At 34.4% G+C, this 72089-nt stretch overlaps 4 protein-coding genes, 1 long non-coding RNA gene and 1 other non-coding gene across 8 annotated transcripts; 5 read left to right on the top strand and 1 right to left on the bottom strand.

Moving 5' to 3' along the window:
* The first annotated feature begins 11057 nt into the window (after positions 1-11057).
* On the top strand, positions 11058-11600 carry LOC130494850 (secreted RxLR effector protein 161-like). The gene has a single exon (XM_056985665.1). It carries the CDS (start codon positions 11058-11060, stop codon positions 11598-11600), a length of 543 nt encoding a protein of 180 aa, XP_056841645.1.
* Positions 11601-16119: 4519 nt separating this feature from the next.
* Positions 16120-17409, top strand: LOC108860499 (MYB-like transcription factor EOBII). Its single transcript, XM_018634367.2, has 2 exons — positions 16120-16525; positions 16671-17409. Exons 1-2 carry the CDS (start codon positions 16245-16247, stop codon positions 17203-17205), a joined length of 816 nt encoding a protein of 271 aa, XP_018489869.1. The 5' UTR covers positions 16120-16244; the 3' UTR covers positions 17206-17409.
* Positions 17410-41570: 24161 nt separating this feature from the next.
* Positions 41571-42979, bottom strand: LOC130494849 (uncharacterized). Its single transcript, XM_056985664.1, has 2 exons — positions 42505-42979; positions 41571-42289 (listed from the first exon to the last, which is right to left on the bottom strand). The coding sequence occupies exons 1-2, from the start codon at positions 42977-42979 to the stop codon at positions 41571-41573; spliced, it is 1194 nt and encodes a 397-aa protein (XP_056841644.1).
* A 10226-nt stretch (positions 42980-53205) lies between these two features.
* On the top strand, positions 53206-54789 carry LOC108860448 (ammonium transporter 1 member 3). Its single transcript, XM_018634328.2, has one exon. The coding sequence runs from the start codon at positions 53244-53246 to the stop codon at positions 54756-54758; it is 1515 nt and encodes a 504-aa protein (XP_018489830.1). The 5' UTR covers positions 53206-53243; the 3' UTR covers positions 54759-54789.
* Positions 54790-55180: 391 nt separating this feature from the next.
* Positions 55181-68357, top strand: LOC108860946 (uncharacterized). 3 transcript variants are annotated; one of them, XR_008946372.1, is made up of 7 exons: positions 55181-55423; positions 55633-55929; positions 56024-56188; positions 56276-56417; positions 56551-56681; positions 56772-56914; positions 68090-68357. It is a non-coding gene; the product is annotated as an uncharacterized LOC108860946 (long non-coding RNA). The 3 variants fall into 3 exon arrangements; XR_008946373.1 differs by lacking the exon at positions 68090-68357 and adding an exon at positions 57408-61562; XR_008946374.1 differs by lacking the exon at positions 68090-68357 and having other exon boundaries at positions 55182-55423; positions 55633-55704; positions 55826-55929; positions 56772-57329.
* LOC130495422 (small nucleolar RNA R71) lies at positions 62997-63103 on the top strand. Its single transcript, XR_008934691.1, has one exon. It is a non-coding gene; the product is annotated as a small nucleolar RNA R71 (small nucleolar RNA).
* Positions 68358-72089: the final 3732 nt, after the last annotated feature.

Raw genomic sequence — 72089 nt, 5'->3', positions numbered from 1 at the left:
ACGGGACAAGAAAAAGTAAGAGATTTTATTTCAACAAAATTTAGAAGTATTAACAAGTTTTCAACGTCACAATATAAAGTGACTATGTTATTCTTTTGTGACTATGTTATTCCTTTCAGGAACAGCCGCAATCGTTAGTCAATACATGCACACATAGCTTCATGGAATCGTTTTTGCTTTACTATGATGATCAATCATCCTTATCCTAAATTGCTTTCGAGTTTTATTGTTTTTGTGAAAGAGTTTTGATTATCTTTAATCCCAAAGATTAAATGCATGATAAGTTAGGTTTGCATACAGAAATTCATATTTTCCCAGGTTTCAGAATAGTTTTATTGTGGATTCATAATCTTTAGCTAATAAGAAAATGATTTTAGTCAAAACCTTATATAACCAAAAGAAGAAAGAATATTTTAAAAGATTGATGTAAGAATTTGCCTACCAACACTAGTTATATAAACTAACTAGATTTGTTTTCGCACTCGTGCGTAAGATGATGATGATGATGAATTGATACATGAACCCCCACCACCCTAAATCTCAAGCCATTCGAATATACTCTACATGTCTATTTTTATATATAATTTTGGATCACTCATGTCTCTCTATCTTTTAGACTTTTCAATCCCTTCACTAGACTCGAACTTGGGACACAGAAAAGACAACGAATCCGTTCTTTCAACCAATTGAGTTGGGATAAATAAAAGTAATTAAAAGGTGTTACTTGTTAGGTATAAGGTTTAAAAGCAAATTAATAAAGTAATGAACGTGTATCTATGTTACAACTCATAAAAATGGTTTCGTCAAAGTGAAAAAGGTAGCTTAAGGTGGATTGGTCTTCAGTGTTTGACAGCCAAACGGGATTGATGTCAAACTGGACGCATTGCATTTGCTTAATTAGTTGTATAATATAATATGTTCAAACTTACGTTTTGTCCTAGACTTTCTGTTTATTAAAAACTGTTGTTGAATATGTGTTTTTCTTGTGTGGTGATCATGTTGTTGAATATATGTTTTTGGTCCTTTAACTTTGTTTGTTCAAATATGACCCAAATTTTCAAAACCTTATTTTAAATAGACATATAGACACATTGTAAGCAGCTTTAGAATCGTTAGAATCGATGTATGTAACCCTAAAACTTTCAAATGTAACAAGATTGGATATATCAAAATATTTCATCATCTATTCGTGATTTTCTGAGCCCTTTACTCAATTATTTTATTTGTTCGTGTCTTGTCTTTTTTAACACTCTTTTTTTTCCGTCTAATATATTTGTATTAAAAGTCAAGGCCCAAAAAAGACCCAGCCCAAACCGAAAACACAAGGCCATATAGACCCAAACACACACATACAGAAGTCTAACATGCGGGCTATCGAAACGGGCCGCAAGTCCAAACCATTAACCACGCGTCCTTCCACGCGTCCTGATCTCTTCCCCTGACCGCCACGCGCTAAACTCCACCGTTTGCACGAGCCATGTGTCAGCCATCCACAACGTCGTCATCCAAAGGTCGAGATTTTCGCCGGAGAATAACGAAACGACTGATATTTCGCCGGAACTCGCCGTCGACAAATCACCGCATCCACCTGAACACCGAAAAGCTTTCACCGGAGAGCTTCCATCGTCAAAACGAGATCTCATCCGGGAAACATGAAATCACGCACCACGCCTTTGCTAAACGATCTCCATCCGTCGAAGAGCTTCCAAATCGATGTCGTCGAGATCTCTCCCCAAACCACCGGAGCTTTAACAAACCGTCGGTCCCATGACTACCCATCTTGAGAGAACCAGAACCGCCGGAAACGCGAAGCTAGATAAGTCTTCGCTCCCGGAAACAGAAGCCGGCACCATCAAAGGAGACGGCACAGCCCAGAGGCAAAGCAGGTCATCCACCAAACAGTGCGATACCGGAACAATAAGACCCAAAAACAAACATGCAAACTATCTAAAGAAAAGCCGAAAAGAAAAGAAAAGGAAAAATGGGAAAAGCTTAAAGCCGGACCGGCGGTGGCTATGAGAACTCACCCGCCGGTCGGAGGCGAGTTTCACGGCTGAATTTTGGTTTAGAGAAAGGTCAGAGAAAATTAGAAAGAGATAATTCTTGTCTCTTTAACCCTCATTTTCATTTGTATCAAATCTGTATTTTCTTTTTTCAAAAAAAAATTCTGTATTTTATTATATTTTTTTTTTTTGTAAACAAAGATTTTTTATTATATAATATTCGACCACACTTTTTACCGAAATGTTTAGAAAACCCAGTGACAAACAAAATCACATTATTATGAAACAAATTAAAATTGATAGTTCAGCAAATCTTCGATCATGATTGTGTCTTTTTACCCGCTAACATTTTGTGTGCCTTGTATCGCATATGAATTTACGATGGTCAAATCTCGACAGTAGCATTTTATATAAAGTTTATCCAAAAATAGCGCATTCGATGATAAAAATTTTCAAAATATCACTTATTTGATAAGAAAACACTAAATTATTGGTGGAAGCACCGTGGCCTAATGGTCAAGGTTTAAAGGCTTCTACACCCAAGTCTGGGGTTCGAATCCCAGGCGACGCAATTTCTACACTACGAAGTCTGGGTTTCAATTCCCGGAGAAGGCGAATTATGCAGAATATTTGAGACAAGTCTTACAAGGGATCTTCAGCATGGCGCAAGAAATACCGTCAGGAATGGATCTCATAGGGCGGCTCAAGGTGATGCAGTCAGACATGAATTCTAACAAGGTGATGCAGTCAGACATGAATTCTAATAAGACAGGTAGAATGGTCAGCTGTAATATCGTCTATGTAATGTTTATCATTGTTTCTAATAGCATAATAAACCCGACAAAAAAAAACACTAAATTATTCTAACTCTTAAACCATAATCTACACCTTTATTTATATTATTAAACCTAAATCATAATCACTAAACCCATATTTAAAATAAAAGTTATATTTTTAATTAGACAATTTGATTAATGCTATTATAAAAACATGATTTAATGCTATTTGAAGTATTTTCATTTATGATGCGTGCTCGTATCTCCAATATGGATATTATTTTCAACTCTTCTATATTAAAATGTCTCCCAAAGGTATATATAGAATTTTCTATTTTCTTAAAAGCCAGAAAACTAATCATGCTTTGCTTTGCAATCAAAAGACTTAGATCAGCTATTAAAGAAACAAAATAAGCATAACGTTAGGCCGGTGAGTTAAAGTGAAGTGTATCCTAAGGCCTTGAATGTTGCGTGCGGTTTGATGAGGATCCGAGGCTGTTTAGTTTTTTGGTCGCCGTTCATAGTTACAAACACATAAACTGTGTTACAATTATATAATAATTCAAAAAGCAAAATACGGTTCAAATTAATAAAAGAAAATGTTGAAACACACATGCTTAGACTTCGAATGTTACGATCTTTTCTGCACTGCATCGCAATTAATAGTAACAAAAATTTCTACATATATCATATATCTATACGTTTTAATAACTATTAGAACCGCACCGCAGTTATACCACTTATCCCGCACATTCAATCCGGGAATCTTAATAATATGCAGCCTATATGGTTGCGGTTGACTGCGGTTTAATTCTTTTTACTAATTGTTTTCCAAAATATTAGGAAAGATAAGTAATTGATACCATAAATACAGAACTATTTATATTGATAAAATTTACTGAAATACTAAAATAGCTGCTATTATGTATACAATTTACTGAAATAATAAGATTATATTATTAAAAATAATGTATTTACTTATGAAATTCCATAAAATATTAAATGATAAATGTTAAAATGTATTAAACAAAAACAACATTGAAAAACAAATTATCAAAAACATCCTTCTATACAGTATTTTAAAACTCGATCCAGATCTGCGCTCGAAACGGTAAATTCGGTGATCACATATGTAATCTGGTTTGGGTTTTAAGAAAAATAAAAAATTATTTTAAAAACCGATAAATCCCATAAAATACTATAAAACCCGGAACCTAGCTACTGGTTGAACCTTCGGTTGATCCAATAAATAATGTTTACTTATTTTATAAATATTTTTAAACTAATTTATTAAAATATGTGTGTATGATATAAGAAGTTAGGTTTTTAGTTTTTATTATAGTCTTACTCTAATGTCTAGTCTGTATGTCTTTTAAAAAAAATTGATTTTTTCGTGAATCTTATTTACAACACGACATTTGTAGTATATAATAATAATTAATAGAAAAGTAAATGTACAAGACAAATCACTATATATTAAATAATGTCGAAAAAGAAACCTAAAAACTAATAAAAATTACAGAGTTACACAATATATGACATTATATGTTTAAAAGATCTAAGATAATATCCAAATTAAATATTTATAAAATAAAAAATATTCGCACGGACGTGCTCTAACATATTTTTAAATAATATTAGTATCACCAATTTTAATTGTAAAATATATTATGTATAGTTACACTGTTCATTATACATGTCACTATTCATATCTATCTTATTAAAACAGAAACATTCTGTTGGACCTAACATTTATTTTGTAAGTTTTTAAATTAAATACACATTTATACTTTATAGTTAAACATACATTAAATCACTAATGTTCTTTTCTTTATACTACTATCAACGTTTCCAAACAATATACTTATTTCTTTATACTACTATCAATGTTTCCAAACAATATATTTTTATATTACTATCAATGTTTCCAATAATACAATAATTAATCTTAACTGTTTAATATCTATCATTTTTTCTTTAAAATTTTATAGAAACGTCATAATTTCATAAATTGCAAAATAGTGAACTTTAAAATATCGACTATAAGATTACAAATTATGAAACTATTACAATTTAAATCCAATTAGATTACATATCGGTCATCCATCAGTTCAATCGGTTAGTCTCGGGTTTTAGTGATTTTTTAATATGAATATTTTAAAAACATAAATTGAATTGTCAGATCTCCGGATTAACCGGTATAATCACAATCGGGTTGAATTTAAAAATACTGATTTAAATACAAAAATATTTTAAATACACAGTCTTTAAAAATTACCAAAATATTTGTTAAATTATTAGTGAAATTTTTCATGTCAAAATATCCCGCGCTTCAAAAGCGCGGATCAAAATCTAGTTTTATTTTAAACTGATTATTTTAGACGGACCACAGTTTTTCTAATGTGTTTTTCTTATATAAATCACAATTAAACCATACCACAATATTCAATCTAATTATTTTGCACCGTTTAATCTACTGTTACTTGTTTTTACCATTCAGAGTCTAAATATTAGCTTGTTTTAGACTGTACCAATCGTAATATAATATAGTAATGATAATATGTCTTGTAATTCTACTATGTTACCTAATGTTCTTTAGACAAAAAGTTTGTTCTTCTGATAGCATTATTTTCTATGTTGTTCTTTATACTTTTAATTATTCTCTATTATCTTACACAAGAACAAACATTCTGAAAGTCTCGTCTCTTGATATCCAATCCAATAACTTGAAGAAGACAATTAGTTCGGTTGATGATGAGTTAGCTAGCTAGATAAAAGGTTTATACATTTAAACCTTCCCATAACTATAATATATCTTAAAAGAAAATAGTTGTTTCTAGCCTTCTAGAGCTGGAAATTTGATTTTTTGCCCGCGGGTTTTGCTCTGTTTGACCCGCTGCGGAGCGGCTGCGGATCAACAGATTTCAAAAATATACAGGATGGATGCGGGTCGAGTATATTTTATGCCGGACAGGTGCGGATCGATCGAATTTAAACTGTGCGTACCTGCAATTCGCAAAATTAAATCTATTTTAAAAAAAAATATGATTTTCTTACAAAAATAATAATTAAACTTACGAATATATATAAAAATTTGAAATATTATTTTTTAAAAAATATTAATAAAAATATTTAAAATAATTATTTTTTTATTTTTAGTATACCCATGGATCCTACAGATTACCCGCTAATTTAAAGGGAGCATGTGTGGGTATTATTTTTTCTACGCCCAGATCAAACGGGTCAAACTTTTGAATCAAAAGTTGTTTCGTCCAATTTGTATACTGTTACACATGTTTACGACCAAAGGCCCAACTTAAGTAAGCAATACGAAATTAAACATACGAAGTTCGACTGATAGTACACAGAAATGTCAAATTTGCAATTTAGTTAGAAACGGTACGAAACTGTGTTTCAAAAAGATGCTGATATGCTAAAAATGGTGGTATCATCATTCTGTGTCACCATATCTTTAACATTGCACCGGATGGTTGGGTACACATGAAACGGTATGCGATGTACCACGGCAGTGCGGCATCACCAATAAAGCCAAAAAGTCCAAAATTCTAGGTTAGGAATTTAAACTGGTCAAAATAGTTATTTATTGGGAGAGAACGTTATATCTCTATATGAATTATACTAACATCTACTCCCTCCGTTTCAAATTATATGTCATTCTAGAGCAAAATTTTTGTTTCAAAATAAGTGTCGTTTTCGGTTTTCAATGCAAAATTTATTAAAAATATTCTCTATTCTATTTTTATATTGGTTGATGTGTATTGGTAATAGTATTTTTATTTTGGAAATATGTAAAATTAAATGTTTTCTTAATCTGTGTGCAAAGACTTACAACGACAAATAATATGAAACGGAGGGAGTATATTATTGTTTGGAAACATATATACCAGATTAAATACTTCTTTTATTTGCATATTTAGCAACATTTATAATAAATTAAATATTATTTTTTATATTTTTTAATTTACTGATTCTATCAATGCATTTAAAATAAATTTCAATTAACTAATTAATTACAATGGGTTTTGTTTCTTTGTGGTGAAACTAAAAACACAAACTAAAATATATAGTATATATTATATAAAATAAACTTTAAATTCAGTATTACCTTAATTAGTTTAGTCAAATTTAAAAATTAAAAAAAAAATTAATTAGTTTAGTCAAATTTAAAAATTCCGAGAATTCAATTTTCAAGAAAACAAAATTTCATAAAATTAATAATAATTCATAGAAAACTAATGCAAACAGTTAAAAAATTAGTATTTGCTTATTTTTAAAATAAATTAATAAAAATAGGTTAATATATGAATATTACAATTACATCAAATTTCATCAAGTTACAAAATTTAAATATAATATTATGTACAAATAAAAAAAATTATTAAACATTTATACCAAAAATAATATATTTTATTCTATAAGTAAATTATAAAACATAAAATATATATGAAATTTTTTTTGTAAAACCAACGGTTTATGAGTACGTTGAAAATAAGTTAAATCAAATACCCGCACATCCGTGCGGATCAAATTCTATTTTATCTTTAAGGGGAGTGTATTGAATCTGAAATTTGAAGTGATTTGGTTTTTAATGAGTTTTTAGATGATTGTAGGAGAATTAGAGAATTTGGTGTGATTTTTGTTAAAACACTTTATAATCTCATCTAAAACAGTGGGATTTGTATTTTTATTTTTATAACTAAGAAACTCCTCTCAAACACTCTAGAAACACTTAAAGCATTTTAAAATCTCTAACTTAAATTTTGTTCAATAACAGTAGATTTTAAAATGTTTTATACAATGTCAAGTTCAATAACACTGGATTTTAAAATATTTTTTAAAATCCACGTTTGAATAACAGTGGATTTGTCATTTTAATACAAATCACTTCAAATACACCCCCTAAGTGTGGTTAACTCGATCAATTTCCACTTAACATTCTTGGTGAGAATTGTTCTTTTGATGGATGATTAAAGGGAAAGTGAAATAAAATATTTAAAATCGCATAATGTATGTGTTGAATTTATTCTTCGACCCAATAACACAGCTATGCAAAAGAGGGGTGGTGAGAAAAGGTTCAGAAAACGAAATGTAGAGGATTATGTTCACCTTTAACATAAATAAAAGTATACATATGGTAAATAAATAAACAAAAATCCATATATCTCTCTGTAATCTTTACGCTCAAAGACAGTATGATAATATGTCTCCGGACAGTCCGTAAGTGTTTGTCCACGCTTCATCTCAGATTAGCTTAGTATATTTGATAATTTGAAGAAACTTCAGAAATACAAATTATATAATAGATTTTCTCAATTAATTCATTAGTTTTATAGGCTAATATATACAAAACGTATAGTTTATACAAGTGCTATTTTCCTCGTGATCACAAGAAAATTATCTGAGAAATTTGCCAATTAACCTCAAAGATATATCCAAACTTGAATCAAAAGCAAAAAGAACCTAAAAACCTTATGAAATTACTACCTAGTCTTTTGTGACCAAACAAAAAAAACATTTTTACGAATATAGCCAGTAAATCGTCTAAAGCTTTGATTGGTAGAGCATTAGCATTAGCATTATGCTCTACATTATCCAATCAACATATGTTAGAAAAACATTTAGAAAATCATTTACTAAATGCTAATGCTCTCCAAATGCTCTCTAGCAAATGTTTTCATATGAAGCTTTTGAAATAACATTTGCTTTTATAATTTATAAATTTAAGAAAAATATATACTTAGTTCACTTATTTGAGTTAATAATATTATAAAATTATTTTCATATCCAGAAAATAAAATTTGGATTTCTAAAATAAATTAACAATATAAATATTATTTTTAAAATTAGATATTTTAATTGTAAATTTTTTTTTTTGAAAAAATTTCGATATAAAACATAATTTTGAAATTAGTAAATAAAATAAATAAATTATCATTATATATATATATTTGTTTTATAATTATATTCAAATTATTTTATATCCAAAAATAAAATAAATAAAATTTTTATTTTATTTATTTAATAATATTCAAAATTAGTATATATCCAAAAATAAATTTTTATTTTAAAGAAATTTACATTTTTTTTTAAATAATAATATTTTATAATTTATTTATTTTATTACTAATTTCAAAAATTATGTTTATTTCAAAAATAATTCTTATTTTATTTCATTTATTTAATAATATTCAAAATTATTTTATATCCAAAATTATTTTTTTATTTTAAATAAATTTTATATTATTTTTTAAATAATAATATTTCACATTTAAAGGTTAATTTAATTTATGTTATTAATTAAGATTCATTATTTTTAATAACAAATATTACTAATATATATATATATATATAATCTAATCTATATATATATAATCTAATATATATTATTTTAAAATAAATATATTATATACTAACTTTTATAAAAAAATTAAAATTGAATACTGCTACTGCTCTACCAATCATCTTATTAAAAGTTTTAAATAGAGCATACAGCTTCTGCAGCATACTGCTTCTACAACATACTGCTACTGCTTCTTCATTAGATGTACCAATCGAGGCATAAGTCGTCTGAGTTGTATTTCAATCGTCTGGAACCAGTTTATCATAAAAATAATTTATAAATTTTGTAAAAAAATATTTTGATGACTGAAAAATTAAAATAATGTAATTATAAACAGTTTTAAGTGATATAAATTAAGATATGATAAAATTTATTTGTTTTCAACATAAATGAGTGGAAGTAGTTAATTATGATATTCTTTGGTTTAGGGGTTTGGCAAATATATGTTGTAGTATTATATGTATTCCTAGGGTAAGATTTTGAAAAGCTGAAATTTTTTTTCGAAAATTAAATTTTATCTGTGTTTATTTCTGTGTATAATAAACACTTTTCAAGTTAATTTGATGTTATGAAGCGTTTAATTAGATAATTAAGTTTATGGGTTATTTTTAGAGTTTCGACGATTTATATTTCAGTCGTCTGGTGAATAATTTTACCCAGACGACTTATATTTCAGTCGTCCACATCGTACCGAACCGTTAATTTTACCAATGTAAGTTTTAACCTAACCGGATCATTTACTGGACATATAAAAACTATTTTTCCACTGTTTCACAATTTTTCGAAACATAGCGCCGTTTCTCTTGAAAGGCGATTTCGAAGACAATATCAAAGGCAGTGTTTTCAAAACCTGATCGGACCGGCCGGTTGAACCGGTCCGACCGAGACTCGCTGAAGAAGCCGAGTCCGGTTCGGTTTAAAACCCGGATTTGACAAAAACCAGTAAAACCGGCTGAAACCCGGTAAAACCGGTGATCCAGTTTAATTTTAAAACCCGGTTCTTAAAAATTAACATATAATTAAGTATTTTTAATTATTACTAGCTAAAATTTAATATTTTACAATTAGCGTTCAACTATCACTATTTAATTGATTTTTTTATTTTTCTAAGAAAAAATATGAAAAATATATTTTTGACTCTCATATACTATTTTTATTTTACCATATTCTTAAAATTTGAAATGTTAGTTGTAAAAGTAAATAAATATGATTGTTTTAGCTGTAAATCATTTGTTTTTTTTTTAATTTTTAGTTTACATAGTAATCAGATTTATGTTTGTTGTTTATTTTGAGTTAATAAAAAAGAATAGAGAAAGTATTATATGTAGAAGTAAACTTTATATAGTATAAATATATAATTATATACATTTTTATATCAATAAAAACCCCGGTTCGACCGGTTGAACCGGTCTAACCAGTCAACCAGTAGCTTCACCGAGTCGGTATCCGGTCCGATTTTCAAAACATTCAAAGGTGATAAGACAAAAACCCTACCGTGATCGTGTTCCGCCGTTCTCTTCGACAGTAATCTCTCCGATTATGACAAATCTCGTTTCTCCTTCATGTTGTAGAGTATTTTCGTAGTTTAAGCTGACCATCCGCTTCCTTTTTTTCAGATCTGAAATCTCCTTTGTCAAACTCCGCCGCCGGTATGTTATTTCTCATGTCTTAAGGCGTTTAGCTGTCGGAACACCCTAAAAATTGTAGTCTTGATTCTTCTTTTCCCTTCGATTTGCAGATCTGTAACCGCTTGGGACCACATATTCTCTGACCATATCTTCTCCGACCATATCTTCTCCGACAATATCTTCTCCGACTGTAAGTCTTCCGTCTTTTGTTTAAAAGATGGTTGTTGTAGTGTTTGTTGTAGTATTTTACTGAAAGACTACTCGGACGACTTCTAGGAAGTCTTCTACGATGTCTTACTCTCCGAAGATCTCACATGGTGCTGCACTCAAACATGTACTGCGATATCTTAAGGGAACAACGTCTCTTGGTCTTGTGTTCCGACGAGTAAGTAAAACAAAGCTAACCGGATATAGAGACTCAAGCCATAATATTGACGAAGATGACGGCAAGAGCACCACGGGTCGTATCTTCTACCTTAATGATTGTCCTATTTCCTGGTGTTCACAAAAAGAAGAGACAGTGGCGCTATCTTCATGTGAAGCTGAGTTCATGGCTGCTACAGAAGCTGCGAAACAAGCTATCTGGTTACAAAAATTGCTCGAAGAAGTGACAGGAAAGGCGTGCAGACGAGTGGTGATCAACATAGACAATAAATCTGCAGTAGCTCTCACCAGAAACCCTGTATTTCATGGACGAAGCAAACATATACATAAGCGTTATCACTTCATACGGGAATGCGTCGAAAACGAACAAGTAAACGTTCAACATATTCCAGGCATATCACAAAAGGCTGATATCCTAATTAAAGAAGAAACAAGTACAAGGAAATGAGAGAACTTGTTGGATGGAGTTCAAGATTTGAGTAAAGTTAACTTCAAGTTTAAATGGGATAATGTTGGAAGTAAACTTGATGTTAACTTAGAGTCCAAACATACTAATTCTATATAAGTTAGGATTAGGAGAAAAAGAAATATGAAATATGTTAAGTTAAAGGAGCTTATGAAGTTTGAAGATCTATATAAGGAGATATTGGTTTGTGATATCACTTGTGAGTTTGTGAGAGCTTATGTTTTTGAGAGAGTTTTCTTAAGCTAATAATAAGAGTTAAGTTATTCTTATTAAGATCTTTTAGTTCATACTTTGTGATTAAAACAATAATAGCAACCCAGTTTTTTTCCTTTCACAGCCCTTACAGTTTTACCACTTACTATTACTACTGTTACTGTACATTTCGGATATCAAAATGGCTAAATGAGTAATAAGGGATAAGATCAATGCATATCAAAATTACGAATATTCAGAACTCAAGTCGAAATTCACCTAAAATTTTGGGTGAAAGGTGAGAGAACATTCGAATAAGTAAGTAGCAACTCACAACTTTTGTGACATGTTCTCTTCAACTAGACCAGCATATATTTTACATTTGTGAAGTGATAATATACAGATTTGACAAGTGATCACCCAAAACAAAAAAAAACTAACTGAATTAGAAAGTACAAAGCTGATTATCGTAAAAAAAAAGAAGCTATCATAAGTATCTGAATATTTCCTTTCTTAAAACATTTCAAATATCCAAACAAAATTAAAGTAAAACGAATCAAAAATCAAATAAATAAGGTGAAGCATTATGGTTAGAAAATTACACGCATTAGATGATTGTAAAAAGAAACTAAACTTTTTTCCTGATAAAAATACAAAAAAGAAAACATCTCTAATCAAAATCGCACTTGGCTGTTAAAACATGTCTTTGCAGTACAAAAGTCACCAATAATATTAAAAAAAAGCTCTTACGAAACACGGAGTTCAAATGATCTAGCATCTATAACGACAAATATATAATAAATGATTCAAATTAAATAATTAATAATGTCGGATTAATAAGTGGTGTTTATGTATAATCGGTGAAATATATTGCTGACGTCTTATAGGCACGCCTTTGTGTCTGTAGTTGCTGAGCCGTCGAGATACTTTCAGATCTGCAACTCTTCGATGTTTCATTTAAAATAGTAGATTTGCATTGCAAACAAGATCAATAAAATAACTGCAAACACACAAATCTGCCGAGCTTTATTAGGACTCTAGACCTTTAGAACGCGGGTCACACATCTAAAAAATTCAAAAATGTTTATAATCATATATTTCAACAACTGAAAAAAACCTCACGTATGGATGATGCATCAACAAATGACTGGTGATATCAATATGAAATTTCAGATATACTTGATCGTGTCTAGCTTTAAAGTATGTTTTAGTTTGTTTCCTAAAAGTTCTCCTAGCTACTTTTCAAAGTTTTATGATAGTTTCTATTAGTGATGGACCTAACTCACAACCAAAAACTAGCTCATGAGTGGATGATTATCCATACATATATATATTGCCAAATGAACCATATCACCACCGATGTGAGATATATTAATAGCCCTTCTCGAGATGTGGGTGAAAAACGATCCAACGGAAACAGTCCATGCCCAATATATCGGACATACCACATCAATATGGGCCACTTATACATGCTACATAGGTAGGAAACTCTTTATGTGAGAAATTATATGATGGACTTTCACCATAGACTCTGACATCATATTACTGATGAACTTAACTCACATCCGAAAGCTAACTCATGAGTGGAAGATTACCTATACATATATATATTGCCCAAAAAAACATATCACCACCGATGTGGAATACATTAATAGTTTCCTCAAACTTCAAAGTAATATGAAAAATTAAGAATCCATCCCAAGAGCTAATAATGATTATATCGGATCATGGCATGTAACATATTGTGGTTTGTGTTTGTATTGTTTTGCGTCATCATCAAACTGAAATCGACATTTCTTTTTGCAGGAAAAAATAATATATGACAATTTTAAGCTCTAACTTATTTTAGCATTGAAATGATTTATTATCTTTGACTAACTCGTGGATCGGTCAGTCGGTCAGTCGGTCAGTCGGTCACGGTTGGCATGATAACCCTAAATCGATCTGACCCTAATTCTAGAATACTATTTTAAGGTTTGTAGGGCTAGTTAGCTAAAATGTTTTTTTTTCTTTGACAACAGCTAAAATGTTTCTTATCGCATCAAAACCAAAATATTCGGGTGTAGTTATTTAAGTTCCTGATTCACCATTAATACACGAAGACTATAAATCTACCATGGACTTAACAAACAAACAAATTCAATAATCCTATTAAAGCTTACAATATATGCACATAGGCTATTTCGTTATTAATAGAAAATACTAATTGTGTTTTAGAAACAGATCAAACAGTTAGATAGTGATGACCAACAGTTCTACCCAACGAAAATGACTTTTACTACTTTTTGGTAGATATTTTCCGACTATGTTGAAGATGGAAATATTGGACACTGATTTTTGAGATGATATGATAATATTTTAAAGAAAATAAGAAGATATAGTGCTTGGTATCCTACAAATATCTATGAGACAAAAACTTATAAGACCACCTGTCTCAGAGTGACGCACACAGACCATGAACTCGTTCATAGTTATTTAATTTATTTATATAGTCTATTGCCATAATTCCTTAATGTGGAATCCAGCGAATCTTATACGACAACGGCAAAGATTAGAGTAAGATCGCATGTATAAATCTCCTCGACACTTGGAGAAAGCTTAGTGGTTCTTATGTGTATCAACTTAAAATAATGAAGCACCGTTAAAGTTTTACAATTCTGCTTTTAATTAACGAACTAGATTTTGATCCGCGCTTGAAAGCGCGGAATATTTTACGATGAAAAATTTCACTAATAATATAACAAATATTTTGGTAATTTTAAAGAGTGTGTTTAGAATATTTTTGCATTTAAATCAGTGTTTTTTAATTCAACCCGATTGTGATTATACCGGTTAATCCGGAGATCTAACAATTCAATTTAAGTTTTTAAAATATTCATATTAAAAAAAAATCATTAAAATCCGAGACTAACCGATTGAACTGTTGGATGACCGATATGTAATCTAATTTGATTTAAATTATAATAATTTCATAATTTGTAATCTTATAATCCAAATTTTAAAATTTATTATTTTGCAATTTATAAAATTATGACGTTTCTACAAAATTTTAAAAAGAAATGATAGATATAAAATAACTAAGATTAATTATTGTATTGTTTAGAAATATTGATAGTAGTATAAAAATATATTGTTTGGAAACATTGATAGTAGTATAAAGAAATAAGTATATTGTTTGAAAACATGGATAATAGTATAAAGAAAGGATCATTAATAATTTAATGTAGGTTTAATTATAAAGTATAAAAGTGTATTTAATTTAAAAACTTACAAAATAAATGTTAGGTCCAACAGAATGTTTCTGTTTTAATAAGATAGATGAGCTAAAATATTAAAAATAACTATAATTAATGTATGTATCAACTCGTAGATCATATATATACGTGGCAACAAGATATAAATACCAAATAACTTTAGAAAATAATGATTTTCTATTGGATAGATGCTCGCGTACGCCAAGTTACATGTTACCCAATGCTTAACATTATATTTTTAGTCCTGAATGAATATCGAAAATGATTAATTAGTAGCCCAAGGTCCTCGCTTGGTATTCATGAAAATGATGAAGTTTGAGTGACTTATCATTAGATTTAAGCCCCAAACTAGGGATATCAATCAATTTTATCATTTAGATTTCATTTGATTAGTCCGACATAGCCTTTTTCAGCTTTCTTTTGGTTCGGTTTAAATTAGATTGTTTTATATACTTAATTTAAACCTAAAATCTCGGCCAAAGAAAAAAAAACAGAGAAAATGTACCAGCAAGAAGGGGCAATTTAGTATTTTTCGGATGATGCCTTTGGGGATGAAGAGTTGGACAGACAAAAAAGGATATATATATACGGGGGACTTGTGAAAACGACATGTTAAAAGAGGGAAAGAGAGCTCCAAGTTCGACTTTTTTCTTTTTTTCTTTACCTTCTCTTTGTAATACTAAATATTCTTCTTTTTCCGACTATATCTACAATTCTAATTCTTTTTTTCTTTGGATAACTTTTGATGAATAGATTAATTATTCTTTTTACTACATAAGAGCTCGTATAACTATTTTTGTAATTTAAGATTGATAAATTATATATAGTGTAAAAGGTACATATATATTGTATATTTCCATAGAATCTTGCCTTTTGATAGTGATAACCTTATAGTTTAGATTCTAGAAAGAACATAACTCTACAAATGTAAAAAGATCTTTGTCTTGTCACTAGTCTCTATATTTATAGAAAACAAACAAAAAGTGATGGAGCCAAGGAGTTAAGAGTGCGTGAGTGCGTGCATATATAAATACTGGAAGGGGTTGTGAGAAAACAGAACACAACACAACGCAAAGGCAGAACAGAAAAACACTTAGGTTTCATAAGACATACAGAAGGAGATTTAAGATATACATCTCTTTTCTAGCTTTCATTTATAGAAAAAAAAAGAAGATAAAGGATGAGTTTGTGGGGAGTGATGGGAGCAGAATGGGGAATGGTAGAGAAAGGTTGGAGAAAAGGACCTTGGACTGCGGAAGAAGACCGTCTTTTGATCGATTATGTTCGGCTTCACGGTGAAGGCCGATGGAACTCTGTGGCGAAGCTCGCAGGGTTGAAGAGAAATGGAAAAAGCTGTAGGTTAAGGTGGGTTAATTACTTAAGACCAGACCTCAAGAGAGGACAAATCACTCCTCATGAAGAAACCATTATCCTTGAGTTACATGCTAAGTGGGGCAACAGGTAATTATTTTAAGTTTTACTTGTTTATTTGCATTTGATTTTTTATTTGCTTTTAAGTTTATACTTATGTGTAAGCTTACTCAAATAAGTAGCTTTTGTCTTCTTCTTTTTTATGGTTTATCGTCTAATAATTTTTGCAACTTAGGTGGTCAACAATTGCTCGTAGTTTACCGGGAAGAACAGACAACGAGATCAAGAACTATTGGAGAACCCATTTCAAGAAGAAGACAAAATCTCCAACTAACAATGCGGAGAAGACGAAAAACAGAATCTTGAAGAGGCAACAATTTCAGCAGCTAAGACAGATGGAGTTGCAGCAAGAACAACAGACGCTTCAATTCAACCAAATTGACATGAAAAAGATGATGTCTTTACTAGACGATGGCAATAATAACAACAGTTGTGATAATAACTTCAGTAGCAGTAGTAGCGGCAGAAGTGGCGAAGGCGGTGCCTTCTATGTTCCTCATCAGATCACACACTCAACAATAGTTTCTGGTTATGACCCAAATGGTAATGGGTTTTTCCCGGTGCCAATATCTGAAGCTAATGTCAACGAAGATTACAAAGTTTGGGATAGTTTATGGAATCTGGATTTAGAAGGACAAGGAAGCTTTGGTGGTGGTGCTTGTGTCCCAAGGAAGAACTGTTTCCAGAACGTGTCTATTCCCTTCTATTAGCTTGAGTTTTTAAGTGTCTTACCTGGCGGAAAATGAAAAAAAAAATAAAACTTTCTGTCAAGTTAGGTCTACTTTTAGTTTGGTTTGGTTTTATCTTTTCTGATTTTGGATTTAACATAAGTAGTTCTGTTACCAGTGTGTGTGTGTGGATGTTATAAGAAGCTCATTTGGGCAACGCCACGTTAACGAGTGATGTAGAAGAAAGTCTGTGGAAGAATTGTGTGTCAATTGTAGCACAAGAAAACTCAATCGAATATATCAAAAACAAAATATTATTACTAGCAAATTCTTCTCTCGGAAATATTCTTCAAGATGAGACGAACAGAGTAGAGTAGATCATTTTTTTTTCCCGTCTAATGGAATATATTAAAGGGGCTGAGCCCATGAAACCGAGTTACAAACTAAGCCCATTAAAAGGGCCATCAAAAGAAAAAAACAACAAAACAGACTGGGCCTGAAGCCCACACGACGCCACGCGTCCCCAAACTTTCGCCACACGCCCACGCGTTGCAATCTAATCTCATGCGCTTGACGCGTCTCCCACTCCGCTCCTCGAGATCCGAAACATCGCATCAATGCTCAGGACGTCGGTGCTTGCCGGAGAACCCGAAGCAATCACCGTTTCGCCGGATCTCCTCGTTGCTGGAGCGCACGACCACCTCTTCAACGCCTATTCTTCCACGGAGAGCTTCACCGGAACCGTACCGAGCTCTCTCCTCCAGGCTAGAAATAGACCCCATTCGTACCCTTGAAACCCACACCGTCGCTTCTTTCATCGGCTAGACCCATCAGACCGTCGGGCTCACAACCGAAAGCGACGCCGAGAACCACCACCAAGACAGAAAAGGAAAAGTTTCAAACTTCCACCAGATCCGCCGTCAAAACGCAAAGACCGTTCGACGCGGAAGCCAATAGCCGACCGCTCACCCTAATCGGATAGGTGCAACAGCGGAGACTTTAGCCGGCCGTCCACCGTAGGAAGGTGCGGCGCCGGAGACAAAGACAAACCAAGAAAAAACCGATAAAAGATCTAGACTAAGCTTAAAAGAAAACATGAAAGAAACAAGGAGGCCGGACCAACGGTGTCTGTGGTAGCCCACCCGTCGGCCGGAAACAAAAGCTCACGGCGGAGACGCTATAGAGAGGTCAGAGAGAAATTCTAGAGAGAAAACAAATAATTATTTTTTTAGAGAGTAGATCATTTTATAACAATATACTTTTTTATCTATATTATTAAAACAAATTAGAGTAGATCCGCGTTACGTGGATAATGATAATTTGAAAATAATTTAAATAGCTAGAATAAATATTTTTGATTTTTGTTTACTGTTTGTTTTTATTTTAACTTTTTCTATATTAGCATGAATCATTATTTTATTGATTTTTATATTCTATTCAATTTCATTTTCATTACAATTAACTTAATTGTTCCTTACGATTAATAACATTATTTATTTAAAGTTTTAGTCTTTTTTTTTTTACACAATAAGATACTAAGATAAATCTTAGTACGAATCAGCAAAAGCCGAATTGCGAGTATCTATCCAATATGGCACCCCGGTGTTAACATATGAGAAAACACGCTTCCTTGTTCGAGCTTGTCTTGCCAGGAAGTCGCCTTGGGTGTTGCTGGATCTTTTTTTGTATACTAATTGCCCGTCTTGGTAGGACATCCATAGAGTTTTGAACTCGTTGAGTTCAGCTGCAAAAGCTGCCAATCTTCCGGTGACTCGATCATTTTGACCAACTCCTGAGAGTCAGTAACAAAATAGTTGCAGTACCGATGATGGCGAGACAAACATTTCAAAGCCCATACCAAACTTTTTAGTTCGGTGTGTAGTGGCGAGAGTTGCCTGTGACAGCCTTGAAGTCCAAGTAGGTCTATTGATCCATCTTGTAGTTGCAGGATCCATCCTACTCCACTTGTATTGTCCTCCTTTTTCCACGATCCATCCACCCTACATATGAATGTAGGTCTTACTGGAGGGTCCGGTGGTGTATTATCAAAAGTGCTTTCACCTGTTTCACTCTCTTCATTGGCCAAGAACCATGCATTGCATTCCCGTGTCGCCAAATCGATAGTATCTCTAGGTGAGAATTCACGTCCATTAAACAACTTTTCGTTTCGGGCTTTCCAGATATACCAAATAATCCAGGGGAAGGCCCTGGTTGATTCCTCTATATTTCCACCTGCGTTGGATCTTGAAAGGAGGTAATCTATGTTGGTATAGAGATTTTCTGAAGGGAAAACTCCTGGAGCCGATGGAATCGTTGAAGCATTGCAGTGCTGGTGGGCATGTAAAGATCATGTGGTTGATCGTTTCTTCTTCATAGCCATATCTGGGACAGCTGGGATCGTTTCCAATGTGTCTTTTGAAAAGTCGTTCATTAACTGAAACATCACTAGAAAGAATTTGCCACAAAAAGTGGTTGAACTTTTTCCCGGTTTTAACTTTCCAAAATTTTTCCTTCAGTGGGTTGAGTGAGGGTAGCTGGTTCCTGAACTCAGTTTCCTCGTCTGGTTTTGATTTTGCGAGCCTATAGCCTGACTTGACTGAGTATTTCGCAGATACTGTTAGATTTCAGCAGTAACCATCATGTATGGGGTTCCTACTAAGATTTAGACTTCGGACTAGCGGTATATCATTGGGGTGGAGCAGATTCCTGAGTTTGATAGTGTCCCATTCCCTTCTCTCAGGATCAATTAGCTCCGACACTTTCAAGTTTGGATCATAAACCTGCGGTATCGTAGGAGTCCTTGCGGCCTCATCCGGTATCCACGGGTCTTGCCAAACAAGTGTATCCTCTCCTGTTCCGATTGTACGTCTAAGGCCTTTGGTTACTAGTTCTTTCGCAGCCATAATACTTCTCCAACCGTAAGACGGTCTCGATGCTTTTGGCGCTTTAAAAGGGTGCGAGTTCCGAAAATATCTTCCTTTAAGGACTCTTGTAAGCAGGGAATTTGGGTTTTGTTCCAATCTCTAAAGTTGTTTAGCCAGTAAGGCTATATTAAACTCTTCGGGTGACCGGAATCCCATCCCACATTCCTTCTTAGGGAGACAAACTTTGTCCCATGATATCCAATGCATACCTTTTGAATTAGGACCGGAGTCCCACCAAAAATTAGAATTTGCACTAGATATCTTTTTACATAGTCCTTTTGGGAGGAGGTAACACGACATTGGGTATGTCGGAATTGCTGATGTGACATATTTTATCATAACTTCCTTGCCGGCTCTGGAGAGATATTTTGACGTCCATTCGTTCACCTTTTTATGTACATTATCTTGGACATAGGCGAAGGCCTGGGTTTTGGAGCCATGGAGGTGCTCTAGGATGCCTAGATATTTTCCATTGCCGCCTTCATTGGTGATGCTTAGAATGTTCTTCAAGTTCTTCATATTTTCAGGAGGCACTTTCTTACCGAAAGTGATTGCTGATTTCTCAAAGTTAATCCTTTGTCCCAAGGCATTCCCATACTTGTTAAGTGCGTTAAGGAGACTGTTGCACTGCTCTGGAGCTGCTTTGCAAAAGAAAAGGCTATCGTCTGCAAAGAGGAGATGAGATATCGGGGGACTTGCTATAGGAGATATACACAATCTCATCACATCTTCTAAATATGTTAATTGTATATTCTCTCTTTATTGTACATATCTCCTTAGGGCTTCCTTCTTGTAATATATATATGACACTTTGTCATCAAGTTAATATTAAGAATCATTCTACTCTTCTCTATATGGTATCAGAGCTTCCTTTCTAAAGGACCTCTCAAATTTTTTTTTTCCTCTCACAACACTTTTTACGTGTTCAACAAGCATCATGGCTCACACCAATGATGGTCAGCCTGAAATCCTTATCGTCGGCGACACCTCCATCGTCTCTATCAACATGATCAATGTGACGAAGCTGTCGTCCACCAACTACATCACCTGGAGTGCCCAAATCCGATCTCTCCTCCGTGGCTATGATCTACTAAAGTTCATAGATCCAACCTCCACTCTACCACCGATGACAGTCACCACTGCAGGTCGTGATGCTATCAACCCCACCTTCACGATCTGGCAGCGACAGGATAGCCTCCTGTACAGTGCTCTCATGGGCTCTGTTGAACTTGCTCATCAACCGCTCATTGCTACCGCCAACACCACTCTTGAAGCTTGGAACTTGCTCGCTTCAACCTATGCAAATCCGACCCGTGGTCACATCAAACAACTCCGCAGCCAACTTAAGCGCAGCGTCAAAGGCACAAGCTCCATTGACGAGTATATGCAGCAGATCAAAGCAAAAGCTGATGCTCTTGCCCTTCTTGGAAGTCCTTTCGATGGAGAGGATCTCACTGATGTGGTTCTCGATGGCCTTACTGATGACTACAAGGCTATCATTGACGCCATACATGGTCGTGACACGCCTATCCCCTTCGCTGAGCTCCATGAAAAGCTCATCACTCGCGAGCTTGCCATCAACACTGCAACTCGTTCTCCTTTGCAAGCTCCCATCACGGAACATCAGGCGCAAAGCAGAAACTCCCACTGGCGCAACAACACAAACAACAACCATCATGGTGGTAATGGGTCTCGTCAGAACAACAACGATCAACGATACTCACGTCCATACCTCGGTCGTTGTCAGGCTTGCGGAAGTCAGGGTCACAGCGTGAAGAGGTGCCCCTTGTTCAAGATTGTTTCTCAGCCATCGGGATCTTCACAACAGTCAGGTCATCAAGGGCAAAACAGAGGATACAATCAGCATCCTCCAAAGGAATACAGTGCAATGGTTTCAGGACATGAGCCACCATCTTGGCTTCTCGATTCTGGCGCTTCTCACCACTTAACGTCAGATCTCGCCAACCTCTCTCTCCATGCTCCTTACAATGGAGGTGAAGAAGTTCAGATTGGTAATGGAATGGGACTTGAAATCGCAAATACTGGTTCAACTATCCTTCCTTCCAATACTAAATCTCTACACTTAAAAAATGTTTTACATGTTCCTACCATTGCACGTAATCTACTATCAGTGAACAAGCTATGTACTGATAATAATGTTTCTGTCGAATTTTTCCCGACAAAATTTCAGGTCAAGGATCTGAACTCGGGAGCACAAGTGATCAAGGGAAGAACTGAAGATGGCGGATATGTTTGGCCGCACCGAGATTCCAAAACCCCTTCCGCCTACTCTACCTCTATCAAATGTCCTCTTTCAATCTGGCACTCAAGATTAGGACATCCTTCCATTTCAGTTTTAAAATCTGCTGTTTCATCATCTATGCTTTCTGATTCAAACTCTATGTCTTCTTTCAATTGCCTTGATTGCTCAATAAACAAAAGCCATAAACTGCCTTTCTCCAACACATCTTCTCTCAAAACAACCCGACCCCTTGAACTTGTCTTTTCCGACGTCTGGACCTCACCACTCTTCTCAGTTGATGGCTTCAAGTATTACGTAATATTTGTAGACCACTTCACTCACTACATCTGGTTCTTTCCTATCCGCTACAAGTCTGATGTTAAAGCCATCTTCATCCGTTGGAAAGAACTAGTGGAGACAAGGTTTCAACAAAAGCTCACGACTCTTTACTCAGATAACGGAGGCGAGTACATTGCCTTGGCTGACTATCTCTCTACTCATGGTATATCTCACCTCACAACTCCTCCGCACACTCCAGAACATAATGGTTTCTCGGAGAGACGGCACAGGCATATTGTAGAAACTGGACTTGCAATGCTCTCTCATGCTTCGATGCCCTCGCAATACTGGACTTATGCTCTCACTGCAGCTGTCTATCTAATCAACAGACAGCCTACACCAACCTTGGAAAACATCTCAGCCTTTCAGAAGTTGTTTGGCACACCTCCGAATTATACAAAGCTCCGGAGCTTTGGTTGCCTCTGTTTTCCTTGGCTCAAACCATACAACCAACACAAGCTTGAGCCAAAGTCCAAACCTTGCATCTTCCTTGGCTACTCTCTCCATCAAAGTGCATTTATTTGCCTTGAACCCACTACCTCTCGCATCTATGTTTCTCGCCATGTGCACTTTGATGAAACAAAACATCCCTTCACCTCTCTTACTTCAACACCACCGAAACCCAAACCTACCTTCCCAACTTGGTGCCCGCCAGTCACCAGAATCTTGGTAACTCCAAACAATCCTCCATCATCAAGTGTTCCTTCTTCACCGGTGCTCTCAGGTATGGATTCTGAACCTACTGACCCTCAGTTACATGTTCCTACGCCTCTCTCTGTTTCACCTGTACAATCGCAGGAAACAGAACAAAACAGAGCCTCGACATCTCATCCAACAGAGTCGTTAGGGATATCAGCTCCGGCTCCAGTTCCACCTGTGGGAAATGCAGAACGCAGAAACACTCATCGCATGACCACAAGGGCGAAGAACAAAGTTTTCAAACCAACAAAGAAGTTCTCTTTCGTGGTTAATAAGAAAACTCTTCTATCCACTGAAAATGAACCAACTTCAGTAATCCAAGCCCTGAAGGATGCACTCTGGCGTGGCTCAATGAGTGAAGAGTTTGACTCACAGCTCCGCAACAATACATGGACTCTGGTTCCCAGGAAGAAGTCGTACAATGTAGTTGGTTGCAGATGGGTCTATTGCATAAAACGGAGAGCTGATGGCACAATAGATCGCCGCAAATCTCGACTTGTGGACAAGGGGTATCATCAGCGTCCAGGAGTAGATTATCAAGATACTTACAGTCCAGTTATCAAGCAACCTACGGTCCTCGCCGTTCTTGGTCTTGCCGTAATCAACAACTGGCCGCTCCGCCAACTCGATGTCAACAATGCTTTCTTGCAAGGGACTCTAACTGAGGATGTCTATATGGAGCAACCTCCCGGTTTTGTCGACAAAGATAAACCAGACTACGTTTGTAAACTCAACAAAGCTATTTACGGCCTCAAACAGGCACCGAGGGTTTGGTACTTGGAGCTGCGTCAGTTTCTTCTACAGTCTGGGTTCAAGAATTCAGTTGCAGATGCCTCTCTCTTTATCCTTATTGTTGGCAACATCACCCTCTACGTTCTCGTCTACGTTGACGACATCATTGTTACCGGTAACATTCCACAGCGAGTGCAACAATTCATTGATATTCTCAGCAAAAGGTTCTCTCTCAAAGACCTTGGTGCTCTTTCTTACTTCCTCGGTATTGAAACTCAACGCTCATCCTCTGGCTTGCTCCTTACGCAACGCAAGTACATCAATGATCTGCTCGCTCGGGTCAACATGTCTACTGTCAACCCCGTCTCCTCTCCGATGATGCCCACTGATCGTCTACAAATAACCTCTGGTACACCGCTCCATGATGGCTCAGAATACAGAATGGTAGTAGGCAGTCTCCAATACTTACACTTCACCAGACCAGATGTCTCCTTCGCTTTCAATAAGTTATCTCAGTTCATGCATCAACCAACAGATATACATTGGCAGGCAGCGAAAAGAGTATTAAGATATCTCGCTGGAACTCGTGATCGTGGCATCTTCCTCCGCAGCAACACTACTCTGTCTCTTCATGCATTTTCTGATGCAGATTGGGCTGGCAACAGAGATGACTACACCTCCACCAGTGCCTACATTGTTTATCTTGGCTCTAATCCCATTGTCTGGTCATCTAGGAAGCAAAAGACAGTAGCCTGCAGTTCTACGGAAGCTGAATATAGATGTGTTGCAGACACAGCTGCTGAGATCCAATGGGTTGTTTCCTTACTACGAGAACTCGGGGTTTGCTCCTCAACACAACCTGTTATCTACTGTGATAATGTAGGAGCAACTTATCTTTGTGCAAATCCTGTCTTTCACTCAAGAATGAAGCACCTGGCTCTAGACTATCACTACATTAGAGAGCTAGTTCAAGCTGGGTTCCTAAGAGTCTGTCACATCTCCTCCAAAGACCAGCTTGCGGACGCCCTGACCAAACCAGTTTCACGCTCTCTACTGGCTACACACTCATCCAAGATTGGCCTCTCCTCCGGTGGTCCATCTTGAGGGGGCATATAGGAGATATACACAATCTCATCACATCTTCTAAATATGTTAATTGTATATTCTCTCTTTATTGTACATATCTCCTTAGGGCTTCCTTCTTATAATATATATATATGACACTTTGTCATCAAGTTAATATTAAGAATCATTCTACTCTTCTCTATACTTGCCTGTGCCACCTTGAGGCCAGTAATATTTCCAGAGTTTTCCGCTGCTCTTATGTTTGCTATAAGAACTTCAGTACAAAGGTTAAAGAGATATGGCGAGAGTGGATCACCCTAACGTAGTCCTCGCGATGGATTTATATGGCCTGTGGGGTTTCCATTTATCAGAACACTGTAAGTGTAAGGTACCGATCTGACACATCTCATTATCCATTGGATCCATTTCTCTCTAAATACCATCTTTCTCATCATAGCTTCCAGGAAGTCCCATTTCACTCTGTCATATGCTTTGCTCATGTCTGTTTTAATTGCCATGAACTCGTTTTTACATTTATTATTAGTTCTCAGAGCGTGGAAGGCTTCTTGGGCTAGGAGGATGTTGTGCGCAATGGCGCGTCCTGCTACGAAAGCATATTGAGTTTCTGAGATGATGTCTGGCAGGTACCTCCGTAGCCTTTGACATAACACCTTAGATATAATTTTATAGCACACATTGCAGAGACTAATCGGTCTGAAATTGGTCATATCCCTTGGACGCTCCGTTTTTGGTATTAGACATATATTTGTCTCATTGAGCTGAGGATCAAAGGAGTCAGAATTAAAAAATTCTTGTACCATTTTGATCACCTGAGGACCAATGGTTTTCCAATATTTTTGATAAAAAAGAGCTGTCATTCCGTCCGGTCCTGGAGCTTTTTTTGGATGGATAGAAAAAATCGCCTTTTTAATTTCAGCTGGAGTTATATCTTTGCACAGGCTCTCATTCATTTCTAGAGAGATAATACTTTCCAAATGGTTTAAGGAGACTTCAATATCCGCTGGTGTAGAAGATGAGAAAAGCTCAGTAAAGTACTCCACTGCGATTGTATTGACTTTTCTTTCGTTCTCACACCAAATGCCTCTGCTATCATTTAAGCCACTGATGTGGTTCCTAGCTCGTCGATGTTTGGTTGTAGCATGATAGAATTTAGTATTTCGTTCGCCTTTACAGTACCAAAGATTTTGACTTTTTTGGTGCCAGAATTCTTCTTCTTCTTCGTATGCCTTTTGGAGTTGCATTTGTATCGATGAAACTTCATCTGCGGATAGTGATTGATCCACTTGATTTCTGTCTAGCTTATCCTTGAGTTCTTCTAGGATTTTTTGAGTATTATAGTTCTCGTCTCTCCTCCATCGAGCAATATTCGATCTACATCTCTTGATCCGTTCATGGAGAGATATGTCATCGTTGCTCTCACGGTCTGTCCAACCTTCTCGTACAATATTCTCAAATCCAGACTTGGCTATCCACCGCTTATCAAAGCGAAATTTTTTCCACCCTTTCTTCTTACGATTAGAAAGGTGAGTAATAATAGGCCGGTGATCCGAACCCATAAAACGGAGATATTGACACGATGAGCTTGAGTATAAACTGAACCATTCTGCGTTTCCCATAGCTCGATCGAGTCTACATCTGATAAGATAATTATGCCTTCTTCCAACCCACGCCAAACAGTCCCCGGAGTAGGGGAGTTCAATCATTCCACAGTTTTGTTGCATGAGTCGGAAGTCTAAAAAAGAACTCTCATTTCGAATACGACCTCCTGATTTTTCATGGTTGCCATTGATTTCGTTGAAGTCACCAACCATGAACCACGCATTTGATCGGGAAGTGCTTATTCTAGCTAATTGTTCCCATACGTGGTGTCTTTGAGAGATAACAGGGTCTCCATAAACGAAAGAGATAAAGATTTTATTGCCATTAATAGTTGCTGATACATCAATGACTCGATTATTGAAAGATAAACTTGAACATTAAACTCAGCTAAAGCAAAGAGGGCTAAACCACCACTCAGGCCAATCAGCTCAGCAGTAAAAAGAAAATCGTAACCAAACTCAACTTGGATATCTTGTAAAAAATCTCTCTTATTCTTCGTTTCCATCAAGAACATGATACCCGGAAAGAACTTTTGACGGATCTCCCGCAGGTGTCTAATTGCCAAGAAACTGCCAGCTCCTTGGCAATTCCAGCTTAGGATCATATTGGATTTGCCGGTGGGATCTCGTCAACCACCAGCTTACGTTCTTCCTTCTTTTTTCCGGTCTCCGGACCCACTGTAGGAGGAAGTGGGCGTGATCCATGATCACGATTGTCGTTCACACGCTTCTTTGGAGATGCATCATCTGACAAGGCCTGTCTCTTTCTCGGGTTTGACGTGCGGTAGGGGCTTCTTACGGTCTTCTTCATTGCTTCCGTACGAGGTCCAAGTCGGCTCTTGATTGGTTTGCCCCTTCTCCCTCCACGATCATCTCCCACGTCAGCTGGCTTCTTGCTCTGCAAGAGATCTTTCATTGGTGAGATCACCTCTTCCACGTCCACCGGAATCACCATAGCTTGGCTCCCAACCGATGATGTATCCTTTTCTTGCACCGCAAGCTTTGATGATCGTTTCTCATTAGAGACCGATCTCCTGGATGTAATTTTTCCTGGGTCAGAGACCGCTTTCTTACTCTCCACGTTGTTCTCCCGGTACCAGCTCGCCGGTTTGAAGTTGCTCTGTTTTGGAGCATCTTCCTTCGTGTTCCTAGAGCTTCTCCGATCAGCTTCCTTGGCAGGTTCCGTCGATTTCTCACCGAAGGCTTTCACCACCCACGCCTTTGTCGATTCAGCAACAGGTTTGTCTGTCGATCTGCCATGTTTTGGAGATATTTCCTTCTCGTTGAAGAGCTTGCGGCTGACTGGCGGTTTTGTGTAGTTATGTTGCTTGGTAGCTTTCCCATTGCCATTGTATGGGCTTAGCTCGCCTCTCAGCACATCCTGCTGTCTCAGGTTTCTATCCTTGTATCCATGTTTCGCAACATGAGCTCTTTCTTTCTCCAAATCGGGACAACGTTTCCCATCATGATACATTCTGTGGCAGATGAAGCACCATTTCTGTAGCTTATCGTATTTGAAAGCCACTACAACTTCATCTCCAGTAGCCGAGAACTGCACTCTTCTTTCGAATTGCAGAGGTTTCTCACACTCCACTGAGACCCTGACTTTGGCGTGTTTCACATCCCATGAGATGAGCTCCCCGATCTTTCCTCCAATGGCTCTTACCGTCTATTCTTTGAGGTAGTGATCAGGGATTCCTTCGATGAACACCGTGAAGATCATCGTCGACGGGAAGTCGGTTCTGACGCTTGGTACCAAGTGCTCCAATGGAAACATCCATTGATCAAAAAAGTAAGGTCTTTTCTCCAACACTGCGTGGAGATCTTCCTCGGTATTGAATCGGAAGTGAAATTTTCCTCTTCCTACTTCATTACCTTGAACACGTCCTTCGAGATTCCAGGCTTGAGGCATGAGGGCAAGAAGCGCCTTGACTCTGTGAGCTTGCAAGTCAGTGTTCAAAACACGCCCCACCAGAGTTAGGTCGTAAGCCGCAAGGAGATCGGAGTTGTCAAAGGGATCGATGACAATGGGCTCGAGGTTCAGAGCCGAGTTTCTTTTTGGTGCCGCACGTTCAAAGTTGCGAGACATTTTTGCTGGGATTTGCTGATAAGAGGAGAGTAGTTTGAGATGAAAGATAGGATGAGAGACTCGCTTCTCCTTTGTGCTCCCTTTTATAGTTCTAAAGTATCTGCTCGTCATTAATTCCCCATATCTTTGTGATTGAGAGATCTCTCGTGAAACATGGAGATGATGATGGGGAGGCGTAATCTTTGCCAGCAGATTGCTGAGATTGATTATTTTATCTTCTGCTAAGGCATCTTTTCTGATACGAGAAAGCATAAACGATGGATCGATGATGCTCTGTTTTCCTTGAAAGTCTCTGTTTTCAATACTTCCTTCCATAACCAATTCCAGCGATTTGGCAAGATACGACGGGATTTTCCGTTGCAGAAGACTTTCCTTTTCAGAGATTGGTCCAAAAGATTTTGATTTTCTTTTGGAAGAGCTTGACTCAATCACCGCTTCTCTCGATGTTTTTGATCTGATAACAGATTCGATGATAGGTGTTGAGATTTAGCGAACATTTGTGTTCGACGGCGGTGTCAAAGGGCGTAGGTTACGGCTTTTTGTTTTGAAAAGTACTGACCGTTACGGCCAGAATTTTGAAAAAAGAGTGCCGGAACATCCGTTACCGGAGTGGGCTATTTTTTTATTTTAATGATGAAAAATTGTTGATTTATTTGTTTAATTTTAAGTTATCTAGTTTTATTCATTCTCTTACATTATTTTATATCGTGTGTCTTTTATTCAACTATATAACTCTATATTTTTATTTTTACAAAGTTGTGGATCTATGTTTTTTTTTAGAATTCTTGAAATAAATTTTAAAATACATTCTAGATTTATTTAGTTAGAATTAAATAACATATGTCTTTTATATAAAAATTATTTATTTTTGTTTTATACTTATTTTCTTATTTTTGTTCTTTATTCTTTTTCCTAACAATTATTTTTGATTTTATTATCTATTAATTTTTATTGTGATCTTGTTTTTGTAGAAACTTTTTTTAATCTATTATGTATTACTATTTAGTTATATTTTCCTTTATGTTTTATTTTCTAATCTTAGGATACGTGAAATGGTGGAATCATTTCATAAGCTTTACGTTTTTTTATTTGTATTTGATAAAATGTGTAGACACAATATCAATTAAAAATATTTTTTATTCTTTTTCTGAAGTGTATTTTAAATGATACTATATATTGTGTGCTAAAATAATTTTACATTGATGGATTTTTTTTTTGGTTAGATTGTAATTAAACTATTGATTAAAAAAAACTTTTGGGTTATTAAACATTTTATTAATAATTTCAGTTAATAGAATAAGATGATAATGAATATAGTGTTTAATACATTTTAAAAAATTATAGTGTCAAACTTTTAGATAACTTATTTTGATGAGGTTCACATGAGTAGAGAGGTTAACCCACATTCATATATTATAATATCTATTGTGGTTATGAATATACTTTTGCTCTTAGTAGCTGGTTATGTACGAAAATAATATATTTTCTATAGTTGCTAGTTGCTACTAAAATAATCTCAAATTTCAACAAAGCTAGTGATCACACAAGAAAAAAAAGAGCATAATCTGTGATTCTCAGTATCTTTTTTTCTTTCATTTTTCAGGAAAACCGTTATTTCATACCTAACATATCGCGATATGCTCAGTTCATACCAGACTTATATGGTCGTGCCAAAATATATCTAAATTTATATGACGGTGTAAAAACATATCTGACTTATAATTTTTTGGAGAAATCATACACAGTCGCCACATCAGCTGCCACATCATTTATTTTTGTTCGCATTGATGCTACATCAGCTAATTTTACTCACGAGGATACTATGTGTACTATTTTTTCAAAAACTAAATAGTCATTTAATAGAAATAAATTTTTAGAAAATGTAAAATTTCATAAATTTAACTATTCAGTTAAATTAACAGAAATTAATTAATTAATTAAATTTTAATCTTATACAAGAGATCTATTCGTAAATATTTCGATCCTATCATAAACCGTCTTTATTAGAGTTATATATGTGTTTTAATGATTCAAAGCCAATATTAGTGTTGCAGTCTTGTTACACTTTATTAATCACTAGATATGAGCCCGTTGCGTTGCAATGAGTTTTGTTTGATGTTTTAATTCAATAAATAACATAAAATAATAATCATTTATTATAATTGTATGATTGATTTTCATATGTTGTGTAAGATTTATTTTAAAATTCATTATTTTAATACATAAGTTCAAATTAAAATTTGTATTTTATAAACATGTCACATAGATGAATTTTATTTATTTATTTATTTATTTATTTATTTAAATAGATAGTTTTTATTCATGATTTTTATTAAATAATTTATTGTACTTGTTGGATTTTATAATTTTTTTTGGTTAATATTTTTCTTAAAAGTTGTTTGATTCTTCAAAGTTGATAATTAATATGATAGCAACACATGACAATTATATATTTAAAAATATGACTTGTGTTAATATATCTCATAATTAAAGTATATATACTAAGATAATGACCAAAACAAATTTTGTTAAAAGTAATTATTATTATTATTTAATAGTAATTTTCCATTTTTAAAATCCTAACCAAAAATAACTACAAAATATTATTTGATAGTAATTTTTTCTAGTATTGTGACATGTGTTTAAATATGTAATGATTAAAAATATATGTATCAAGAAAATAAAAAACCCAAATTTTGAAAAACATTATTTAAAAAATTATTTAATGTTAAAAAGTTAAAATTATTTAATAGTAATTTGTAGAAATTTCTCTTTTTCAATAAAAACAGATTTGAAAAATAATTAATTTAATACTAATTTTATTTTTCTAAAATCTTAATGAAATCTTATTATAAAAGACAATATTGAGTTTAGTTATTCAAAGTTAATAGTTAACAAAATTGTGACACATGACAATTATATATTTAAAAATGTGATAAACGTTAAACTATCTCATAAATAAATAATTATATATATATATAAGATAAGAACCGCTTTTTGTTAATAATTAATAATAAAATATTGTTTAATAGTAATTTTCCATTTTTAAATTTTTTAAAAATAATATTTGATAATATTTTTCTTTTTAATATTGTGACATTTTTTAGAATATTTTATGATTAAAAATATATATACTACGACACTAAAAATTAATTTAAAAATTATTTAGTAGTAATTTTAAAGATAAATTATATTTTAAAAGTCCTTAAGAAAAATATTTGTAAAATATTTTAATTAATAATAGTTTAGTTTTTCTAATTAGAATATTATTTTTCTATATACTCTAGTTTTTTTAATACACATTTTTATTCTGAATTTTGTTAGAGTAATTCTTTTTTTTGTGCAAATTTTTTTTTTGTGCAAGTTAGAGTAATTCATTTACTAAATTATCTTTTTCTCTATCTTCTTTTCTTTCGTAATTTTCATCTCTTTACTAACATAAAACTAAAAACTATCAAATATTCATATTTTTGATATAAGATATTTTATGGAGCCATGAATACATTAGCATGTAAGGTTTCCAGTTTCTAAAGTAAATAGGAAAATTGTCAAAATACCACATTCGTACTATTACTTTTCATGTTTACACTATCTAATTTTACTTTTTCATTTTTAAAGAGGGAAAAACATTTATAACCATAGAATTAACATCGACCAAAAAATAGGGTTAACTAATCCAGACTTAAGGTTTAGAGTTGAGAGATGAGGTAGGGTTTAGGGTTTAAGTTTATTATTCTTACATATATAAAAAATATATCACTTATATATCACTTACGTATTAATAAATAATTTTTTTTACAATTTTAAAATAATTATTATTTTCAAAATTCATTTTTTCAGTATCACTTATAGTTTTACAATTTTAAAGTGATGGAAGAATTTTATTGACACATTCATCATCTATTTTTAGTTGACACATTCACAATGATATCAAGTGAATATTTGAAGTTATTTTTGTTTTTTTTTAACACAAAATTATTAAATATTTAAAGTTACTTATTTATAATAAAATAAAATTACTTTTATATTTTTATCTATAATTTAAAAAGAAACTTAATTATTTAATAATTAGTTTTAATTTAAGATTATTATAAACATAACTTAGTTTTTAGAAAACGAAAAATTATGTTAATTTTTTTTTATATGTACAAACACATTTTCATCACATTCACACATATTCATGTACGACAACAAACTCATAATTTAAAAAATTATGTTAGCGTCATAAGATGTAATAATGATAATAAAAATTGAATTTTATCAAGAAATTTAAAGTACCTCATGCAATATCTTTCACGTTAATACTATTTTGTTTTGTAAAACTAATGTATGAAAACTTAAACCTACATATGTAGATGTGAAATATTTGTAGCTTTTTGTCATAATTGCTTAACATACAAATTATACAATTATATATTAAAAAGAAACTTAGTTAATTATAAGAAAATAATAAGAGTACATTTCCAATTTTCTTTTGTTTAGGCTTTGAAAAAGGAATATTATTATTTACTATTTAGTTTTTATTCATGATTTTTATTAAATAATTTATTGTACTTGTTGGATTTTATGATTCGTTTTAAATATTTTTTCTTAAAAGTTAATAATTATCTTTTGTAATTATCTTACTTTATTATCTCTAAAAACAAAATTATTAAAACTTTTTAAAAAGTAATTACTGTCAAATAGATTTTTACAATTGTTTTTTTGTTTAAACTTAGAAAAAGAAATTACTATCAATCGTTTTAACAATATGTAATTGTATATAATAGTATTTTTTTTTTAAAATCCTAAAAAGAACCATAGAAGACTATTTTTTAATGAAAAATTAATTTTCTAAATCTCTTTTAAATCATTAACAAAAGAGAGTTGTATCATTTTTTACACATGTCACAATTGTCTTTAAAACAAATTAACAAAGAAATAATTAATTTAAAATAGCTTTTTAAAATTATTTTTTGTTTAGAATTTAAAAAATGAAATTACTATAAAATATTTTAACAATATATAGTGTAAAATACTAAAAATGGTAATTTTGTAAATTTCCTTTTCTTAAAAATTCCAAATCCTAAAATATAACTTTAAAAGACTATTTTGTAATGAGAATTTTCTTTTTCTTAATCTCTTTTAAATCTTTAAAAGGGAGAGTTGTAACATACTTTTGACACATGTCACAATCTTAAAAATTTATTGAAGAACCAAACTTTATATAATAAAAAAATGGGTATGTTATTTACATTTAAAAATTTTAGATTAACACAACCATGATTAATCTTGTCTGCAACACTAGCATTTGATTTGAATCATTACAACACATATATAACTCTTCTAAAGACGGTTTGTGATATGATCGAAATATTTACAAATATATCTTTTATTTATTTTTTTTCACACTAAAAGATGATTTTCATTGATAGATTCCCAGATGAGATACATATTTCATACACATAGCCAGCAGAAATCTAAATTCTCTGGAGTCAAGAGCCAGCAGAATTACTTGAATTCTCTGGAGCCAAAAGAAAATCTGAACAAACAAGGATTATAAGGCAGACCAATGAAAACCTATAACCATCAAACAAAGGCCAAGCAAATGGATCAAAAGCGGTAGGAGGAAGGAGATAAGCGCACACCACAAACAAACTTATTAGGGGAAGACTCTTATCCTTTTTTCAACAGCTCCGGAACAAACCCTGACGAGCCACAGGAACCAACAGAGAACCACCCAGGAGGAAGAGGAACCAGTTTACCTCACAAGCCTCCACGGAAAGGTGCAAAGGGACAAAGCCCCCAATCCTTGAACCACGAGCCGGGAAATTCACCACACCGAACGGAATTCGACCGTCGCAACCGAAGGCAACAAGGAAGCACAACCTGCCTACCACGATGGATCCACCACGAGAACCAAAAAACGAAACGCACAAAACAGACGCAAAGACCACAAGAGAGGAAGACAAGGACGGGAGAAGGAAGCCAGAACAAAGCCGGAAGAAGGCTTCGAGCAAGCTACCACCGACCACCACCCAGTCCCGGCTCTTGATCATGGCAACATGGGCAGTTGCCATGGGTCCATAGGTCCAATATCATTTTTAGTGTTATTTTAAAGGTCCAATTTAATTTGTAAAATTATTAAAAAGGTCCATATGATCTTCATTCTCATTAGTATTGTCATTCCAATATCTGTACGCTCATCATTACCAACTATCAGATTGACAAAAGAAAAAAAAAAAGCCCTCAAACCGAAGCGATGAGTCGTTACTCGTTAGCAACACAAAACACAAACCAAAAATTATATTCTATTCATTGATCTTTAGAGAAATCCTTTCATCTTTAGAATTGTTTTTTTTTTCTAAACAAGGAAATTTTTTTTTATAGAAGGGACCATTCTTCGTGTTTCGCCTAAGGCTACTAATTTGGTTAAGACGGGCCTGCCACCACCACCACTCCAAGATCCGGTCTGAAGATCTAGACCTAGGTTTCCACTAGAACAACTTAAATCCACTTGCTCAGTTCCACACAACCAAACCTAAAAAACACACAGCCTACAATCAAAGAGAAATTAAAGAGAACTGGACCGGCGGTGGTGCTAACGGAGCAACCACGCGCCGGTCGTCGGAGCTCAAACCAGCGGCTTCTTCTTCCTCTGTTCAATGAGAGAGAAAGGAGAGAGAAAAAAGTACAAATATATTTTTTATATAAGATTAAAATTTAATTAATTATTTATTTTTTTGTCAATTTTAATAAATAATAAAAAATTATAAAATTTTACATTTTCTAATTTTTTTATATAAAAGGACTATTTAGTTTTTCAAAAAATATTAAACACACGGCATCTTCGTCAGCAAATTAGCTAACGTTGCATCCACGCGAGCAAAAGTAAATGACATGGCAGCTGATATGGCGACTGGTGTATGATTTCGCCAAAAAATTATCAGTCGAGTATGTTTTGGCAATGACCATATAAGTTTAGGTATGTTTTGGCACAGTCATATAAGTCAGTATGAATTGAACATATCGCGATATGTTGGGTATAAAATGAGTGTTTTCCCTTCATTTTTCTACGTATAAGGGGTGTTCAACATAAGCTGCATCATCATCAATATTAAAAAAGAACCATTAATGACACATGTACTTGGTGTATTTGAGTATCTCTCATTGTTTAAACTCGAATGAAAAGTTTCGGTCAGACATACCAAAAGTGGAAAATATAGAGTTGAGAAAGTTCAAAAAGCCAACATTTTCTTATAAAGTTCATATACAATGGAATTCGGCATGGACGTTCGGGTTTTCGGGTCAGGTTCGGGTCGGTTCCTTTCGGGTCTAGGTTTTTCGGGTCCTAAATATTTGGACCCAACATGTACTTCTAAATTTTCGGTCCAGGTCCGGATCGGTTCTTCTCAGGTCCGGGTCGGATCTATAATTAAAATACTTATAAAATATCCATAATTTTTTGGGTCCATATCGGGTCCGGATCGGGTTCAGGTATTTAAGATCTAAAACACACAAATTTCATCAAATTTAGTCAAATGTCATGTATATCTAAAATCTTACAAAATAACTTAAAATAATTTATTAAAAATTAAAAGAAAAAAATTTGAATTTTACATTTAAAATTTCATATTACTTGAAAATGTTACAAAAATAATAACAAAGATTGTTAATAAAGATATATTTCAACTAAATCATAAAATAAAATATAAAAAATAGAACATAATAAAACATAGTTTTGGATATTCATGTTCTTAAATCGGGTATGAATCGGTTCTTGTCGGGTCGGGTCTATTCGGGTCAGTTCTTTCGGGTCCAGCTCTATTCGGGTCGGTTCTTTTCGGGTACGGGTCTATTCGAGTAAAAAAAAATTGGACCCAATAGATATTTCTAAACGTTTGGATCGGTTTCGGTTTGGGTATATATGGGTCGGTTCCGGGTCGGGTCTTCGTGTCCAGGTTAAAATATCCGGGCCAAAATGGAATGTTAAGAAAACATACTGAGAGTACGGGTCCGCTGATGTCATCATGATGTACACACACATAACCAAAACATAATTCCTAAACGCAAAAAACGAAAAAAGCCAATTTCGAGACACCTAGATTCCTATTTATTCTAACATTGATTATAGATTACGTAGAAGTGGCTAGGTCGTGGCAGAACCAATGACGGTGCATATATGAAAAGACGACAGTTTATATTAACCATATTCTCCGTCAAGTAACTTAAACCGTTATAGTGAATTCACCAAATACGTTAGTGTTACCACACTTGTTTGACGAAGCTAAGATTCTGACACTCATTTTCTAATCGGTGGTCTGATACAAGGTGCATAGCACAGAGCACAAACACTTTGGCATGTAATTCGAATCGGTGGCAGATATACTAAGGTATTTTCCAAGAGAAGACCTCTTTAAATGGAGGTTAATATTGCAAAGAGACATGGACTTTTGTACATGATGATTATGATTGATAAATTTTTAGAGATAAAATGATAACGAATGAAATTTACCCAGAGAAACTAACATATATATAGCTTTAGATTAGTTCATGGAAGAAAAAAGGGGTACTGTGTGAGAGATTGAGTGAGTAGTGGAGAGATGTGTTAATTAAAGCTTTAATGACGATCTTTGAATATCATCAACTTCTGTAACGGTGCCAAAGTTTGTTGTGGACTTTGATGACTTGTAATTCTCAGGAGAGAGGAAAATCTAAGTTACAGCCCAGACACGTAAATACCCAACAAAAGTTCATCACGCTGCAGATTAAAAATGAAACTCAGAGTTTAATCGGCCTAGACATGTGTCACGCTCACAAGAGACAAATTTTTGACATGACATCCTAAGTATTTGATAGTGTTTGATATGTGAAACTGGAAAGAAAAAGGATGTAGGCAATAATATCCTTAAAACACAACGATTTAAACAGATTCCAGTTGACGAAAATGGACTTTATTGATTTGTGAAGGTTGAATACAATAAATAAATGAGATCGAGAACTACAGTTGACATCGAACTAAAAGGAGATCTAAGGCGAGCTCGACGAGGTCGAAGTGTATTGCGAGTTCTCTCTCTAGAGTTTTTCACGTGTCTCTTCCTTTTGACTTGGTTTTCTTCTTATAGTGACCCGACTCCTCGATCTTCTCAGCTACTTCCTCGATCTTCAGAATTTCCTCCTTACTTCCCAAGAACGTCGAGACCGAGTTATGGGTTCTTTATGTTGAGGGCCTTTCTTTGTTTATCCTCCTGTTTTGGCCCGTTTTAGTTTGGCCTGAAGATCTGTGATCGTCCCCCTTTTGTCGAGTCCGAATTTTCTGATGGGTTTGGGCCTTCGGCCCATCTACTATGTGGTCATTTTTGGGTCCAACATTTGTACCCCAGCCCTTTTAGTGATATTTGAGCATCTAAAGGATAGAAACTTGATCTCCTTTCACATCGTTAATCGGAGGCTTCGAGAAATGGGGCACCACGTGCCCTAATTTGACGCGACCTGTCGGCCACTTGCAGATCGTGTGGTTTGGATTTGTCGTACGTGGATTGATCATCATTACGGCTCTTTGGGAACCATTTTCGACCGTAAAACTTCGTCGTCTTCATTTTTAAGCTCTTTCCCAGTAACTTATTTCGACGTTTTCTCTCTTCTTCTCCTCCTCCTTTTACTCTCACTCTCGACTTTCTGATGGCGAACAAAAAATTGAGTCCGCATCTTCCTACGATCCTTAATGGTGATAGCATCGATGAGATTTATGAGCTCTGGGGAGTCGGTTATGAGGTCAAAATATCTCTTCCCGAGCCTGGAGAGACTCCTGAAAATGTAAGGTCTGGATTCTGTGGGGCTTACATGTTACATTTCAAGATGGTCTTCTGTTGTTTCCGATCCTGTCTTTCCTACTTGAAGCCCTTGCAGAGCTGGGGATGACCTTTACCTAGATGTGCCCAAATTTCTGGTGATACTACTTGACTCTGTGGGTTCGAGCCAGAGAAGAAGGTCTCAAATTTGGTTTGAACGAGCTGAAGAAGCTTTGTATTCTAAAACGAAATTTTGTTTTTCCGGGCACGGTGCTCCTTTCCCCTCATGCGGGTCGCACAGTTGTAGACGGCATTCCTAGTGGGGACGATCGATGGAGAGAAAAGTTCTTCGTTTTCAAAGTGAACCAAGCCTCCTCGGGAATGGAATGATGATGTTGGCATATGTTTATTTTCCCATATCTTATTGGGCCTTATTGGGTTCTATCGTTTTAATCCATTCCTCCATGTAGGTCTTTTTGGTGCTACGCCTATGACTTCGGGCCGGAATCGAGCTCTTCTGATCCAACTGGTGACTCCGGTGTCGCCGAAACAAGCTCTTCAAAGTAAGAGTTAGTTTCTCCGATTCCCGCCTTTTTGCATTTGCTTCTGTGGATCATATGTGTGTTTACGCCTTTGCAGGGATTAAGGAACGAGAGGCTTCGTCAGGGAGCCCTAATGCATCTCCTTAGGCTGAGCCTTTGGAAAACACTCGGGAGACTCGACAGGGGCCGGTTTTCCGTTTGAGATCGCAAATTCAGTCGCCTGGATTTATGGCAACTTAACGTCTGAAGGAATTTCATAGAAGCGGTCCTTTCAGACAGCTCAAGTTCGGCTTGGCTGAGGATTCCTTTCCTAGTTCGAGATTCTGGGGAAGGAACTTCCAGGAGGCAGCCCATGGGAGGGACTTTTCGGGATGGAAATCCTTCTTCCTTAGCATTTTCGGACGATAAGGACATCCCAATCTCTGAAGACCCAGAGAACCTGGCGGCTATGTGCCATAAAATCCATTAAAAGGAGTGCGCTCTGCCTGATTTGGATAAGATGGCGGGTCGTGAGGCATACACTCGAATGGCTGTTGCGAATGCCAGGGTAAGCGTTTTCTTGTCGTATTTCGGAATCCATGCATAGATCGAGGGAAACCCGATCTCACTTGTTATTTTCTTGATGTCTTTCTTGGGTAGGCTATGGAGGCGAGCAATGACTATGTTGCTCAGATGGAGAGACGTCTAGCTGATTTCCCGGATAGAGAGGAGATCGCGAACCATCTGGTGGCTATTCACCAACTTCGTGCTGAGCAAGAGGCCGCTCGTGTTACGGGTCTGCAATGTACTAATGAGATCGAGGGATTGAAAAGAAAGTAAAGTCTTGCAGAGCAGGAAATGATTGTGGTTCAGCGTGACCTCGAGGCGATGGGGGAGAAGTGCAAGAGGATGCCCGAATGACGCGACGTGGTCATACGAAGGGAGCGTCATTAAGCTCGGCGATCTCTTGCTAAAGAATATGGTAAAGTTCTGGATACCGTACGAGCCTTGTTATCCAAGAAGAGAGAGAGGAAAAGGCGGCAGAAATCATGTTGCAGGAAGTGAGGGCACGCATTGAGGCTCTATCTGAGTACAAGGACGGCGGGTTCGAGATAGATGATGAGCTGAAGCGTCTCCATCGTAAGGAGATCGAGTGTGAGGTCGATTATGGTGGGTGTTGGATCCTTCTCTTGGCTGTATCGATCTTCCCCTGATATCTAATGACTCGATTAATCAAGCTCTTGATGATATTGGTGACCAGGTCGATTCGTAAAGAATTATGTGTTTGTTGTTTAGTAGTTTTTATTTTGTTTTTCTCTTTTGGTGTTGATGTTGAAGACATATATATTTTTCAATGGATTATCTGGGTAAATACCTTTGCAATCTTTTTTGGAGAACAGATTGATATATAATTTGTCCTTTGATATGTTTGAGCGAAGGACAGAGACTGATCAGGTATCTCCATCGCGGGCCGATTTGTGGCCGAAGGACGTAAGTTGTTGTTTAGACTGTGCTCGTCATTGAGCTGCCTAAATACCCTCTTCGAGGGATCAAGCCTTTCGTAGTTCTTTGATTTTTTTTTTGTTTTTAGTTCACCATACGATAGTTGTTGGTCCCCCAGCTCGATGTTCGATCTTTCGAGGTCGAGTATTGAGATTTTCCTATATGGAGTATTTTTTCAGTTTGTAAGCCTTCCTTGGTCTCATTTATGGTCGTCCGGTTTTATATTTTTCTAACTCGTAGACTCCAAAACGTACTATTTTCGTAATTTTGTATGGCCCTTCCCATTTCGTTCCTAGCTTTCCAACTCTAGGTTCTCTTGTGCCGTCGAATACCTTTCGCAGGACTAGGTCGCCAATGGAGAACGATCAATCTCTTATTTTGGGGTCATAGTATTGAGAACCGGCTTGCTGATAAATTTGTATGCGTACTGCTGCCTTCTCCCGTTGTTCTTCAATCATGTCGAGTCGATCGATCAGAATTTCTCTGTTGAGATCGATATTTTCTGGACATGTTACCCTTCTTTGGTTGGTACTTCGATTTCTGCTGGAATGACGGCCTCGACGCCATAGGAAATGGAGAAGGGAGTTTCTTGGGTTGATGTATGAGACGTTATTCGACAGGCCCAGAGTATAACATGTAACTCTTCCCGCCATCTTTTCTTTCTGAGGTTGAGCCTCTTTTTTAAGTTGTTTACGATTGTTTTATTTGCTGTTTTGGCGTGATCATTACATTTTAGATATCGGAGGCTTGCGGTTTTTAGCTTTATTTTCTATTTGTTGCAGAAATTGGTGAGAATCTTAGAGATAAATTACGGACCATTGTCTGTTATTATTTTGTATGGAAGACCATAGCAGCATATAATATTCTTCCAGATAAAGTTTTTTATCGTTGTGGCGGTGATCTTTTAGTATGCTTCGGCCTCTACCCACTTGGTGAAGTAGTTTGTTAGAACTAGGAGGAATAGTAGTTTGGCCGAGCCCGACGAGACTAATGGTCCTACTATATCCATGGACCACTTCATGAATGGGTATGGTGAAGAGACATATGACATCTTCTGTGTGGGTTGGTGAATAAAAGGTGCATGCAGTTGGCATTTATCACATCTAAGTTCGAATTGTTCGCTGTCGCTCGCGATAGTGGACCAGAAGTACCCATGTTTCTTGATTCTAATTGTGAACGACCTACCACCGGAGTGACTGCCGCACGATCCGCTATGTGTTTGTCTCAATATTGTGAAAATATGGTTCACCCAAACTTCGTATGTATAATTATTCTCCCAGAATGCAGTAACGCGAGCTTCGGCTTTCAGTTTTCGAGCTTTCCATCGTTCGGGCGGGAGCTCGTTGTTCTTGATATAGTTTAATATTGGTGTCCTCCAATCGGGTCTCGATTCAAGTTTGACCCGAAAAGCCTCATGTGCTTCGTGGTTAGCTTTATGATCGGCCTCGTCTGCTGGGAGCGCCGAGGTCTTTTGTGTTTGAGTTTTAACAGATTGAACGTTATCGTCCTCGTTTGCAAACTCTTCATAATTAACGACGTCTTCTTCGTTAGGTTCGGTGTGAGTCCCCTCTTCTTGCGATGTCTCGAACTCTTCTACTTCATTTTCTTGGGTAGCCCTTTCTCCTTGTTATGATATCATTGACACGGGGGAGTTCGGTGTTTTGAGAGTTTGATTCTTTACAGGAGAGATTAATGCTAGGCTTCTCTATTCCTTCGACTGGTATTATTCTTATGACGGTTGGGTTTGAAGTTGATACTAGGACCGCTAGAGCATTTGCTGAGGTGTTTTCTCCCCTCGGGATCCTTGTTAGTTCAAAGTGCTCAAATTGGCGGACGACCTTTTGTAAGACGGCGAGATAGGTTTACATCCTTTCGTTTTTTTGCTTCGTATTCGCCGTGGAATTGGCTCGTAACGAGCTGTGAATCGCTAAAGGCGCTAACTTTTTTCGCATTGATGCTTACTGCGAGACGAAGTCCTGCTATCAATAATTCGTACTCGGCCTCATTATTTGACACGTGGAATCTGAGATGCAATGATTTCTCAATTATTTCCCCTGCTGGGGATTCGAGTTGTATCCCAATTTCAGATCCCTGTTTCGAGGATGCTCCATCGACGTGGATTTTCCATTTATCGGTCTTGAATTCCCCATCGGCTTCTTTAGGGAAAAGCTCGATGAAAAAATCTGCGAGTACCTGGGCCTTCGAACTCGTTATGGGTTTATATTTGATATCGTACTCGCTGAGTTCAATTGCCCACTTTGTTAGCCGCCACGATTGGCGGGGGCTATGGAGGATTGTTCGCAGCGACGTCATTACTACTACGGAGTGTCACTGAAAGTAAGGTCTCATATTCTGAGCCGATGTGACTACCGCTAGTGCTAATTTCTCCATCACGGGGTATCTTGTCTCGGCGTCGATTAACGACATGCTGACATAATATATCGGGTTTTGCTCGCTGCCTTCTTCGCGGATCAGTACTCCGCTCACCGCAGACTTGGATGTCGCAACATATAATAACAGAGTTTCTCCTTCGATTGGTTTCGAGAGTACGGAGGCTCGCTTATATAAGCTTTTAGCTCTTTTGTGGCAAGGTTACACTCTTTGTTCTATTCGAATTTCTTGTTCCCCTTTAAGAGTTTGTAGAATGGAAGACATCTATCCATTGATCTTGAAATAAAACGATTAAGGGTCGCTATCTTGCCCATAAGTCGTTGTACTTCCCGGACCGACCTTGGCGGAGGTGTGTTGATGAGCGCGGCGAATTGTTTTGGATTCGCCTCGATTTCTCTTTTGGTCACGAGATATCCAAGAAATTCTTCTAAAGGCACGCCGAAGGTGCATTTTGTTGGGTTCATATTCATTTTGAATTTGTTGAGGATGGCAAAGCATTCTCGGAGTTGAGAAACGTGATCGATGGCTTTTGATGATTTCACGAGCATGTCATATGTGTACACTTCAATCGTTTTGCCGAGCTGCTCGGAGAACATTTTGTTTACCAGTCGTTGGTACATGGATCCGGCATTCTTTAGTCCGAGTGGCATCACTTTGTAGTAGTACGTGCCGCATTCGGTAACAAAACTAGTTTTTTCTTGGTCTTCGGGATGCATCAAAATTTGATTGTAGTCAGAGAAGGCATCCATTAATGAAAGCAACTTTTGCCCCGCCGTCGCCTTGACCAATCGGTCGATGTGTGGTAATGGAAAGTTGTTATTTGGGCAGGCTTTGCTGAGATCTGAAAATTTTTCATTATGATACTTCAATTTTCTTAGATGTTTACGACGATTAACCTTTGTTTCCTTGTTATTAACAAGAAAATATGACAGATTCATGATGCCATGGTTGATTTCGAATTAGATAAACCCACAAAAAAATTTCTCCGATTTTTTTATCCGAATCAGATTGACACAGTTATTGGACGTAGAGCATATAATCGTTGAGGAATAGCTCCAACTCGCCGCATTTTAGAACAAGGCCTAATATGGCTTTTCGTAATTAGCAAACAGTTTTAAGTTTTCATAATTGTCAGTTGACCTAATTAAAATATATGTACTATAATTAATCAGTATTTACTACGTATTATACTTACTAGAGACTCTTCCGGGCTACGCCCGGGTTATTGACAAATATGTTTGTATTTATTATATATACATATATTGTGGCAATACTAAAAAAATGTAAGTCTATGTCGAATTTGAAATGAGTGCAATAAAACATTTTTAAAATTTAAATTTGAACTATAATCCAATTCATCATTCATATTTTGGAATCCCTCAGGGACATTAGATAAAATTATTCAGAATTCCATGAAAATAAATCGTTAATAACAACTGGTTCACACTTTCAAGCTTTGTTTTTGGTTTTATAATTTTTGAGTTTTTCATTACTAACTTATTATTTACGGTATTAGAGAATCTAATGGATTTTCAAAATCTATACGAAATGCCACTTATAGTGATGTTTGATGACTGATGAAAATTGACATTTAAGAGTCATTTTTTCCCGCCAGCTATTTGCAGCAAACTCCTAGAATCAGATGGTACCCAAAGCCAAATAAGAGAACTGCACATGTTCTTAGAATCTCTTCACTTATTTTGAAATGCATTTGAACACAATATCTCATAATTTTCTTGAAAGCTATAACAATACCCATAACACAGTAAATCCTGATAGTCTTTTCATGGATTTGATATAAGAAGATGACAATATCTCTTTACATCATGTTCCAGCAGCGAAACGATAACTTGAAACCCATATACTAAAACAGAACTTCCCACCACTGCTAAGCCAACGTCGAAATGAATATGCAGACGTTAGGCAAAGATGCGCCGCATCAAGATGGTTCCGTTTTTATTTTATTCTGCAGAAGATCCGCCACATGTTTTATTAACGGTGTGAATTTTTTTTTGCCGCTTCGTACTGTAAGAGAGATCAAAAGTGGAGAGTGCTCGTTCTGTAAAAAAATGTTATCTCTCTTTCTTGTTTGTGGGTTGCCATGAACACAATGAAGATATCTGCAAGAAAAAAAAACTAAAAGAGAGAACACAGATTGGCTATATATGTTTTCTCCTTAACTTTCTCAGAATCCCAACAAAAGCTCAAAAATTTCTACAATGTACTCCATTAAAATTAACTTAAATGGCCAAACTCATCAAAATGTGCGTAACATCGAATCTCTAAATAATATAGATATTGAATGTTATTACCGCTGATCGTTGGCTTTCTCAACAGAGACCGTTGAATATAGTTCACTCTGCAGTTTGAAGCGCTGGTTTCATAGACCTGTTTTTCAAAACAACACCATAAAATAGTGAAAGAGCTCTGAAACTTTCAGTCAAAATAACAGAACAAAAGGAACAAAAGAATAAATAAAAACAGAGACGTGGATGCTGCACCTTAGATATTTTTTGACAAATGAAAATGAAAACGTAGTATAAACAAACTGAGAAACATGGTTTTCTAAGATGACAGAGCCACAAAGGTTGTCGCTGAAGAAGAAGGCCTGGTCGCTGTACTCGTGGCTGAAAATTTAGCTTCTGATTATCTGCGTTGGGATGCCAAAAAGACAAAAATGATATTATTTTTTGCTACTATAAAAGCTTCTCTATTCAAGATTCAGTAAAGCCAACATCTCACAGGGAGAGAACATGAAAGGATAGTTCTGAAGAGCAACCACAACAACATGCTTAAACCTAAAAAAAAATGCACAGGGAAAAAAATCCAATCCTAACTCAAATGGTTGAAGATGAACGTAAAGCTTGGTTATTTTATTACTTGGAGCTTAAACCTTTTAAAATTGGATCAACACAGAACAGATAAAATACAATGAAGAAAAAAAAAACAGAGACAAAGGTGATGAAGGCATACATGTGTCTCTCTTTGAAAGGAGTTTAAGGTTTCGTTCTTCTGGAGCGGTATCAGCTGGAATCAAAATAGATCCTCCCAAAAAAATCAGTCCTTTCAAGATCTGAACCGAAGAAGACAGAAAAAAAATCTAATTCAATGATCCTATCTGAGTCCGATAGCTCCAGCAGCTACAAATAATAGTAGCTCCAATTGACGTAAAGAGAAAACAAACCTTGAGGAAGAGGAAGTATTCTACGATCGCCGGAGCTGTTCCAGTTTCCAAGGATAAAAAGAGAGCAGTAATCCACAATTTTCTACAATCGACATTTTCAAGGGTTGATGGGAAGGGGCGTTGGTTTGATTTCGGAGTGAATTTATCAGATATTTGGGTTTCACAGTTTGTTTGAGGAACAATATATACTGAGTGGGGTCGTTTCGGTGGTAAAACGCTGCCATAAATGAGGGTTAAAGCAAAGACGACGGGAAAGATGTAGAGAAAGGGGATAGATCAACAGTGCAATAAATAAATCGCAGATGATAAATGACGTGGATGATTCCTGTAATTTTAGTGGCTGATTTTCCAGTCTGATGTGGACAGCCTAAGAGGGCTTGTTATTTGCCTTTTAGTATAGTTTGATTAATCAATGTGCTATGTGGTAATCCATGATGTCATGCGGTTTTAAAAAAACTATAGTTGCTAACAAAATATGTGATTAATATCATTTGTGATTAAAAAGTTTTCCTGAGTGTCAACCCTCATTATAGTGATTTGTTTTTTTTTACAATAAATTTATGCAAGTCCCTCATTATAATGGAGTATGTTTTTTTCGTAGTTTCTCAGCAGCTAGTTTGTAATCTGACGAGCTCATTGATTCTCCTTTGTACGTATCTATCAGTGAAGTTTACGAAAAAAAAAACGTATCTATCAGTGAATATAGATTACAATTTTTTCCTATAATCATTAAATTTTTAGGTATAATAAGGTCAGCTAATGGAATCACATAAACGCCACTGATTTGTTGAATTTAAGGGCTAAACGAGAGCGTCAATAGTGGTAGAAACTATAAGATATATATATATATATATATATATATATATATATATTAAAGAGTACAATACTAATTTTTAATTTTTTAAAAATGGTTGAACTAATAGTTGAGAGATATGTATATTTTGGGTATCTACAATTTTTATATACCAGAAACTCTTCTCATTTCCTTTTTTCTATTTTCTATTTATTTTCATTTATTTTAATTATGAGAGTTCAGTGAGAGATTACAGATAACAACATGTCCAACCATTAGATATTTTAAGGATATTTCAAACAATAAAAATTACTGATATTTAAAACTTAACTAATTAATTAAACTGTTAAATGCAGAAGAGTATTCCCTAATTCCCTACGTTTTAAAAATATGCATTATTCTAAAGAAAATTTGTTTTAAAATATACATTTTTTATATTTTCAATGTAATTTTTGTCAACTAATAATGGAAAATTGTGAAGTTCAAAACCATTAACTGCATTTTTAAAGTTATATTGATTTAAAAGTATAGGAAATCTAAAATAACAAAAACTATGCATTTATAACTAAGTTTTATTCTCTCAAACCACGTTGTGGTGGTCTAGTGGTCTCCACTAAAGGAGGAGTGCCCTGATGGTCCAGGCCAGGGTTCAACTCCCCTCTAATGCGAGATTACTAACTCCACACATGGTCACGCGGATATGGATTCATGCTTACGATCCATTTGAATACCCAGGAGAGGGTCTATCCGTGGGCTGCACTTCCCACCCGGGGGTTAGGTCTGTGTCATTAATTGACCCGGGTTTAACCCTTTTTTAGCAAAAAAAAAAAAGTTTTACTCTCTCTGCTTCAAAAAAATGTATTTTAAAAATTTTCGCATTTTTTAATAGAACATGTTATAACTTAGTTATAAATGCATTTTTTAACAACAGTTATAAATGCATAATTATCAGTAATTTTATATTTCCTATATTTTTAAACCAATAAGATTTTACAAATTGCAATTAATATTTTTGAGTTTACAATTTTGCATTATTACCTAACAAAAATTATATTGGAAATATTAAAAAATTTATCTTTTTGAAACAATTTTTTTTCTCTAGAATATGCATCTTTTGAAGCAGAGGGAGTAATATGTTTTATCAAAAAGTGTGAAAATCTAAAATATGTATTAATTTGAAACGGGGGGAGTATATTGAATATTTGAACGACAAATGTAGTCTAAGTCTCTCTCTCTCTCTCTCTCTCTCTCTCTCCTCTCTCTCTCTCTCTCTCTCTCTCTCTCTCTCTCTCTCTCTCTCTCTCTCTCTCTCTCTCTCTCTCTCTCTCTCTCTCTCTCTCTCTCTCTCTCTCTCTCTCTCTCTCTCTCTCTCTCTCTCTCTCTCTCTCTCTCTCTCTCTCTCTCTCTCTCTCTCTCTCTCTCTCTCTCTCTCTCTCTCTCTCTCCTTGATTTGTTATTTCTTATATATATTGTGAAATATTCTCATGGAAACCTCCCATTGGAGGTGTTTAAGAATATAAGAACAACTAAGGTGGATTGAAAAATTGAATACAGTAACAAAAAAAATCACCAAATTTTATAACTGTTAATACTAACATGATCAACTCAAAAATAAAATTACAGATCAGATTTGTCTGAAAAATAGAAGAATGGGTTTGGACTCTTAATAGAATTACATAAAGCAGAATGCCAAAAAGAAAATATTTATTTGATGACTAAAAAGAGAACATAATGATAATATAAGATTGAGTCAAGTTTGGAATAAATAGAGATTCAGTGTTAAAAATAATTTTTAAAAAAGTTTGGAAGAAAAGTATATGAAAGAGAAGCAAAGTGTTTTGAGATTAGAGAAAAGTTTGTAGTATGGATTTGCAAATGTGATTTATCCTGAAAAGGAATGCACCATTTTATTTCTTTCAAGTTAAATAGCCAATTTCTCAAAAAAAAAAACTATGACTTATCTTTCTCTGTGTTACAAAAAAAAGACTTATCCTTCTCTTCTTGTCATTAGTCTGGTGGTATAAAGCGGAGGAAGCTGAGGCTTCCAGCCTTTTCTTTTTCAGTTAATTCCGGCCAAAAGTTCTCATTAGTCTGGTGGTAGAGGCAATTGTCCAACTTCCTTCAACTAGAACCGGTCCTCAGTTTTCGGGGGTCCTATTCCAACTAAAAATAAAATTATTTTTTAATTTTTTATTATTATACTAGTCATTTTAAAAATAATATTACATCATTTTTTCCTTTATACTATGTTGTTTATATATCGGTTTGGATTTCAGAATCCATGATTAGTTGATTAAACGTAGTATAGTTATTACTTTTGTTTCATTTTAACTATCGTTTTAGATTTGCGTATACAAATTTTAAGAAACATTTATTTATGTATATTTCTTAACTAAAAACATTTTTATCTATAAAATAATCACATTTCAACCAATGAAAATAGACTGAAAATATAAAGAATTGTGTAGCATATAAAACTAATCAACTTAGCATTAAAATTATAAAATAACATTTATTTTGGAACGAAAAATGAAACAAATTTACTCTATAATGACAACTAAAATAAAATAAAAAATATAACTGAAAAATAAAAAATTTATCTAATAAATATAATTGACATAAAGATAATAGTCTATTTATTTTAATTATAGTATTATAAAACTAAGTTATATTTTATTATCATTTCTATAGTTAATTTTGTTTATTTTTAAATATACATTTCTATATTTAATATATACATACATGCTATATAAAAAACTAAAGGGCCCCACAAAGTGGATGCTCATTTGATCATATCTGGTCTGTATCTTCTTCTTTTTTTCTATGTTTTTCCTTTTAAAATGTGGCCAATTCATTTTCCTTGCTTCTAGCTTTTAAAATTTCAGGAACTATTCCTTAAGCTTATTAGTCACAACCATATTCATTTTACTTATTTTAGACTGAAGTTAATACTTCATTTCAACTACAATAAAAGGACACTATCACGTAGTTACATATCATGTTTTCGTTATATTTATTCTGTTAAAATAAAATCATGTCCAATTGATAAATTTGTGGTCTAATTATTTATAATCCACACTTTTTAATAATTAACTAACAGTAATTTATATATATATATATAATCAAGATTAATTTTTGAATTATATTAAAATATAAAAATTATTTTTTTTCAAAAAAGTAAAATAAAAAATATACATGCCCTTTCAAAACTATTTTTCAGAATCTAGTTTGGCTATTAAAGCATTTGGGTTCAATCCAATCTCTCCATTGAAGCAAATAGAAACAATATGTAATTAATCATGTTTCCCTATGGAAATAAACTGATATTTTTAACAAAACTATTATTAGACTCAAGCACCCTTTTTCAACAAAAGATAACAAAAATTTGATTCTAAGAAAATTCTAACTCATTTGCATATCTTTTTAAATTCACAATTAATTATGCTTAGTGCTGATGTCTTCTTATAGATGTCTTTTTTTTTAACAATCAAGATCTTTATTTTTTCTATCAATCGATATTTTTATTTTTTCAACAATAAATATAGCTGTTTAGAACATTATAATATATAAACATATATCCACAACTAAATTGAATTTTATGACAATTTTCACTGACATGAATGATCTGATCGCTAACAAATATTGTAACAGCAAACACAAAAGTTAGAGGATAATGACCATGTTATCAAGTACCTAATCAGTCATGTTTTTGAAAAAAAATTATTAGATAGAAAACAATAAAATTTAGTTGTTGATAAATTACATTGATTGCAAGATCTCAACATTTCGAAATCTGTAGTTGGCTCTAACTTTTAATATTAATGTTAAATTAATTGATAGTGGTTAACTTAAATGTTAGAAACTACACTAGTGAAATAACCTTGTTTGTTATAGATACATAATTTGTTAGTTGATACATGTTTTGTAAGTATATACATTGTTCATTGTATGGTTTGTTAATTGATATATTGTTTAGTATATGTTTTCTTCATATAATTTGTTAAGATAGTAATGCACACTGATACACATTGATACATTGGTACACTCTCTTTCCCATTCTTTTAATTCCCTCACCCATGTCATTGACACCATTTTCAAATTCTTAAATCTTCATCTTAATCATTCATCGATATCAAAATATGTGCCACCTAACAAAACATATATTGCATAACAAATCATGTATCAGATAACAAATCATTTAACAAACAACGTATCTACCCATACCAAGTATCAATCCATTTGTCATCAAAAACAAACCAATAATTAAAAAAATGTATAAGCTGGCAAACTATTTATCAGCTATACAAATCATGTATCAATTAATGACAAGACTTTTATAACATCGTACTAATTATTTATCAATCTTTGGTATCAAACTATGTATCAGCTAACAAAACATGTATCAGCTAACAAAACATGTATCGTGTACACAAATCGTGTATCAATTAATGATAAACATGTTGTATTAGCTAACGAAACATGCAACATGTATCAAATCATTTGCCAGATAATAAAACGATTTATAGAACAAATATATCAGACAACAAATCTTAGACCAAATTCAAGCTTAAACAATCAAAGTGAAAATAACATCAAACTTATAATAAAATTATTATAAATATATTCATTCATGAAAAAAAGAAAACTCTCAAACAAAAAAATAAGAAGTAAAATTAAAAAAAGAGTTTACAAGCAGTAGAAGCATGTCACGAGCTTGAAATTTCTCAATTTTGATTTTGATATTAAATTATTATTAGATCATCTTTTTGGACATGAACTATTTTGTTTTAAAACATTCATAAAACAAGAAGCAAATTTTATTTATAAAAAAATTGATTGTAAAATGCAGAGAGAATGGAAGAAAAACAAAAGAGTTTGGAGAAGAATGAGATTACGAAGGAAAAAAAAAGAGAGAGGTAGTAGAGAGTCAGAGTGAGGCTTGGCACAGCTAGTTGTAAAACTGCGATTCTAGAGATAGGGACATAGGAGGGAAAAAACTGTTGGGCTTAGTTGGGAGGGTAAGTCTCTAATTAGGGTGTCTCATATGGATATAAATACCAATATTCCCAATAAAATGTATAAGTTGAATAATGCATATAGCTTTTTTTCAAAAATTGTCCCTATAAAAAGATGGGAAATATCAAAAATAATACATTTCATTAAATTTACTACGATTGCATTTGTAAAAACCATTGAATCGAACATATCAATTGTTCACCCTTGAATTTACACAATTTATTACTATTGAGTTCATCTTCTAATATTAGAATTTTAAAGTTTTTGAATGATAAGACAGCCGGAAAATATATTGCATACCCATTATCATACCTTTCACAAAAAAAAATCATAAAATAAAATAATATATGTTTAGATTTAGTTTTTTTTTTGTTAAGCTTGCTTAGATTTAATCAGTACACTTTATTTTGCTAGTTACTGATTGCCACAATTTGTGTTGCTATTTTAGTATATTTCAGCAACAACAATTAAGGATACATGTGAAAGCTTTTCCATGAGGACAGAAGAAGAATAAAGGAGTTACCCGCTTTTAGTGTCTCTATAAAGTAAGGGTACCACATTGTACGGTAATTATTTGTACTTATAGTCTAACGTATATTACATTTGAACGGATCATATTTTCCTATTAGCCAAGAAAACGATTTTTATCAATATTTCCAACGTATATTACATTTGAACGGATCATTTTTTTCTCTTTAACTATCATCCATTCATTTCTTCTTCTTTTCTATTAAAGTTAAGATGTATGATCACTGATCAGAGAATTTACTCAAAGAAGATTTTGATTTTTGTCTTTTAGCTGAAACGAAGACTCTTGGTTACGACTTGCAACTAAAAAATCTGCTCGGTAGTTTTAAATCGATTTATTAAGTATAGTCATCAGATACAGTAGTATCTTAATTTATATATTCCCTTGTCTTTTATATTTACAACTACATGCTAATCACTAAACCGTATAGGGTTAGGACCATAGAGTGCAAGTTGTTAAGAGATTTGGCAGATATCATACTCCAATCTAATAATAATTCTCTTACATAACTCTTAGTGTAATTAAGGGTTTATTGATATGTCTCCCTAATTTAATTGGTAAAGACAGAATCAAAAGTCAACCATAAACCCCATCTTCCTTCTTTTTATTGAAACACAAGAGACGGCCTTTCTTCTCCGCATCTCTCTTTCTCAACTCTGTCAACATGTCAGGAGCTCTGACTTGCTCTGTGTCCGATCTCTCCGCCATGCTCGGTCCAAACACCACCGCGGCGGCTGAATACATATGCGGCCAGTTAGGCACCGTTAACAATAAGTTCACGGATGCAGCCTATGCCGTAGATAACACCTATCTTCTCTTCTCTGCCTACCTCGTCTTCTCCATGCAGATAGGCTTCGCGATGCTCTGTGCTGGCTCCGTTAGAGCCAAGAATACGATGAACATCATGCTCACTAATGTCCTTGACGCTGCAGCCGGAGGTCTCTTTTACTATCTTTTTGGTTACGCGTTTGCATTTGGCGGATCCTCTGAAGGTTTCATCGGAAGACACAACTTTGCTCTAAGAGATTTCCCGACTCTCACGTCCGACTACTCTTTCTTCATCTACCAATGGTCATTCGCAATTGCAGCTGCTGGAATAACCAGCGGTTCAATCGCCGAGAGGACTCAGTTTGTGGCTTACTTGATCTACTCTTCTTTTTTAACGGGGTTTGTTTATCCTGTCGTCTCTCACTGGTTCTGGTCCCCGTTCGGATGGGCTAGTCCCTTCCGTCCAGCAGAAGACCGTTTGTTTAACACCGGAGCCATAGATTTTGCTGGCTCCGGTGTTGTTCACATGGTAGGTGGCATAGCAGGATTATGGGGTGCTCTCATCGAAGGTCCTCGACGTGGACGGTTCGAGAAAAGTGGTCGCGCTATTGCTCTGCGTGGCCACTCTGCCTCCCTTGTCGTCTTGGGAACGTTCCTTCTTTGGTTCGGCTGGTACGGTTTTAACCCCGGTTCATTCACCAAGATCCTCGTTCCGTATGAAACTGGTTCGAGCTACGGCCAATGGAGCGGAATAGGCAGGACAGCGATTACAACCACGCTTGCTGGATCCACCGCGGCTCTAACGACACTCTTCGGAAAACGTCTTCTCTCTGGCCACTGGAACGTGACGGACGTATGCAACGGGCTACTCGGTGGGTTCGCCGCCATAACTGGGGGTTGCTCTGTGGTAGAGCCCTGGGCTGCGATCGTATGTGGATTTGTGGCTGCCCTCGTCCTCATCGGATGCAACAAGCTTGCGGAGATAGTACAGTACGATGATCCCCTAGAGGCTGCGCAACTACACGGAGGATGCAGCGCGTGGGGGTTAATATTCGTAGGACTATTTGCAAAGGAGAAGTATCTAAACGAGGTTTACGGCGAGACACCTGGAAGGCCATATGGACTGCTAATGGGCGGAGGAGGGAAGCTGTTGGGAGCACAATTAGTTCAAATTCTTGTGGTTGCAGGATGGGTTAGTGCTACCATGGGAACACTCTTCTTCTTGCTCAAAAGGCTCGGTCTGCTTCGGATATCGGAGAAGGATGAGATGGCCGGTATGGATATGACACGTCATGGTGGTTTTGCTTATATGTACTATGATAATGATGATGAGTCTCACAGGGCCATTCAGCTCCAAAGAGTTGGCCCTGGATCTCCTTTCCCTCGTTCGGTTACTCCTCCTCGCGCTTAATTTTCAAGCTTCTTGTAATTTTATTAACTGTTCAAGTATTGTTGGGGTTATGGTTTTCGAAGCAAACTTTGTTTGGGTATTGAGTGATGATCTATCATACCGTTTGAGACCTCTATACCATTCTCATAGGCGGTTATTTTAAAGCGTTTGCATAACGTACCAAATATAAATAAGTTGGTTGATAACTGGTTGTTCCAAAAAGGAATCTTAACTAATAAAGTATAGTTTTTTTTCTCCTTTGGGGGAATAATGACACTTGTCATGCTATCATTTGCTGAAGAGCTTTTTGAATTGGGCTTTCAGAAATTGAGCCTCTTGAGTTAACAAAACCACAAATTGGACATTAAATTGAGCCTCTTGAGTTAACAAAACCACAAATTGGACATTCTAAGTTTATTAATTTACTTGGCTCAACTCTATCCATAGACACAGGTCATTCTCCTTCTTTGCCGATCTACTCTCCTGTAACGTTTTCTTCCTCATTCAGACCTAATAATAAAGTATCACCATCAAATCTCTCCCTCAACTTCGACCATAAATATCCTCTCCCAACCTCCATGGCAAATCCATAAATTGTTATACTATAAATACAAATGAAGACTGTTCGTAATCTTCTACGAATGTAAACAACAGAGGATGGAGGGTTTGCTCAGAGAAATTTGTAGGTAAGCTTCTGAGTAGACCCAAATCACGATTTAATATTCTTTTGGTTTTGTTTTGAATCTCACTTTTAGTTACCGGAACACCTTCACAGGTTACGTTTTCAATGAACTAAGTGAGGATTTTGTAAATTGTTTTTTTTGAGAGATGATTAATTTTTATATGTATCTCTTTGGAAGTGATCTAACTATTGAATTACAATTTGAGTTATTAGGCTTTTCACAATCTTGGAATGCACTTGTCGAGATTGCATGGATGTTGAAGGCGAAATTATGTTATCCAAAAGGTAACAGCTGTGGCATTCAAATCTTTTCATTGTAAATGGCTTGATGTGTAACGACATTGTACTCATGTGTTCTTCTATTTTTCTTTTATTTTTAATTTTTGAGCATGGTACAAACCAACAGACACAAAACTCGATGAACAAGTTATTGACCATGTTTTGACTCTCTCTCTCTCTCTCTCTCTCTCTCTCTCTCTACAAATGTATGGCTGCCGGGTTATCCAAAAGGTACTTAATACAAAAACATTGTTTCAAGTTCAATTATTATATAGGCTTTTGACTGTTATTTATGTGTCCCTATATCGTGGTTAATTTTGTGCAGCATGCTCTAATGGTGCAAGAGCTTGATGGTTAGTCTTGAAATGTGTTCATGATCAAAAGGTGTACAGAGCATCTTCCTCAGGATTGTGTACAGTTCATTCTTTCCTCATTTTATGAAAACGCCTTGGCTCTTTCAACACACCCTTATTTATGTCGTGTGATCAAGGTTCATGTTTGATATATACATAAACCTTAATTATGGTTTATTCGTGATAGAATCAAATTTTCAGTTTCTTATCTCTGCTATCTACAGAACCTACATGTACTTCACTGGAATCAAAACTGATGGTACTGGAGCAAAATGATGACATAGAGATACAACCGGTCATTATGAAGGAAATCATGCATTCAGTTTGCATTCTAGCTCAAGATAGTACAGAAGTTATGTTATTCAGGTAAGTTTCTAAATGCTTGACTTACATTAATTGGTGCATGTAAATAGACACCATGATAATGACTGACATTGCTTCCGGCTGGAGCATATCATTCAACGAACTGTCATAAATTATCAAAAAAAATTCTGAACAGATTATGACGAGGAGTCAACATAAGTTAGCTTCGAATGTTTTTGGAAAGTGCTTAACATTGGGGGTCTAGAGGCACGTCAGATCCTAGGGAGTGAGATGCCTGGAAAATCTGATGGAAATGAGCCTCTTTAGGTTCTGTAACTTCACTAATTATTTTCTTCCTTTCTGCACTGTTTTAGTGTCTCCTCAGTCCTCACTAACGCCGGAACATTTTGCACGCAGTGATGAAGAATCCATTTGGGAACTACGTAATGCAAAAGGTTCTTGAAAGTCTAGCACTCATTATCTCTCACATCAAAGTCCACTTAAATGCCTTGAAGAGATGCACATTGTTACCCGTTTCGAGAAAATTGTCAGCACTGGAGGTGAACATTTCTTCATATATTTAAAAACCTCATGCATATATTTAAATTTTACTGACTATTTCATTTCTCTTAACCTCATAATCAATGATGTAGGAACCCGAATTAAAAACTTAAAATAAAAATAGTTTATAGTTTTGACAAAGTAGTTTATGAAATGATAATAAAATTTGATAAATTCACTAAAATACATTTTAATATTTGAACTATTTATTTAAATTATTGTAAAATTCCGGCGCGTAGCGCCGGCAAACCACTAGTAGTAGGAATAAAAGAAATGATAATTTGTGGAATACAGAAAAATGGAACGATGAGTTAAATGGAATTAAAACTGAATCTATGAATGGAATATTGCATTCCACATATTCTACACATTCATGAACGTTTCTAGTTCTGAACAAAAGGGATAGATTTTACAAATGATTTAATTTTATGTTCCCTTCCAAAAATTGAATATATGGAATTGACTTTGGAAAGTTTTCATTGTAACTGGTAGATATTTTCTGGAATTTCATGGAATGATGCATTCCAAACAAATTCATTCCACAAAATGACATTCCAGTTGCAGCCTTAGAAGGAAAAGTAATGAACGGTTTAGATTATTATGTTATGTTGTAACGTGTACCGTAAAACAGTTCTGGCGATAAAAGCTTTGTCAACTCACTGGGATTTGTCCCACCATATGAACGGGATATTAAACCACAAAAGTACAGTTTTTATTTTTTTTTGTAACATGCAAAATACAAAATACAGTTTTTTTTTAACGCTCGATTTTATTATTAAGCCTTTAAGGCAAATAGTTCTAAACAATGAGAACTATCAAAACAAAAGTAGAAAAGGGATATGCCAGTAGGGTCCTAAAGTAAAATAACACACATCTTGCGTATGGATAACTAAAGATTTTCACATAAAACTCCATATTTGCTTTTGGAATAGCTGAATCTCAAGAGAGACTATCTTCGTATTAATCCAAAAACACCACGCTTCGTACTGAATTGAGAACGATTGTCACTCTCTTTTTAGTACTCCAGTAGGAGCCACTGAGACAAGACAACTCTTTATATTGCTTCATTGCTAATAATAGAGTCAAAGAGATTACCGTTCCATAGAATTTGATACTATTTTTTGAAGTAACCATAGTTTGCAGCAAGAACTCCATCACCATCATATGAGGAACCATCAACGATTGAAGCCGGTAAGACCCGTCGCCACCATCCGCAGTAGATCTGTCAATTACTTTTTCTAAACGGTTCAATTGAACCGAAACATTTGTTTTTCCAAATCTATTGGAAGAAACATACAAAGGAACAATAAAAAACTTTGCCAAATTTAAGATAAATTGGCAATCGAATAAAATAAACAACCAGAAGTAAATTAGATCAAAGAAAAAGAAGCAAAGCGAATCAAACAAGTCGATGACGGAACTGTAGAAACCTCCTGCCATCGGTTTGAAACTATAAAAGAACTTTTTTTTCTCTCTTAACGGCTAGGGTTTTCTCTCTTGATAAAACATTGATCACAAAATACAGTTTTTAGTAATAATATAGGGGTTCTTTCAAAAATAACCTAGAAATTCAAGTCAATCCCAAAACCAACCCTTTTTGTCATTACTATTCACCATTGAAAGTTCATATACATCCCTATGTTTTGAAAAATTTACAGAATTGCCATTATTAATTAATTTTTTAATTAATTCGAAAATGCTAAAAAACCTATAACACTGATAACAGCACTTTTCGGGTCCTTATCAAATGCAGTAGTATATGAGATGTCGAACCAATCCTAAGTGATTCTAATGCAAAAGGAATGCAAGTCTATACTTAATCTAATTGCAACCAATTGAGTGAAGCGAAGTGAACTAAGAACTAGAGTAGAAATGCAATAACGAAATGATCTTTGTTTCTCAATATGAAGCAAGAGGACTCATGGGATTAGGGAATTGACATTGGGTGATCAAGTTTCAATCTAAAGGTGGCAGCTTTTCAATCAATCTATCAACCTTAAGCCTAGACACAATCCTAAACAAACTCTATCTCTAGATGGATGTTCATTTGCTAAGGCAACTCAAACATCAAATCTCTTTGGTTGAATGTTACAAAAGCAATCATGGAGAACAAGTCTACTAGCCATCTTAACACCTTTAACAACAAATCTCTTTGGCAAAGTATGTTAAAAGCTTAGGAGAGTTGGTTCAAGCATTTCATCAAACACCTTGTGGGTGGGAAATGCCTAAAGCTCAACTTTTGAGAGGCTAACTCAAAAGATGCTTTGAGAACACTCTACTAGCAAGGAACAAGAGAGATCTATACTAAAACACCTTAGATCTAGCTTAATCACCCTTGGTCTCCCTAATCCATGAATCCAAAAGGAGTCTACTCACTAATCTTCATGATTAACCTTAAACCCATGGTTGATTTAAGAGAAATCATGTTGAGAAGCAAGTTTAATCCAACAATCACAAAGAAATAAGAAGAAAAGAAACTAAAGATTCAATATTTCTTCAAGGTTTCAATGTGTTCTTAAGAGAAAACAAGATAATCCCATCATTAGGGTCTAAAGAGTATTTATAGTAGCCTAAAAACGAGCTGGGTCGACCCAACAAACCTGGGTTGACCCAAGATAATTTGGGTAAAAGTTGGTAAAAACAGATGTGAATATTTTTTCTAAGTGTCACAGCTGGTTTTTGACGCGTCCAATAAGCCGCTGGAGGTGCAAAAAGCCGATGTGACATCACAGCTGGTTTTTGACGCGTCGTCACTTGGCCACTGCGAGAAGTCGAAGTTGGGCAGGGAGGTGTGTTTTTCTCCAGCGGTTTGGTGAAACCGCTGCACCAAAAGCCGCTCCAACACTTAGAATTTTCAGCAGAACTTCTGCACCGGCTTCTCGTCATGACGCCAGGCCGCTGGGTGACGCTAGGCCGCTGGGTGATGTGCATCGGCTTCCTGCAAGGTCAAAATGCCGCTGCCTGTCACATGAAGCCGCTGGGACACTTAGTCATCACGCCATGAACTCGAAAAACACCAATCTTGCCTCCAATCCACCTCCAATTGCTCCAAAGTCACCATTTGGCATCTCCATCACCTGATAAGAACAAATGCAATGCAATGCAAACTAAACAAGTCTAAATGCTATCCTAGATGATCAAAATGCATGATAAATGAATGGTAAAATCTATTAGAAACACAAGATATCAACTCCCCCAAACTTGCCCTTTACTTGTCCACAAGTAAACTTTCAAGAACTTATTTGGAAAAGATGTTTGAAGGTGGGAGTTCATAGCCAAAAGAAACACCAAAAACACTCAACATGACATCCTAAAGAAACATAGCAAATAGCATGAGCAACTCTCTTATCTCTAGCTTCTCTAGGCCTATCAAGATACTCTTATGCCTTTACACAAGATGCAATACTCATCAACCAACAAGTCTTCCTACCAGCTCTCACATTGATTCACACACATACACAAGGTGGATTCTCACAAATGGGCACATGATCTCAATCATTTGGCTAGGTAAACAAATGGTCTAAAGTGAATGAAGAGAAGGGTTCAAATGCATCATTCTAAAGTGGTTATCACTCAAGAACAAGGAGCTTGATCATTATGCAAAATTTATCTAAGATTAGAAGCAACTCATGCATACATGGATCCATTCTCATCATTCTACCCTTTTCCTAAGTGATTACAAGTTCTACCCCCATTCACTTCATTCCACAACCCAAATAGCAACTCATTTACATGTCTAACCCAATGAACAAATTTCTCTTTTTCTTTTCTTTTTACTTAGCCAACAAGGGATAATCTTTGCTCAATGCTTAGCTCTTACTTCTCTTTTCCCTTCCCCACTATCTTATTGATTCTTCTTATCATTTTTTTTCTTTTCTTTTCTTTTCTTTTTTTTTTTTTTTTTTTTTTTTTTTAGGGGGAAGGAGTCAAAGACCACAATCTAGAGCTTTCTTTTCTTTTTATTCTAAGGTCCCTAAGGCTTTTCTTATCAATCTACACTCTTTTGTTCATCTTTCTCAACTTTTTCACTATCCAAACCCAAGATACAAGCTTATAAAGGACATAAACCCAACCATCATCCTAGAAGCTAGCTCAAATCATGATCCTATGCTAGCAAGAGATGAGAACAAATCCATGTCGCCTCCAATACTCTCAAGATTTTGCACATGACAAGCTATCAGAAAAGGCATCACTCATGCAAATTAATGTTGGCTTCAAAGAAAGGTAAGGGTTCAAGGGTGAGGGAGTACCATTTGGGTTAACAAAGAGTGGTACAATGGAAAAAGATAACCCAAATGTGTATGGGAGCCATGATCAAGTATGCAAATGCCCATAAGTGAGAGAAATTAAGTTCATTTAAGCCTAAGTTCAGTTCGGAGCTGGTTTTCAGAACAATGTCAATGACAAGCAAGCATACAAGTTTCAAGAAGAGTTTTCAAGGCACGAAGCATGCAAGGCTTTCAAGAGATGCACAAGCTACTTGATATGCTTAACTAGGGTGTCAAATTCAGTGCAAACAAGTGTTCTTTACAAGGCATTATCAACAGCTGCTCCATATGCAAGTGAATGCAATCTATATGATCTAGACTCAATCCTAAGAATGCAAGTGATGCAACTACATGATTCTTTATGCATTTTTCAATTTTTTTTTTAATTTTTATGGTTTTTTCTATGCATATATGAATGTACAATGCAATGCATGAGACTCACAATCAACAAAACAAACATGATTAAATACTTGGTACCTCCCCCAAACTTAAATCACACAGTCTCTGTGTGAGTAAGAGAGAAGGAGATACCAAAAATATGATAAAGGCAATGGTATGTACAAAGAAATGTTGGAGTGATACCTCAAGTGGAGAGTGAAGTGTGGTAATGGGTGTCTAGAGCTTGAGCTTTGAGCTGGCCTTAAACTTCTGCCACACTTATTGAAAACATAAAGAAATGAAATAGCAAATTTATATACAAGGATAACCATGGGAATTCCTCCCAAGTGAGCTTGTTTTGAGTCACTAGCTTGACTACCTTTTCTCTTGTACTAGTGAGAAGGAGGATCCTTCCCACCTTCAAGAGTGATAGTGAGGACCTGAGAGAGGAGCTCTTGGAGCTTGATGGGGTCGTTTTGAAGCTGAGGAGTGATGATGGCCCTTGCACTTGAGAATGGCTTGTACCTGCCTTTGCACTTGATCTTGTACTCAATGGCTCCATCCTTGAGCTTCATTGGGTGGAGAGTGAGAGTGTGAGGAGTCTTATCAAGAGGTGGAGAATGAGTTTCTTTCACTATCTTCTTCATGTCATGAGCAGCCTTTGTGGCTTTACGCACCTCCTCCTTTTTAGCACTTTCCAAGTGCTCAACACATAGCTCTCGAAAAGACTCTCCAATAAGACCTTCTTCCTTACAAACAGCCACTCCAGCTTGGGTATTCTCAATGGATGGTTCTTCACAAGTGATTGTTCCACAATACCCAACATCCATTGAAGACTGAATTGGGTAGGAGACAGCTTTGTTCACATTGAGGAGTGTGACCTTATTGTTTGGGAAGTCAATGCAAGCTCCAACTGTTGTGAGAAATGGAGTGCCAATGATCAAATGAACTCTCTTCTCAGTTGCCATCTTCAGAACAGTAAGGTCTATAGGAATTGTGCATGCTCCAATCTTCAAAGGGAAATCCTTGATGAGGCCAATGGGGGTTGTAGAAGATGAATCCCCAAACATGAGAGAAGATGTGTTTGGCTCCATGCTCTCAATACCAAGACTTTTCACCATTTCCAATGAGATCACATTCACACTTGCACCAGAATCAACCAAAGCATCATTCATAGTGATCTTACCAAGGGAGCAAGAAAAGAATCCCAAGGAGTCTTGCAATGTTATCATCTCTACTACTTCTTCAGAGATTGAGCTGAGTGATTTTCAGAAAGAGGTAGATGAGATTGAGAAGCTAGTGTTTGGGAAAGTTGAAAAATTGGTTGTAGCAACCGCTGAAGCACAGATGGTGGATAAAACTAGCAGTGTCAAGCCTGTTTCTGCAAGATGGGAGAACTCCTCTGTAGAAAGTGCTAAGCAAGCTCTCCTTGCTGAAACCATGATGAGGACATTGAGCTTGGTAGTCCTTGAATCTCTCCCATGCCTCATTGAAGCTCTCTAGATTCTTCTGCTGGAAACCAGAGATCTCATTCCTTATCTTAGCTGTCCTTGAGGTAGAGAAGAATTTCTCCAAGAAGGCTTCCTTACATCCCTCCCAAGTGGTGATAGTGTCACTTGGGACAGACCTCTCCCACTGATGTGCCTTGTCTCCCAAAGAGAAGGGAAACAACTTCAGCTTGAATGCATCTTCAGAGACACCATTTGTCTTGGACAAACTACAATACTGATCAAACTTGTACAAGTGATCAATAGGATCTTCAGCTGCCAGGCCATGAAACTTGTTGTGCTCAATGGTGTTGAGTAGCCCTGACTTGATCTCGAAGTTGTTGTTCTCCACAGGTGGTGCTCTGATTTCCAACCTATGACCATGAATGTGAGGGCGATCATAGGTTCCAATGGCGCGAGCTTGGCGTTGTGGGTGTTGTGGTCGAAGGTTGGCAGCTCCTTGACCATTTCCCTCTTGGGCAGCTCCCAAAGGGATCTCTCCATCTTGATTCTGGTTCTGATGGTGAGCCATATCAAAACCCAATCTGTTGAAATGAGCCTGTTGCTCCTCTTCTCTCCTTCTTCTTGTATTCTCTCTTTCCAAAGCCCGGATGTCTGGTACTAGAGGAGTGAGGTTTGTAATCCCTCTACTTCTCAAGTTCATACACCTGAAATGAAAAAGAAAGAGGAAAAAGCAGAGCCAATATCACAATAACAATAAAAATGACTTAGTCTCAAGCAAATGACTAAATCCCAATGTCAAAATCACAATAGAACTTGGCAACGGCGCCAATTTGATAACAGCACTTTTCGGGTCCTTATCAAATGCAGTAGTATATGAGATGTCGAACCAATCCTAAGTGATGCTAATGCAAAAGGAATGCAAGTCTATACTTAATCTAATTGCAACCAATTGAGTGAAGCGAAGTGAACTAAGAACTAGAGTAGAAATGCAATAACGAAATGATCTTTGTTTCTCAATATGAAGCAAGAGGACTCATGGGATTAGGGAATTGACATTGGGTGATCAAGTTTCAATCTAAAGGTGGCAGCTTTTCAATCAATCTATCAACCTTAAGCCTAGACACAATCCTAAACAAACTCTATCTCTAGATGGATGTTCATTTGCTAAGGCAACTCAAGCATCAAATCTCTTTGGTTGAATGTTACAAAAGCAATCATGGAGAACAAGTCTACTAGCCATCTTAACACCTTTAACAACAAATCTCTTTGGCAAAGTATATTAAATGCTTAGGAGAGTTGGTTCAAGCATTTCATCAAACACCTTGTGGGTGGGAAATGCCTAAAGCTCAACTTTTGAGAGGCTAACTCAAAAGATGCATTGAGAACACTCTACTAGCAAGGAACAAGAGAGATCTATACTAAAACACCTTAGATCTAGCTTAATCACCCTTGGTCTCCCTAATCCATGAATCCAAAAGGAGTCTACTCACTAATCTTCATGATTAACCTTAAACCCATGGTTGATTTAAGAGAAATCATGTTGAGAAGCAAGTTTAATCCAACAATCACAAAGAAATAAGAAGAAAAGAAACTAAAGATTCAATCTTTCTTCAAGGTTTCAATGTGTTCTTAAGAGAAAACAAGATAATCCCATCATTAGGGTCTAAAGAGTATTTATAGTAGCCTAAAAACGAGCTGGGTCGACCCAACAAACCTGGGTTGACCCAAGATAATTTGGGTAAAAGTTGGTAAAAACAGATGTGAATATTTTTTCTAAGTGTCACAGCTGGTTTTTGACGCGTCCAATAAGCCGCTGGAGGTGCAAAAAGCCGCTGTGACATCACAGCTGGTTTTTGACGCGTCGTCACTTGGCCACTGCGAGAAGTCGAAGTTGGGCAGGGAGGTGTGTTTTTCTCCAGCGGTTTGGTGAAACCGCTGCACCAAAAGCCGCTCCAACACTTAGAATTTTCAGCAGAACTTCTGCACCGGCTTCTCGTCATGACGCCAGGCCGCTGGGTGACGCTAGGCCGCTGGGTGATGTGCATCGGCTTCCTGCAAGGTCAAAATGCCGCTGCCTGTCACATGAAGCCGCTGGGACACTTAGTCATCACGCCATGAACTCGAAAAACACCAATCTTGCCTCCAATCCACCTCCAATTGCTCCAAAGTCACCATTTGGCATCTCCATCACCTGATAAGAACAAATGCAATGCAATGCAAACTAAACAAGTCTAAATGCTATCCTAGATGATCAAAATGCATGATAAATGAATGGTAAAATTTATTAGAAACACAAGATATCAAACACCCTAAACATTTCTTCTTATTTACAACCATGCCATTATCATCAATTCTTCAACCACCATTAACAACCATTTTTGAGCTCTTTACACCTCTATCATTCAATTCTCAACCTTTTTGTGTGTTTTAAACAAACAAATCTTCATTTTCTCTCATTTCCTCTCCATTTTCATCTAAAAACTCAAATAAATTTTATTTTCATAAGCACAACTTCAAATTTTCGAGTGTTATCTCTTAAGGGTCATCAAAGTTCATTCTTTTTGCTCATATTTGGAGTTTGGACGGTGGAAAATGGTGGAAACGAGTTTCACACCGCAAAAAGGTAACTATTGACATAGTTTTCGTCATATTTCAGATCTGTGTCGTGAATGTAGACAACTTTGTACGTCAACGGCTATACGTAGACTTACATTGCGGTCTACAAGTCAACGCACAGGTTAGTTTTGCAATTGACCAAAATGCTAAAAAAAACCTATAAAGTAAACTTCCTTGGAAGTCCACGACTTTTCCTTTGATAACAAAAAATAGCGCGTAAACTTACCAAGAAGTCTATGTAAAGAGGTTAGTTTTTTTCATTTGACTGAACTTTTGACTTTTCAAAGTAGACTTCTCAAACAGTCTACAATATGTAGACTGCTATGGAAGTCTACATAAGGTTTATTTGACCCAAACTTTGACTCCGTTGATTAAGTTAGTTTTGTATTTGATTAAAATTATAAAAAGTTGACTGGGATGGAAAAAAGTGTAGATTTCTTATTCAGTCTACTGAACTCAGGAAAAAAAAAAGTAGATTGCATATGAAGTCTACTATTATATTTTGGTCAAATGCAAAACTAACCCAGCGGATTAAAGCGTAGACTTCATATAACATCTACACATTTGTAGACGTTCGTGTAAGTCTATTTTTTGAAAGTCAACTTGATCAATTGCAAAAACTAACCTGTTCTAAATATAAAAAAACTGTAGACTGTTTTTAAAGTCTACTTTTTAACTGTAGACTGTTTCTGAAGTCTACTTTTTAAAGTCAAATTTGGGACGAGTTATTGTCAATTGCAAAAAACAACTTTTTCAAAATGTAGACCAAAAACAAAGTCCACTTGTATAAAATCACAACAATTTTTTAAATACAGATAGTAACCCGTGAGTTGCTATTGCAAAAACAACTCAAACTGTAGACCTATATGAGAGTCTATATTTGTAAATTGATAAGAAAGTCTACGTTACTGTTGACAGAAACGAAAGTCTACTCTTGAAAATCTATAAAAATTAAAAAGTGAATTTGTGTATTATTCATAATATATTTTCAAGATTTTTTTATTTGAAATTGTGTATTAGTTAATACTAATTGTTCTTAACTATTTTTAAAAGATCTATACTATTAAAGCAGGATCCTATTGTGCTTTTTACTTAAACTTGCCATTTCTTTAACTAACATTACTTATTTCATTAAAAGCAATCAAGTAATATTAATAACACATTTTTATTGGGTCATTTTTTTGGATCCAGCCCACTACCCACATCATCTTTCTTGGGGCATTTGAGCCGATTAAGAAATCAGATCTAATTCTTATTTTTTTCTCCAAATTCAAATAATTTATTTTCAACCATTCTTAATATTTTGTGTAGTGAACAAAAATTAATAACTTAATGATTATAATTTAAGCATTCATAAAAAATTGAATTTTTTTTATTGAAAAGTATAAATCTTTATTAAAAGTATATAATTTTTTAATTAAAAAATTTACCACATTATAAAATTAATATATCAGAGTTATACCAACTTAATTCATTAAAAAATAAAGTTTAATTTTCTAAACATAAATACTCATTAGACCTGGACGTTCGGATACCCATTTGGGTACGGATCGGTTCTTTCAGATATCGAATTTTTAGGGGTTTGAAATTAAACCCCATTCGGGTTTTGAAATTAAACCCCATTCGGGTATTATAAAATTTCGGGTCGGGTTCGAATCGGATATTTCCGGGTCCGGGTGGGTTCGGTTCTCATGCATAAGAACCTGCAAAATAACCAAATAACCAAAGTATCTAACGGGTTTGGTTATTTGTACTCAAAGTAACCAAAGTATCTGATTTGGTTCAAATTTTTGTATCCAAATTATTCAAAAGTAACCAAAAATTTACATTTTATACACTTTTTTGAGTAAACTTTTATCCAAACTATCATATTTTATCCAAAAATACTCAAAAGTACCGAAAATAAATACTATAGTTAATTTATAATATTAATTTAAAAATTAAAATAATTATAAATATAATTAAAACATATATTTTTAGATATATTTCGGATATCTTCGGGTACTCATTTGGTTCTCGGTTCGGGTCGGATTCGGGACCGGTTCTTCGGATATAGCAATTTAGAACTCATTCGGATATTTACCCCGGGTCTGATCGGGTTTGGGACCCTGATTTTCGGGTCGGTTTCGGGTTGGTTCTTCGTGTCCGGATATTGTGCTCTGGCCTATACTCTTTTAAAATGAAACACGATAAAGAAAAATAAAAAAGCTTAAGTCTTTTATAAAAAAACAAATATATAAAAGTATGACATTTACTAAATATTTGTCAATTTTTTAAAAGAAAATAAATCCGCGCTTTGAAAGCGCGGGTCAAAATCTAGTAATCTTTTATAATTAGAAACTATCAAATTTTTGGTTTGAGTATGTAGTTAGCTTAACATGTGTAGACGTCTTTCAAAGTCTACGTTTATAATTTTATCAAACATAAAATTATTGTCACAAGTGCATTTTCAAGGTGACAGATACAACATAAAGACTAGCAACATCGCAGAATCTATTAACTCTGCACTTAAGCCAGCCAGAGGATTCCCCATCCATCTCTCTGTCCTCACCGCGAGATAGCATATGCAGCATGTACGGCAGCATGTGCGCAATAGGCTTATGTCATATGTGTTGAACTTATGACTTGTATTGTTGCTTTGCATGTTGTCTTATGTGTTGAAATTATGTTGGATTTGTGGGTCTTTAGTCAGTGTTAAACTTATGAATTGTATTGTTACTTTGGATGATGTCTTATGTGATGAATGTTGAGTTTGTAGGTCTTTTGACAGGTTTATTACATGTCTGCTTTCGACCGAGCATACTTACGTTTTAATCTTCTTTTAACGTAGACTTCTTGGTTAGTCTACTGTATTTTCGTTGAATTTGTGAGGAATATTTCGAAAACAAGAGTAATTCTGATAATATCCAATACAAAAGAAGCTGCATGATAGTCTAGCATCAGACTTAAGTATTAGTTTTCTTTTACAGAAAACTTTCACAGAAGTCTGCTGCATGCAAATTACATAGTCTGTTACAGCCATAAGTCTGGTAAAAAAGCCTACTACATCAGTTTTAATTGTTTGGTTGATTAGAGTATCTTGTGTAAATATTGACAGCTAACAAAAATTAATAATATCATACAAGTGAAACACAACTAAATAATGAATACAATATTTATAAATTATGCATCAAGTAATTATTTACAAAAGAATATTTTATTATGAGAAATTATTACAAATCATTTTATTAAGTATATGTTTTTAGTGTGTTTGATTTTTCATAATCTTGATGTTTCAAATAAAGTTTTGGAAAAGAATACCTGCAAAATAAGATAAAGTTATGAGAAAAACATAAAAAAATATAAATCATATTTTAGTAGACTTTTTGTTAAGTATATTTAAAGTTTATGGTTTAGTAAACTTTAGTTGAATTCTACACTAGCGGAAAATTTTCAGATCTATTAGTGTACATTTAGAAAATTTGAAATATTTTTGTGTTCTGGAAAATATTTAAAAATAGGGTTTTTGTCATCTTTGTAGTAAAAAAGAAACATAAAGTATGAATCTATAAATTAGGTTCAATAAAAACACAAAATATACCTATAACTAGGTGATTTTCCCGTGCTCATGCACGGGTATAATATTTATAAAGTAAATATATTGTAATAATTTATTAATAGTTTAATTTTAATTTCGATTTTTCTATAATTTATATAAATCATATCATATTGTTTTACTTAGAGGTGTGATTTTGGATATGTAATATATTATTAGTTTGATTATAACTTTAGTGTATTAGATATCATCAAATTCTTCAAATTCAACTATGGTATTTTTTGTTCAAAATATATTAAAATTATGAATAATTTGTGATTTAATTTGGATTGATTTTTCCCTTAGATATGTATATATATTTAGTAATAATATTATATATATTTTTGAAAATCAAATAAAAAACTTAAGTGTTGGTCTATTCAGAATGCATAAATAAATATAACAATAATATTTTGAAATCTCATATATATATGTTTTAAAAAATAAATAAACAGTAACAATTAGTTAGTAATTTATTTTTATTTATTGGTATGGTTTGAAGCATCCATTAATATATATGTATAAAATAAATAAACATTACTATAAAATAATATGTTCTTTATTTTACGTTTGATTTTATATATAATAAAATTGATTAGTCTAATTACTCATTTTGTGGATAAGGTGACATATATTCTATTATATTAAAGTATAACTATTTTTATTTTTATTCATCCAATTAGATTGTTTATCGCATCAATTCATTTTTTCATCTTAAATGTGTAAATTTATTTTTGTAATATTTATAAAAATTTGTTATTTTTTATTTTCTTAAAATATTTTAAAAATAAAGAAATAATCAGTAGAAAGTTCCATAAAAGAAAATAAAGGATAAAAATTTTAATCTCATAAACGCATATTGGTATTTATAATAATTAAAATATTTTGTAAGTTCTACGTAATATTATAACTTAGATTTATAAAATTAAACTGAAAATTATTTTCAATAATCTTAAATATATTCTTGAATATAATAATTCAGATTTTCTTATGTACTTTTATTATAGGTATATTGGATTGTACAAATATAAGGGAAAAAGGAAAAAAAGCAAACTATATATTAAGTAAAACATAAATTTTTAATTGTGGAAAAATATAATATTTTAGGTTATTAAAAATTTTAGGATTATATTATTTAAATTTTTTTCTGTAATTTCTTGTTCAAAATATGCTTGTGATAAAATTAGTTGTCATAAAAATATCAATTAACGTTTTAAAAATAAATATCAGTTCTTATAAATTTTTATTGAGAAATTATTTTACATAAGTAAGAAAAAATTTATAGACATTTTTAGGTTTTTAATTATAAAATATTAATATTCAATAAATATTATAATAATGAATAAACCATTTCAATAATACTAATTAAAATATTATTATTTAACTATAGGTATATTGGTTTATCTAATCAATTTCTTATGTAATTATTTGAGAAAATATATAGACATAAGGAAAATATTTTTATTACTTTGGAAATATTTTATATTGGTTAAGGTTATGTTTTAAAAGAAATATCTATTTTACTAAATATCAAAATTATTTTTGTTAACTTTCCTTTTTTTTATGAAATCACATTATATATAAATATATTCTCTTATTTTAAATTCGTTTTTTAATTTTAAGATGTTTTAACTATATATGTTAACTAAAAAGGAAATTTCTAATTAACAGGAATTATTTTAAAAAAAAGGAAAATCGATTTTAATATAGTAATTATATCTAATATTTTTAATTCATTAAGGGTGTAATTGTAATCAACCATCGCGAGAGTTAACGTGAACGCGACACATAGGAAACTGATTTCTCAAATAATATTATAGAGATGAATAAATGTAAATCTTACATTTTTGGAAAGATGATTTGAAAACAAATGAAATATGCTTAAATCTGAAAAATATACATTAAAAATATGAAATAAGTTTAAATCTAAAAAACTTTAGAAAATATATTTTATAAGACAAAATATAATAAATTAAAGACATATAGTTTAAATATGTAATTTTATTTAAATATAAATATAAAAACACATATTTAAAATCTATAAATGTAAATCTTACATTTTTGGAGGAGGATATAACAACCATGGAGAAAATTATCTGCAAAAAACTGATAAAATTATTTAAAGAACATAGGAAAAATTAAAGTCATATTTGTAGACTTCAATGAAGTCTACTTAAAAGTTTGTGGTTTAGTAGACTTGATATAAAGTCTCATAACCTTAGCTTATAAGCAAACTTCATTAGAAGTCTACACTATCTGATAATATTCAGATCTAGAAAAATGTGTACATTTTTAAATGTGAAATCTAGTTTTAAATCTGGAAATACTTCAAAAAATAGGATTTATAAAATAAAATAGTAGCAGAGTAAATGCACAGAGATTGATCTATAATTTTATTTGAATATAAACATATAAATTCACATTTAAAATCTATAGATCTAAAACTTACATTTTTAGAGGAGAAGAAGAAAATCATGAATGATAATACCTACAAAAAAAAAATATTTTGAGAAAGAAATAACATAAAATTACACATTTAAAATCTACAAATCTAACAATTGCATTTTTGGAGGAGAAGATGAAAACCATATATAACCTACAAAAAAAATAATATTGTGAGAAATAAATAACATAAAATTACACATTTAAAATCTACAGATCTAAAACTTACATTTGTAAGAGAGAAAATGAAAACCATGAATCATAATACCTAATATAACAAGATAATATTATGAGAAAGATACGAAAGAAGTGATAGAATTTGAGAGAGGATGAAGAGAGTCTTAGAGAGAAGTGAGATATGCAGCCATTTTGAAGTCTACTAAAATTAAAATTTTAGAGTATATTTTATTGTAACTTAGTAGACCTCTGAGGAAGTTTACTATGA

Source organism: Raphanus sativus, chromosome 5 (genome assembly GCF_000801105.2).
Source record: "Raphanus sativus cultivar WK10039 chromosome 5, ASM80110v3, whole genome shotgun sequence".
NCBI lineage: Eukaryota > Viridiplantae > Streptophyta > Magnoliopsida > Brassicales > Brassicaceae > Raphanus > Raphanus sativus.
This window is presented reverse-complemented; position numbering and strand designations above follow the sequence as displayed.

What these genes read in the sequence shown, in the direction of transcription:
- LOC108860448 (XM_018634328.2), top strand. Translation starts at nt 53,244, where the DNA reads ATGTCAGGAGCTCTGACTTGCTCTGTGTCCGATCTCTCCGCCATGCTC.
- LOC130494849 (XM_056985664.1), bottom strand. Translation starts at nt 42,979, where the DNA reads ATGACGTCGCTGCGAACAATCCTCCATAGCCCCCGCCAATCGTGGCGG. An exon ending in ATCTCGCCGTCTTACAAAAG is followed by an intron (nt 42,290 to 42,504) that starts GTCGTCCGCCAA and finishes TATCATAACAAG; the next exon opens with GAGAAAGGGCTACCCAAGAA.
- LOC108860499 (XM_018634367.2), top strand. Translation starts at nt 16,245, where the DNA reads ATGAGTTTGTGGGGAGTGATGGGAGCAGAATGGGGAATGGTAGAGAAA. An exon ending in CATGCTAAGTGGGGCAACAG is followed by an intron (nt 16,526 to 16,670) that starts GTAATTATTTTA and finishes TTTGCAACTTAG; the next exon opens with GTGGTCAACAATTGCTCGTA.
- LOC130494850 (XM_056985665.1), top strand. Translation starts at nt 11,058, where the DNA reads ATGTCTTACTCTCCGAAGATCTCACATGGTGCTGCACTCAAACATGTA.